The 72,089-nt window shown below is 38.7% G+C and overlaps 1 long non-coding RNA gene across 1 annotated transcript; it reads left to right on the forward strand.

The window, feature by feature from the left end:
* Positions 1-3,983: 3,983 nt before the first annotated feature.
* LOC121408123 lies at positions 3,984-18,272 on the forward strand. Its single transcript, XR_005969003.1, has 2 exons — positions 3,984-4,025; positions 18,174-18,272. It is a non-coding gene; the product is annotated as an uncharacterized LOC121408123 (long non-coding RNA).
* The last annotated feature ends 53,817 nt before the right edge of the window (positions 18,273-72,089 follow it).

A 72,089-nucleotide genomic window follows, 5' to 3' on the forward strand; every position in this document is an offset into this window, starting at 1 on the left:
ATGTGGAGCCGGTGGATGCGGTAAATGATAAAATATTAATTAAACCTAATTAACAACTTACTATAATATGTAATATGACTGATATCCTCATATTTCTGGGCGTTTTAAAGCAGGGAACAACTAAATGTCATAAGAATTTAACAATTTTGAAAATATGCAGCAATGGAATACATGTGTATGTCAGCTCTGATCTCCAACCTTATCAATTAGTAAACCGGAGAGATTTGGTTAATTATCTAATTTGTAATCTTAATTTTTAGTACAAATGTTGTGTATCATTGCAACAAACATTTCTACCCATGATATTGTCATTTTGCCAAGCATACAAATACAGTGACAGGTATTTTGGGGGCAAAAATGTGAAATTAAATACTGTTAATTAATTAGTATAATTAACATGCATAAAATAATAGATAATTATTTTATTTTTGGTACAGATTTAATCATTGATGTTTCAAGATTATAACTGCACAATACTAGGGTGATCCAATGTTGCATTAACTTTTGACACCATTTTATGTGCAGAAGGTCCAATTTGAGAAAAACGCATTTCAAAATTCACATTTACATTGACATCTATGTAATAATTAGCTGTTAATTAGTCATTTTAAGGAAAAATAACGGTATTTGAGACTTAAAACTTTTTCATTATTTAGAGAATGGTAATAGCTATAACATATAAAAAAATAATTTTTTTGACCATTTTTACCCTGTTCGCGAAATTGGACCACCTTATGACATGCGACCACTTTGTTAATATGCTCTGGCTGAGTAATGAGTAATAAATAATAGTCATAGAGTGGCGGACTCTTTTTTACTTATTTATTTTATTACTTTTTTGTATTCCTTACACAATCGTCACATTTTGGCATTACTTTGTTATAATCAATTTCTTACCTGTCCTCTCCTCATTAAGACCGAATTTTTTTCTGGATCCTGCAGCCTTAACAAGCCTTGCTTTTTTATGCAGGTTCCCTCATATTTCACTCCTTTTATTTGTCTTTAATTCCAAATAGCTATTCTCTTTAATTTGAATTAATTGTTATGCCTTGTCTGATTTGTATTCTCATAAGTTTTCTGATATTGTTTTTCAAATTTTGTTTGTACTTGTGAAATATGTAAAATAAAGTAAAATCAAATCAAACATAAATTATTAGAAAAAAAATATAGGAATTCAATTTTTTTGGTAGATGTTAAATTCCGTCCGTGATGAAATTAATGTCCGTCCGTGATCAGTTTTTATGATATGGATAATATGTATGGATTCAGCTTTTTATTTTTTATCAAAATCTCACTAGACACTGTACAACAATTTATTTGAACATAGCTAAAATCCATACATTTTATGCATATAATAAATCAATAAGAAATTATCACGACAGGCATTGATTACATCATGGACGAATGAGTGTGCAATAAAGCAAATACTGTGGAATAATCCATACATGCAAATGAGAAACTTTGCTAAGCAGATTATGAATTTAATTTTAGTATCAATTTACAGTGAAATATGGCACTGAGAATTATTCAGAACTCAAATGGATGGAAACCTAGAACTATTTAAAAAAAAATTGTGGTATCTTTAGATGTTATTGGGGCTAAATTATTGTCAAGAAAATTGTTAAACATAATTGGAATGCAAAAAGAGTTTGAAAGCTACATACATGTATATGCCAAAAAAGCAGGAATTAAAATGTGGCAGGAACAAGTCCAAAGCTGTAGATTTAATCTATTCAAGCTTGCAGAAAGTTATGGAAAAGAAGAAAGTAGAATGCATAATCTGCTATGCAGAAAAATTATCAATTTTTTCCATGTACAAACCTATGGATTCACAATGCATCTAATCGAACATGACATCACGGTCTTGAGGCTTGTGAAAAGTACAAGAATACCTTTTTTTCAAAGTCCATTTTGGAGCTAATTTTAAGCAAATTGCTTATCTGCTAAACTATTTATTTATAAAGCTTGCTCTGCAGTGTTTAGAAGTATAAGCTTTTGATTGGTATGTGATTTATCAATTTCAATTTTAGATTCGGTCAGGGCCTAAATACATGAGGGCTGTTGATGTTATGGGGTGTATCCACATTAATATGGGCCAAATATGAATTTAAAGAGATCCTCTGACAAGTGTTGTGGTCATACTTGATCCAACAAACAAGCATAAGGATCAGCAACCTGTGAATCTTTTGGATTTACATGCAGGTATTAATGGACCTAACAAACATCTTTGCTCTTGGAAAATTAATGCCCAAAAATGAATTAACATGTATCATCATGATATATCATAAACATACTTGTATCAACATGATAATTGATAAACTAGATGTTGATTTGGTACCTACATGTACTAGTATTCTATAATTTGAAAAGAAGACAATGTGCATTAGGACATTCTTTACATTTGATTTGACAATGTAGCGGCACAGCATTGCAAGACGGCCGGTGGCCACCCACCGTCTTGCGCTGCCCACGTACAAAAAAAGACGGGAGTCAAAGAATGACAAGTTCGATGAAGTTAAGTTGTATATCAGGTTTTATTCTAAATCAGAGTCAAATTACATGCTGGATGATAATATATGTCGCATCTCTGGGCTGGACGACCGACAACAGTACGAAAATTAAGCCGACATGACCTACGGCAGCAAAACAAATCGGGAACGAAAAATTGCTCATTGTCGACTAAACACTCTCCCTTTTATCCCCTTTTGGGTCAAACTCCACGTGGTGAGAAAAGCCTTTCCCCAAATCGACCCTATCACTTTTGGTATAATGTGCGAAATTAATCCGCCTATAATGTTAGTGTATAAAATGGAACTAATTATTGTGTGTACTCTGATTCCAAATTCAAGTTCTTCGGCTTTCCATTATTCTTCCAACTTATGTAACTCTTTACCACTCCCCCAACTGCTCTCTCGGTCAACTAATCCTCTTTTGCGACTCTCCCACTTCAGCCACTCCCACTACAGCTCTCTCGTTCTCCTCACAGCTCACTTCCACCAAGGAATTACCAGCATTCCTTGCTTCCACACCTGTTCACATTCTCTCTCTCTCTCTAATCACTGAAGAATGCAAGCGAGCCGAAGAACATGAATAAGAAGCAAAGTAGTAAAATAACTGAAGTTCCATGAGTCCTGAACGCCTAGCAACCCAGTGAGTTTGCCCTCTTTCACTTCCACATTCCAATCGCTAGCCTGGCCCAGAAAAACTAGCAAATGAAATCAACACCTTAAGGTAAACAATGGAAGAAGGCGAACGAACTTCTTTACCCAAACAAACAAATCTCTATTTTCCATCCCGTTATAACAAGAACTGTTTAAAGCAATCGTACGTCTAGATTATACTGTGCGTCTGCATAGAATCAAGTTCCTACAACTTAAATCAAGTTGTAGCAAATTGATTGTGCAACTAATAATCTTTATCATATTAAATAATGTACAAATCATCAATACAATAGCATTTGTTCCCCCAAAAAGTAATAAGAACTTCGAACAAGGTACTTCCAATGTATTTTACAGTCCGACCTCTCTTATCCGGCCTCCCCTTATCTGGATCTCTCTATTATCCGCACGCACACTTGCCGAGATTTTTTTATTTTTTTATTTAATCTAGTACCGGTACGTGAAGAAATGAGAGTTCAATCTAAACTCAATCCTATACTTAAACTCACTTTGATTACATATATTTCCCAACATAGTCACCCTACACCAAACATATTTTTCATGAAAATATCTCACCAAAAGAACTTTAGGAATGATAATTTCCAGTAAATCAGGGTGCAGTGCAAACATTTCATCACCTTTCTCTTTTTGCTTCGCAGGAAAAACAACACATGTCTTGCTAGCTAACTTTAGGCCTCAATACGGACAGCGCCATCTATCATGTTTGAGCCTACAGTCAGTGTAACAATGGCTGACATTGCGAAGCTGCGATACCCGCCGCGATGATCTAATTTCAAAACTTGGTTTCATCGAGTCATTCTCATTCTTTCGAGGTATGCTCGATGTATACGTCAGTCATTTTAGCAGGTAAATTATCCAAGAGTTTTGGGCATCGATCGATTTAATTTCCATAAAAACAATGCCTATAATTTGCACTGACTCTGCAGTGAATATTGTCCTTACCGTACGCCTACTACAATAGTGTAGCTACCGCCGGTGGCCTGGGGAGGCGGCCGGCAGCGCAGCTGCGTGTATCTAATATTGGATCTCCCAGATCCGGATAAATCCCTTATCCGGATTTATGCTGGTCTCAACATGTCCGGATAAGAGAGGTCGGACTGTACTTGTGTCCGTCCGTGATGTCCGTCCGAGATGTCCGTCCGTGATGGAAAATATTTGCAGTTCTGTCAGAAGTTTGATATTGATTAAGAATTCAATATGTTGAACATAGAAGCTTACATACCTGAGTGTAAGTTGCATTAACAATTATTGGTCAATGTTAAGCTGTTTAGATAGAAACATTAAAAATGTAAGAAAATTCTGAAAACCACATATCTATCATGTCCGTCCGTGATATGGCACATTTAGTGGATTCCTATGTTTATAGGTAACCATGGCAACAAACTTTTTATCATTCAGCGTACTTTGTCCTACCCTTCTCTATAAAACACAAAGGAACCTTGTTCATCTTATTCCTAATTTGTTACAAGCTTTCAAAGTTTCCAAAATCTATCAAATGTCTGTCCGTGATGAACCGATCACGCTCTTCTGTAAGTGTATTGTTCTAGTTCATAAAAGGTGGAAATAAGAGTAACCAAGTACCACTGAACATCTTGTGCGAGTTATAGTAGTTTTCAAAGTGAGCACTGCTGCTAGGTTGAATCGCGTGATGCAGGTGTGACGGCCAGAGGCATTTCACTTGTTATGCTAATTTATGCATATTTTCAAAAATTCACATAAAATGCTTCTTTATTTCTTGACCGATTTTGATTTTTTTTTCTTCCATCTGGTAGAGCTTCATGAGGTTCACCAAACTTCTACACAGAATTTCGAAATTTTGAATTACAACAATTTTTATGCTAATTTCTGCGAAATTAATCTATTCATATTTTTAAAAATTCACATAAAATGCTGTTTCTTCTTTAACTGTTGACCGATTTTGATTTTTTTTCTTCCATCTGGTAGAACTTCATGAGATTCACCTTTTACACACAATTTTGAAACTTTCAGTAGAAAATTACTTATGGTAATTTATGCGGAATTTATTCAGAAATCACAGAAAATGCCTCTTTATCTTTATTTGTTGATCGATTTTGATTTTTTCTTCCATCTGGTTGAGCTGCATGAAGTTCACCAAACTTGTACACAAAATTTTGAAATTTTGTCTGGAAAAATTAGTTATGCTGATTTATGCAAAATTTATTCATAAATCACAAAAAATGTTTTTTCTTCTTCATTTGTTGATCAATTTCAATTTTGTTTGCTTTATATGATAGCTGAGGTGGTGATACAAAATTTCAATACAGAATTTTGAAATTCATTAAATATGCTAATTTATTCATAGATTTTCAAAACTCACAAAAATTACTTATTTATTTGTTGATTGATTTTGATTAGTTTTGTTCCATCTGAGAGCTACATGAGCTTCACCAAGGTTCTACACAGAATTAAGAAATTTTGACTAGAAAGTATGCTTAATTTATAATAATTAATACTTAATTCATATGAAATTTATTCATAGTTCACAAAAAATGCTTCTATATGTCATTTCTTCATCAATTTCAATTCTACACTACAGGGAAAAAGAAACTTGGCATGATTTTGCGGGATGCGCATTTTCCCGTTAGGCACTTTTTGATCAAACCACGAAGCAATCACGATGCAATCCCGTCATTTTTTGGCCACTTCAAAATGGATAACGGGATTTTCAACCCGCAAGAATGGGTATTTACACGCATATCAACCCGATAGAAAATCCTTAATTCCCGATAGACAGCGGGCCACTGCTTCGAGCGCGCGCATCAAACGCGTCCCCAATGTAAATCCATGTGCGCAGCTCTTGACCGAGTGACCCAGTTATAGTTACGTCTTTGGCTTAAAAGGACGAGTAGAGTCTCTTTCCATTGTTTATTTACGGAGCTAGCTCCATGATTTATTTTCCAGTGTTTGTTATCAATGACGTCTTCCATGGAGCTAGCTCCATGATTTATTTTCCAGTGTTTGTTATCAATGACGTCTTCCATTTAAAGGACGATTAGAATCCTTTTTTATCTCTCATTTTTATCTTTTCTGTAATTTTATAAAACTTTAATCAGGTACCTATTTCATTCAAAGAACGAGTATTTTCATCATTTTCTGTTTATCAATTACGTGTTTTTTTTTATTTCATCAGTTACGGTATGTCTTTTATAAAAGATTCGCTTTCCATCATTTTCTGTTCATTGTTGTTTTTTTAATCAGTAATACGACGTTCATTCAAGGACGAGTATAATTCAGTTTGAGTTTTATTATGGAGTTATGAAATAGAGATTGTAACAGAATTAATCGTAGTTATAGAAAATTAAATTAAAACACAACCTTTGAGATACGAAATCCATCTTAAGAATGGAACAGAGATGACTATATTTGCTAACCATCATTTTTTTGTTCATCAATTCTGTGTTGTTATTTTCATCACTTTTTTCATGACTTTTGATCAAAGAAGATTCACTTTCCATAATTCCATTATTTTCTGTTCATTAATTCTGTATTTTTTATTTTTATCAGTTACGTCTGTAATACGTCTTTCATCCAAAGGACAAGTGAGATTCGTCTCCCATCATTTTCTGTTCGTCAATTATGTGTTTTTTAATTTTCATTAAGTCTTTTATTTGAGGAAGATTTGCTTTACATCATTGTCTGTTCATTGTTGTTTTTTTAAATCCGTAATACGTCGTTCATTTAAAGGACGAGAAGATTTGCTAATACCATGGTCGCATTGTTCTACGGCGGCCGCACGGCGAGTCGAAAACAGCCGTTTTATCAATTTTGATTCAAACCACCTATATGTAGTTGGACAAAAAATGTTAACGGCTGTTTTCAACTCGCCGTACGGCCGCCGTAGAGCAAATGTGACCATGACATAACCATCATTTTCTGTTCATCAATTCTGTTTTTTTTTTATTTCATCACTTACGTCTTTTATTAAAAGATTCGCTTTCCGCCATTATCTGTTCCTAAATCCCGTATTTCTTATTTTATCAGTTACGTCGTTCATTTAAAGAGCGAGTAGATTTGCTTGCCATTATTTTTCTGTTCATTCTTTTTTTTCATTTAATCGGTTACGACGTTCATTCAAAGGACGAGTATCATTCAGTTTTGAGTTTTTATTTATGGAGTTATGAAATAGAGATTTAGAATCAAGTTATTGTAATGGAATTAATCATATAGTTATAGAATAACTTAAATAAAAAAACACAACCTTTGAGATACGAAATCTATTAAGAATTGAACAGAGATTACTATATTTGCTAACAATCATTTTTTTGTTTATCAATTCTGTGTTTATTTTCATCACTAACGACTTTTAATCAAAGAAGATTCACTCTCAATCATTTTTCTGTTCAATTCTGTATTTTTATTTTATCAGTTACATCGTTCATTGCATGAACAAATTTATTCCCTTTCCATCATTTTTTAGTCCCCAAAATTCTGTGTTTTGTTTTAATTGTTTCATCAGTTACGTCTTTTATTCAAAGAAACGCTCTCCATCATTTTTCTGTTCAACAATTCTGTATTTTTATTTTATCAGTTACAACGCTCTTTCCAAGTACCAATAGATCCCCTTTCCATCATTTTTCTCTTCATCAATTATGGTTTTTTCATCAGTTACGTCAAAGACTGAATAGATTCGCTTTCCATCATTTTTTGTCTCACCTGCATAGCAGAGTGAGACTATAGGCGCCGCTTTTCTGACGGCGGCGGCGTCAACATCAAATCTTAACCTGAGGTTAAGTTTTTGAAATGACATCATAACTTAGAAAGTATATGGACCTAGTTCATGAAACTTGGCCATAAGGTTAATCAAGTATTACTGAACATCCTATTAGAGTTTCATGTCACATGACCAAGGTCAAAGGTCATTTAGGGTCAATGAACTTAAACCATGTTGGAGGAATCAACATCAAAATCTTAACCTGAGGTTAAGTTTTTGAAATGTCATCATAACTTAGAAAATATATGGACCTAGTTCATGAAACTTGGACATAAGGTTAATCAAGTATCACCAAACATCCTGCATGAGTTTCACATCACGTGACCAAGGTCAAGGGTCATTTAGGGTCAATTAACTTTGGCCGAATTGGGGGTATCTGTTGAATTCCCATCATAACTTTGAAAGTTTATGGATCTGATTCATGAAACTTGGACATAATAGTAATCAAGCATCACTGAACATTTTGTGCAAGTTTCAGGTCTCATGATTAAGGTCAAAGGTCATTTAGGGTCAATGAACTTTGGCCGAATCGGGGGTATCTGTTGAATTACCATCATAACTTTGAAAGTTTATTGGTCTAGTTTGTTAAACTTGGACATTAGAGTAATCAAGTATCACTGAACATCCTGTGCGCATTTCAGGTCACATGACCAATGTCAAAGGTCAATGAACTTTGGCGAATTGGATGTATCTCTTGAATTACCATCATAACTTCTTAAGTTTATGGATCTGATTCATGAAACTTGTACATAAGAGTAATCAAGTATCACTGAACATCCTGTGCGAGTTTCAGGTCACATGATCAAGGTCGAAGGTCAATTAACTTTGGCCATGTTGGGTTTTTTTGTTGAATAACCATATCTCTGTAAGTTTATTGGTCTAGTTCATAAAAAGTGGACATAAGAGTAACCATGTATCACTGAACATCTTGTGCGAGTTAGAGTAGTTTTCAAAGTCAGCACTGCTATATTGAACCGCGTGATGCAGGTGAGACGGCCAGAGGCATTCCACTTGTCTGTTCATCAAATCTGTTTTTTTTTTTCATATTTAATCAGTTACTTTGTTTATCCAAAGGACGGGTGGATTCGCATTTTCTGTTCATCAATTCTGTGTTTGTTTGTTTTTTTCAGCTACGCCTTTCATTCAAAGAATATGTCTACCATCATTTTTTTGTTCATCAATTCTGTTTTTTTCAATCACTTGTATCCGTGGTTCATTCAAAGAACGAGTAGTTTTACTTTCCATAATTTTTCTATTCATCAAGGTTAGACATTGAACCTTGCAGCACTTCTTAAGAGGATTTGAATAGTAAATGGAAATTATCAAAACAAATGTTCAAAGCCTTCATTTTCTGAAAATAATAAATTGTTTAAAAATAACGTGATAAGTAATTTTCCAATTCACAACATAATAAAGCACACTACCAGTAGATATCATTTTCAAGAGACCAAACATTTTTATGGAAAGAGAGGTGCGATATTCCAAAGCTGGTATTATATCGTAAAAAAAATTGTGATAGGCCTATCTGTATTTTGGTGTAAGTATTTTTTGGGGGGTGGAAGTGTGATTAATTTTAAAAATATTGTGTTTGATATGACGAGTGTTAAGTCATATCTATTGGCATACATAAATAAACTGATCAATTTTATCCTGCTTAATGTTGCAGCAAAGACCCCAACCGCCCTTCAAAGCATTATCATATTTTGTGAGAATAAATTTTTCATCCACTAAACTAATGTATAGTGAGTGGAATATAATGTGTACAACTTGTTATAAAGTTTTGTATATTTTTCTAACAACTGCGGATCGAATGCTGAGAGAGAAGAATATTTGGGATAATGGGAAATAAAATGCAGAATCGTGTGCAGGACACGGAGATGACAAAAAGGACAACTCCATATATACGTCCGACCAGGACATTCATGAAATTTTCTGTCCCTGATTTCTTTTACTTTTGACAGTCTGTGCACTGCAAAAACTGCGGTGTTAATTCAACACCATTCCGGAATCTATATATGACCACACTAGAGAAGTGTTTAAAAAAACATCGGTTTGGTTTTGGACTTATTCCAAATATGCGTTTATACAACACCAATTATTATTAATAAATCATCGATTTAAATTAAAGCCGGTGTTGTTTCAATACTTCTTTCGTGTGGTCATATATTCCAGACTGTTGTTCAATAAACACCGCAGTTTTTGCAGTGTGTTCAGTTTATGAAAATGAAGTAAAACTTGAGAAAAAGGGGAATCGGACGTACAAAAAGGTTGATAATTTTTTTGGAATTGTCCAAAAGGAAGGGAAATCAGAAAGGACCAGGTTTAGGGCATGGCTAAGAAGTCGAAGAAAATTATGAGGAAAATAAAAAAGGAATAAACTACAAAAGAGGAGGAAGAGAAGAGGAAGAAAATATTTCGCACTGTGCAATGGTCTCAATCAAAATGAACGTCTCTTTTATTGCAGTAAACATGGTAAATGCGTTTGTTTCCGAACAATTTTGTTCTGGTGCCTTCTTCAAGATCTCAATTCTCAAGTCGTAACGAAACTTATTTGAAAAAAATATTTTAGAAAAGGCAAGTATAACTCGTATCTTTCAAATGTTGGATGATTTCACGTTGTATATCATATTTATGTGATTATATTTTTACCTCACAACTCTTTACGAATACGAACCTTCAACAATTCTTAGATTATCATTTCTTATACCTCTTTACCTTGCCGTGTGCTCCAAGATCCAAGCGAATCTCGTATTATTTCGAAAGTGAAGTATCCGATTTTATGTTATAAATGATATCGATATGATTTATACTTCAATACATTTTACGAATCCATATGTTGAAAACCTTCAACAATATTTTTAGATTATTCATACCTTTTATCAAGCCAGGGCGCTCCAATATCCAAGCGAAACTCGTATCTTTCGAAAGCTAATAATGATTTTTTAACTTCAAATTCTTTACGAATATGTTAAGAACCTTCAACAATTTTACATTATCATTTTCATATATTTTGATCGGGCTAAGGTGCTCCAATATCCAAGCGAAACTCGTGGCTTTCGAAAGCTAAGAAACATGATTTTACGTCTTAGATCACTTGGATATGATTACTTTCTTCCTCAAAACTTTTTACGAATAATTATGTCAAGAACCTTCAACAAAATTAATAGATTATCAATCATTTTGATACGCTTTAATCCGACCAAGGAGCTCCAATATCCAAGCGCAACTCGTATCTTTCGAATGCCGAGTATGATAATTTCACGTCATAAATCATAGCTGACATGATTACGTCATAACTCTTCCGAAGAACCATCAACAATTTCTAGATTATTTTTGTAACTTTTTATCAGGGTCTGTGCTCCAAGATCGAAGCGAAACTCATATATTTCGGAAGTAAATTTGAGAGATTTTACGTCATAAATCCTATCGAAATGATTATATTTTAACCTCAAAACTCTTAACGAATTTGTCAAGAACCTACAACAATTATTTTTAGATCATCATTAGTTTCAAGTCGTAAATGGGTGATTTCAAGTTCGGTGTTGACCTTTTGGTGTTGGTGTAAGGTCAATTTTTACACGATTATAACACCAAACATAAAATGAAGATGGTCCCGAAAAGTCAATTACTAGTTGTTGAGATGACAATAATGTGATCTGAATCAGTTATGCAAACTTAAATATTTTTTGGAGTTAGGGGAAGCAATCAAAATTTCAACACCAACACCATCAGGGCCGACACCAGACTTGAAATAACTCAACCAGATGATTTCCATTTCATAACTCTTTACAAATATGTTAAGGAACTTAACCATTTTATAGATTATCATTTTATACCCGATGTCTCTATTGTTCCAAAAATGCGTCTTTAATATTTCTTATCAAGAACATTATTACCTCTGCCATTTTTACTTCTGCCATTATTACCTCTGCCATTTTTACCTCTGCCAATATTACTTCTGCCATTTTTACCTCTGCCATTTTTACCTCTGCCATTTTTACCTGGCACCGTCCTCATAGTAACTTTCAAGCTTTATTCTTATGAGTCAACATGAATATAATATCATGATCCTTATTGATGCTCGAGCTAAATTTTTTGAAAATTTTATGTATTTTTACTAAGATTCGAACATTCTGGGCAATGTCTGTTATCCTGAAATAGAAGTATAGGCCTATGCAGTGAAACTAAATGATTATTATGAATGCGAAGTGCAAGAATGAACTGATGAAAAGGTACCTGTTAAAAACTGCTTGCAGTTAGCCATGAAAACGTTACTTATTTCAACAATCAAACAATGCGAGCGCATGCGCGAGCTGAATTTTTATTTACTGTCAATAACTGGGATATATTCATTTGATTTGCTATTTCATTATGATTAACTTGCATGCCAAATAAAAGTACACAATTTTCTCCCTATGAACGTACTATCCCAAGATCATTGCGCAAATTGGCGTCCATTTCCTCTTTTACTTTTGCCTGCCGCCATGATCACACGTAGCTAAGTACACTCCCAAAATTGTATTTTTAAACCGTTCGTTAGACTGTTTTATCTTTGCATTTATCCCTTATTTCAATGTCTTCGGTTATAGATTGATTTAAGTCATATCCAACTGCTCTGAGCCCCGCGTGATATTTATTTCACGTTTTTATTCCATATTTCTTTTGAGCCTTAAGATACGTTTCCTCGCAGACTGGTTGCCTTTGCTTCCCTCCCCTGCAGCTCCGCTCTCTCCTACATGCCGTGGGCGTTGGTCCGACGCTCCCTATAATACGTGTATCTTATGCTGCAATTGGAGATCACATGGTATGGTGAAAAGTAATTTTCAGGTCAACAAAGTTTACATGCAAGACTCTCTTATGACACCTAACTCCGCAACCATAAGTCACTTTTCAACCAAATTTGGATGGTTATTGGACTTGGGGGACCTGCATGTTATGCTGCAGTTGGAGGTCATATCGTAAGGTCAAAGGTCATTTTCAGGTCAAAGTTTAAGTTTACATGCAAGACTCTCTTACTACACCTAACACTGCAACCATTTGTCACTTTTCATCCAAACTTGGATGGTAGATGGACTTGGGGGGCCTGCATGTAATGCTGCAATCGGAGATCACATGGTATGGTCAAAAGGGTTCTAGGACAATTACCCCCCTGACAATTACCCCCCGGACAACTACCCCCCGGACAATTACCCCGCGGACAATTACCCCCGGACAATTACACCCGGACAAATACCCCCGGACAATTACCCCCCCCCCCGGACAAATACCCCCAGGCAATTACCCCCCGGACAATTACACCCGGACATACCCCTGGACAATTACCCCCCAGACAACTACCCCCTGGACAACTACCCCTGGACAATTACCCCCCCCCCCGAGGACAATTACCCCCGGACAATTACCCTCGAGGACAATTATCCCCCGAACAATTACCCCCAGAAAATCCTCCCTTCTCTCCAGCATCAATGTTGGAATAAAGCGGGACCCATTTTAAGTTTTGGTCGGTGGCACAGGTTTTTTGAAATATTTTCTACTTTATCTTACGTTGATATTTTTTTCTTTCTCTTTTATATTGCTCTTTTTCCTGTTCTCTCACTTCTTTTTTCATTTTATTTTTGTTTAGCGGCGCCTTCTGCATCATGAAAAATGTGGGGGGGGGGGGTCTTGCACCCGTAACCTCCCGTTTGGCTATGCATATATTCATCAGAAAATGTGTAAACTGGCCCTCATACTAAGTTTTCATAGATCAATTGAACACGATTAGTCATAATAATCACAAATGCTGAATATCTCTGATTCCAACTGATCTGATTTTTTAAATATTTATTTTGGGTTCAATTTCAGGAAAGAAATCAGGCAAATAGATAAAATGTAAAAAGACACCTTTATAGGTAGAAATATATTGAAAGTCGATAAAGCAACTATCAACACTAACACTGTCAAGTAGGACCTATAATCCTTTATTTTAAAACAATTTAACTAACAAGAAGCTAAAAATTATGAAACAATTGGTGCACTTTCCAGTAAGCTAAAAAACTTTATGCAAAGATTATACACACAAGCAGGAACACCTTGTAATTTTACCATTTAGGCCCTAAATGGTAAATTGCAAGGTGTTTTTTTTGTGTATTATTCTTGGGTGAAAGCAACATTAAAGAAGGAAATTAAGTACCAAAAGTACTAAATTGTAAACAATATGACATAATAAAAAACAGTTTTTTCTAAACAAATTGGCAATCATGATAGTAAACATTCGTTTAAGGTGTATTTTAAGGACGGTTTGTAAGAATTTATAAAGTAGGCCTATGCAAATCAAATAATGCGACCGAGCAGCGTGAGCTGAAAATATTAATATTAAGACCTAAAACAGACATTTTACAGAGCACTTGTAAAATCAATTTGTAAATTGAAAAATAATGAAAGCTCTATCCAAGATGAAATATGTTTTACGTGTATCTTATGCTGCAATTGGAGATCACATGGTATGGTCAAAAGTAATTTTCAGGTCAACAAAGTTTACATGCAAGACTCTCTTATGACACCTAACTCCGCAACCGTAAGTCACTTTTTAACAAAACTTGGATGGTAGATATACTTAAGCGACCTGCATGTTTTGCTGCAGTGGGAGGTCACATGGTAAGGTCAAAGGGCATTTTCAGGTCAACATTAAAGTTTATGTGCAAGGCTCTTATGACAAGTGTTATTCCATCCCAGTCATTTCACAATGAAGTTTCGATGCAATTCTGTTGCGTGACCTCGCAAATCACAATATTTCTGGTTATTTTCGTAAGTGGGAGAGACACAAAACCGCTTTTACCTTGTTACAGAGTTTTACAGAAAACTCAATCTTGAAATCACACAAAGTAATGAAAGTTCGATTAGAGCAGAAAAATGTATTGCATATTGACTTCCAAACTTGATATTTAAGCGTCATATTGGACAAGCTATGTAAATCACTTAATAGGGAATGGGAACTTCGAAGCGCGAGCGAAAATTGTGTATAGTGACATGAAAGATTCTTTTTATTTTACAAGTCTTCCCCTCTTCTTATTTTATTCACTCGCCTGTACCTCGATGTTTGTTAATCCGAACATTTGTGGCGTTATTCCGAAAACAAAATAAGGTGCGTTGTTCCAAAGGTTCGATAATCCGAAAACGAAATAAGGTTCGTTGTTCCGAAGGTTCGTTAATCCGAAAACGAAATAATGTTCGTTAATCCGAAAATTAAATAAGGTTTGCATTTCCGAAAATGAAATTAATTTATTTTGGTAACAAGAACGGTGCTGTTCTTGCAAGATAACAGGATATTATGCAATGATAAACTAACGAACAATGATATATGTGTGCGTTGTGGCTAAAGCATGTATTGATTTAAGAATAGGTGCCCGGATCAAACATCCCCTCCAATTTCCAACGAAAACTATAGCTCGCGCTTCGCGCTCGCATTAATTAACAAGGGTTTAAGATATTATTACATATTTACTTTATTTTATAATAATTATTGGCTATTAGGAATACCCTTTCAAAGAAACAAACAAAAATCAACTTTAAAGTTGCCGATCCGGGAAATTATGGGTGAAAAAAATTTGCCCCCCCATTGGCGAAAGTTGGATCCGCCTGGAAGGGGGGGGGAGGGTAGCAGGGAGCACTTGTCCCCCCAAAAGAAATAACAGGGAAATGCTATTTTTTGTGTCACCTGCGAAGCAAAGTGAGACTATAGGCGCCGCTTTTCCGACGGCGGCGGCGGCGTCAACATCAAATCTTAACCTGAGGTTAAGTTTTTGAAATGACATCATAACTTAGAAAGTATATGGACCTAGTTCATGAAACTTGGCCATAAGGTTAATCAAGTATTACTGAACATCCTATTAGAGTTTCATGTCACATGACCAAGGTCAAAGGTCATTTAGGGTCAATGAACTTAGACCATGTTGGAGGAATCAACATCGAAATCTTAACCTGTGGTTAAGTTTTTGAAATGTCATCATAACTTAGAAAATATATGGACCTAGTTCATGAAACTTGGACATAAGGTTAATCAAGTATCACTGAACATCCTGCATGAGTTTCACGTCACATGACCAAGGTCAAAGGTCATTTAGGGTCAATGAACTTTGGCCGAATTGGGGATATCTGTTGAATTCCCATCATAACTTTGAAAGTTTATGGATCTGATTCATGAAACTTGGACATAATAGTAATCAAGCATCACTGAAAATTTTGTGCAAGTTTCAGGTCTCATGATTAAGGTCAAAGGTCATTAGGGTCAATGAACTTTGGCCGAATCGGGGGTATCTGTTGAATTACCATCATAACTTTGGAAGTTTATTGGGCTAGTTCATTAAACTTGGACATTAGAGTAATCAAGTATCACTGAACATCCTGTGCACGTTTCAGGTCACATGACCAAGGTCAAAGGTCAATGAACTTTGGCCAAATTGGGTGTATCTGTTGAATTACCATCATAACTTTGAAAGTTTATGGATCTGATTCATGAAACTTGTACATAAGAGTAATCAAGTATCACTGAATATCCTGTTTGAGTTTCAGGTCACATGATCATGGTCAAAGGTCATGTAAGGTCAATGAACTTTGGCCATGTTGGGGTTTTTTTGTGAATAACCATCATATCTCTGTAAGTTTATTGGTCTAGTTCATAAAAAGTGGACATAAGAGTAACCATGTATCACTGAACATCTTGTGCGAGTTAGAGTAGTTTTCAAAGTCAGCACTGCTGCTATATTGAACCGCGTGATGCAGGTGAGACGGCCAGAGGCATTCCACTTGTTCCAAAATGGGAAATTCCTTTTTTTTTTCAAAATAAATACTCTATTTAAAGTATACATTTTAGATTAATTTTCATTAGAAGCTGTTAAAAATGACATCCCCTCCAATACAAATCCTATTATCTGGAGGTTACTCGCAAACGACCAACACACTTAATCCCCTAGCTGCATCTTTAAACCATTTTTTTGGGCAGCATTTGCTCAGATAAAATCGTAATTAAGCGTATGTTTGATCCGGGCGCCTATTCTTAAATCAATACATGCTTTGACCACAACACACGCATATATCATCGTTCGTTAGTTTATCATTGCATAATATCCTGTTATCTTGCAAGAACAGCACTGTTCTTGTTACCACAATGAATTAATTTAATTTTCGGAAATACGAACCTTATTTAATTTTCGGATTAACGAACCTTATTTCGTTTTTGGATTTACGAACCTCAATTCGTTTTTGGACTAACGAACCTTCGGAATCACGAACCTCATTTCGCTTTCGGACTAACGAACCTTATTTCGTTTTCGGATTAACGAACCTTCGGAATTACGAACCTTCGGAATAACCAAACCTTCGGAATAACGAAGCTTCGGAATTACAAATGTATGCTGTCTGGGGAGTGGATGTCCAGGGGGAAGATGTCCCAGAATCATTATAAAGGAATTTTCCACTGGCTATGAAAGGTATATGTTATTTTACGAACTCTGTAAAATGGTCAGGAAAAAGTGATAATGGGTCAATTCTTAAATATTCAGTTTGAAACTAGTCAGTAGCACTGGTTATTTTTGTCTCGCCAAACCAGAGGTGAAGGCGAGAATAATGGATGCAAATGTTGTCCGTCACAAACATGACACTTAACTCTGCAACCATGTTTCATTTTTGACCTAAACTTCAGTTATAAATGTACTTAGGAGACCTGCATGTTATGGTGCAGTCGGAGGTCACATGGTAAGGTCAAAGGTCATTTTGAGGTCAATGGTAAAGTTTACATGCAACACTCTTATGACACATAACCCTGCAACCGTAAGTCACCTTAAGACCTGCATGTTATTTTGCGGTCGGAGGTCAAAAGTCATTTTTAGGTCAACATTAAAGTTTACATGTTATGACATAACTCCGCAACCGTTTGACACTTTTGAACTTGGGTTTTAGCTCTACTTGGGAGACCTTCATGTTATTGTGTTCAGAGGTCACATGGTAACGTCAAAGGTCATTTTGAGGTCAACATTGAAGTTTATGTGCACAAATCTCTTAAAATTATGACATTGTATTCCATCCCAGTTATTTACAATGAACTTTGATACAATTCTGTTGCGTGTCCTCACAAATAATCATATTTCTGGTTACTTTTACAAGTGAGTGAGACACAATATCGCTTATGCTTTGTTTTTAACCTCATCATGTTGTGTAATGCCATTTACATGTATGAAAAAACGCCTCTCTTAACAACATTTTCTGTTTTTCTCTTCTTCTTCTAGGGACCCCTCATAAAAACAGTTTGTCATTTCTGGCAGATGGTATGGGAACAGAATGCAAGAGCAATTATCATGCTAACTAATTTTGTTGAAAATCACCAGGTATGCCACGTTATCTTGGATTATATTTTATCACATTTGAACAATTATCATTTGTTAGTGTAATGCCAGAATATTTCTGTAATGGATGACCTTTAAGTCTCTGATAAACAATTTCTTCACAAAACATGAATTTTTTGTGACATTAAGCAGCTGTCTCGTCCCTATAAATTATGAATTCAGTAAATTTACCAGCCATACAGCATTCAAACTCGTGTCAAAGATGAGTTCTTGGAATTCTGAAATGACGTATGAAGTTCACAAATTGCTCTCATTTGCATTGGGAAATCAAGTCTAGAATTACATTCTCTTTAATTATTGTTTTTGTTGGCTTTTTGACAAATATTTCTGCCTTCCTAAGAATAGTTATCATTTAATCAGTTGAAACATTGATAAGTTTGTAAATTGGTAGCAAATTATACAGCTGTATTAACCCTTTGTGTGCGACTGGCTTCCACAGAAGCCCAGCGAGTCATTCACTTAGCTACGACGGGCTTCTACAGAAGCCGAGATTTTTTGGGTTTAATTTGATTAAGTTTTTCAGATTTTTCGTAATTGTTATGTACTAAAACCATTGTTAATATTTCCTTTATAAACTTATTTCGATAACAGAATGAAAAAATATACAGCTACGTGGGGAAAAATCCTGAAAATAGGAAATCATTTCAACTTTACCCGATTTTTTCGTTGGAGTCAGACGGGAAAGAATAAATTTGGTGACGAGCACGTACGCACGTGCGCAAGAGACCTGATCACGTGATTTGTTCTGATCATGTGATTTGATCAACATCTTTTTCTGCAAGATCGTCACGTAATAAGTTAAGCGTTTATTCACCATTTTTGTCTTATTTGCTTCATCAAGGAGATTTCACTCTAGAATGGTATCTCCTTGGTTTCATCGATCGATTGTATATTCAGAAAAACAAAAAAGCTTGTATGAGAGGAAATGTCTTTCTTTGAGCTTATCTCGGTGCACTTTTAACTTTTTCCCTCCCCATATCATCCCTCTTCTTCTCATTATTTTTGTCTACTATTCTGTTTAAAAAAAAGAGACAAAAGAAAGCAGTTTAGCACAACATTCATCTTATGCTCTTTTCAAAAGGGAAACGTCCATGTATTTCATGATATACGCACTACCCGAACAAAAGAATGTCAGGGCGGCCATTCAAACAAATTCCTTCCGAAAAGAGCAGGATACAGATGGTCAACGACCCGAACAAAAGGAAGATTAGTGTTTATCGAGAGGATGACTTATTGAATGCTTTTCGTACTTAGCGATAAAAAAAAAAAGCTTTTATGAATAATTTTTCTTTTTATTTCGACCAACATACCGGAACTAAAAACAACAAACTTTGTCTCATTTACCAACAACAAGTATGTGTTTTTTCAAAAATTATGATATAAGTCCGAAGTCTTTTTTCCAGACCCGCTTGTTTGAAAAATTATAAAATAAATCCAAAGTCTTTATTCCAGACCCGATTGTTTAAAATTAACAATATGAGCCCAAATTATTTATTCCAGACCCGGTTGTTTCAAAAATTATAATATAAGTCCAAAGTCTTTTCCCAGACCTGGTTGTTTCAAAAATTATAATATACGTCCGAAGTCTTTTCTCCAGACCTGGTTGTTTAAAAAATTATAACATAAATACAAAGTCTTTATTCCAGACCAGATTGTTTAAAAAATAATAATATAAGTCCAAAGTCTTTTTCCAGACCCGGTTGTTTGAAAAATTATAATATAAATCCAAAGTTTTTATTCCAGACCCGGTTTTTTCAAAAATAATGATATAAGTCCCAAGTCTTTTTTCCAGACCTGATTGTTTAAAAAATAATAATATAAGTCCAAACTAAGATACCATAATGATATTCCAGTGGAAAAAAAGAAAATCGAGCTTAGCCTTTTCTCCAAACCCTGTTATTCAAAAATTGTAAATAACAATACAACAACAACAAAAACCGTATAAGGACCCCATAATCTTATTAATGCTGGATAACATTGACATATAGCGTAGTCTTTCAGCCAGACCCAGTCATTTGTTTTTCAAAATAACGCTAATAGTGAAAATAGAAATAACTCCAAATCTAAGACCAAGCAATCCTTGAACCTAAGAACCTGTTTTTAACTCTTACTGAGCCAATACGAATACCCCTTGACTGCCAGGGGTATTCGAGGGAATCCTAAATTGACCAAAATGTAAGCAGAGACTGATTTTAAGACGGTCATAACTCTTTACCCGTACATTGTATAATGAAACCTTCTACACATTAAATGATGCATGGTTCATGGAATCTATGATCGTGTTATTATCTTTCTTATTCGTGTTTTAAAAAAATGAGAAAAATGTAATATTTTACTTTTTTTCAGTAAGTAAAACCTAGAAATTATAATTTCATGAACAATTCAACGAGCAAATAACCTGATGAATTGTAGAGATACCAAGAAATTAAGAGGATAAAATGAAAGGTCAATGTTTACCCTTTTAATTGACGTAGATATTAATGAAATTGAACGAACAGAAATAACCAAAAATAATGCTCTTTTGAGTGAAAAACTATTTTGCTATTTAAGTTGCTTCCTCTGAAGAATACACGTACAATTGAAAGCGTTCTTTTAAAAAAAAGGGCATTGTCTTTGATCAAGTGACCAATCACAGAACACTTGCGATCCCCACGTGAACACACACAATAATATATCAGAACCTTGTATCTTCTAAGTATGGCCAACCGTAACCTTTTATTTGTGTAGTCTTCAAAATAAGACCCTGTGTTTTTTTTATATGTAGTGTAACAAACAAAGTTATTACCAGTCAGGAGACAAAATATAAAATTAAAGATGATATATCAAAATTAATTATCTGATTTTTTGCTTCTTCCTATTTTATTCGAGGAGAATATTGAACGATTCATATCTTTGTGAGAAGTTTGAATATGATACTGATAAGCATAACAATGTCAATCAATTCTTTATGGTTTGGGTTATAAAAAGACAAACATATATGACCCCTTATTTACCTGATCTTTATGAAGAGAGAGTTTGGCTGCAGAAGAAATGCAATTGATATGATCACAACAATTGTTTTTGAATAATAATCATAATGATGATGACTCTGATGGCAATAACATTAAAGGGATTAAAGGAAAATATTCATATCTTTATACATAGAGTAGAATTCACTGAGCCAAATGCCGAAAATTTCATCAAAATCGGTTAACAAATTATAAAGTTATTGAAATACAAAATTTAGTGATATTTTGTGAAAAAGAGTCGTCATGAATATTCATTAGGTGGGCTGATATGTCACATCCCCACTTTCTGTTTTCATATGTTATTACATAAAATCATAATTATTTCATTATTTCATACTTGTGTGAATAATATGTCTCCCTTATATTGAAATAAGTTGCAGCAATAAATATCTAATGCATTAAAACAGTTGTCAATTCAATTTTTCTAGTGCTTGGAGGAAAAAAGATTGAATAAACCTAATTTCATTTAATAAAATACAAAAGACAAGTGGAGATGTGACATCATCAGCCCACCTAATGAATATTCATGACGACTGTTTTCACAAAATATTGCTTAACTTTAAAATTCAATAACTTTGTTATTTTGTTATCCGATTTTGATGAAATTTTTCAGTATTTTGCTCAGTGAATTATGCTCTATTTATAAAACTATAAATACTTTCAGCCTAGAAAATCCCTTTAATAATAATAAGAAGGTGAAGGAGAAAAATAATGATAATAATAATTACAACTAGATTTTAATTTGTCATGCGGACGAATTAGGTGGTCTGTCTTTATTCTCCCCATCATGATCACTATTACCATGTTCATGCAGATCAAAATGATCTTCATGATGACAACGGAATGTTCATTATGGATGGGATACTTGTGAAAGACGGGAGATGATAAAGCACTGTGAAAAGGGTCTCTTTGATGTATGACAATATATACATGTGATATGAAAAAAGTAATTATAATCTGTTTTATCTTGCTAAATTTTAACTTTTATACCTTATAATTATCATAAAGGATCATGTAAGAGGTGGTAAAAAGAAAAAAAATGGAAATTTTTTTTGTTTACCCCAGGACTTGAACCTGCGCCCCCGAGAAAGCAAGTCAAATGCGTTATCCATTGAGCCACGATACTCCCCATAGAGATTACACGTAAGCAATTTTGAGAATTACAATTCCAATTTTGCAAGCGAAATACAGGCATGATCTCGGTATCTGATCAATAAATGGAGGGCACAATTACGAAAGCTTAGAATCTCAGCTACAACATACTAAAAGCTCAGGAAAAACTGACAAGAAACAATGGAGATATGGCTCACGAAATAGAGGAATGTCGAATCTAGTTTTGAGAAAAAGTCATGTCCCATAGAGATTACACGCAAAATACATGTGATATGAAAAAAGCAATTATAATCTGTTTTATCTTGCTAAATTTAAACTTTTATACCTTTTAATTATCACAAATGTCATGTAAGAGGTGGCAAAAAGAAAAAAAAAATGGAAAAAAAATCATCTTGTTCACCCCAGGATTCGAACCTGCGCTTCCGAGAACACAAGTCAAGTGCGTTATCCATTGAGCCACGATATTCCCCATAGAGAATACACGTAAGCAATTTTGAGAATTACAATTCCAATTTTGCAAGTGAAAAACAGGCATGATCCAGGCATCTGATCAAAAAATGGAGGCCACTCTTCCGAAAGCTTTGAATCTCAGCTACAACCTATTAAAAGCTCAGGGAGAACTGACAAGAAACAATGGAGATATGGCTCACGAAATAGAGGAATGTCGAATCTAGTTTTGACAAAAAGTCATTTCCCACAGACATTACACACAAAATAAGGAAAAATGACATGCCTCTTTTCATCGTTGTTTTACGCAATGATGCATTTCTCAAAACGAAAATTCATGTTAACTGAGGAGAAAGAGTACATTCTTAACTACTACATATCAAAATCTGGGTGAAAAACGATCTATATTCGAGAAGTTACAACCAAATTTGCATTTTGAAAAAATGAAATTTTTAGTTTAGGCACCATTTTGATGATGTCATGATATAATTTAGGGACATTGATGACATGAAATCAAATCTACAACTCATACTCTATCGATATATGAAAAAAAAAATTGGGGGTCAATGGACTATTTAAAGAGCTACAGTGAATTTTCAATAGGCATGTTTTTGCCCATATATGGCCTATAGTGAGAGCTCGCGCGCACATGTGCTGCAAAATTTAACGGGTGTTAATTTTGTTATTATTGGTCATAGAGAGCTAAATTGGGTATCAAATTGCTCAGAATTAAATCATCAATGCAATGATGTAAACAAAACGGTGTTTCTGCGTTGTGTTAAGGCGTTACGCGCGTAACGCATACGTGCGCACGCACAAATTTTTGAAATGCTTAGAATGAACTGAAACGTACTCTGGTCAAAAAGTGATTTTGAGCATTTTGAAATTTTGACGCTCGTATATGACCTGATGACCCTTGATCTGAAGTTGATGTGATGTTAATTTGATTGATTTTTGATAATTGAGTATGGAGATATGATTGATAATGTGATTTTACAAAATGGCGCCTAGATGACGTCATCATGACGTGATGACCTTGAAAAGCGTATTCTGACGTGTCCATGACAGATCCTATAAATGACATGAAATTCAATGAAATTGACCATGTCCATTTTAAGATATCTTGGTGACAAAAAATTCGTTAAAAATAAATAAATAAGAAAAATCTGACAAAATTAAGAGGTGATCTGTCAAAGACAGACCACCTAATAACAATAACAATAATGATTATGATGATAGTAATACTAACAATGATAATAATAGCAATAATAAATGAATAAATAAATAATGAGTGTGATTATTGCAGGGCGCAGACGAGAGTTGGGAATGACAGCCTTCTTTACTCATATATTTATAACGAGAACAATTTTGTAAGAATGCTAAAAACAAAGTATAAGACCTTTTCCCCCCCCCCCCCCACCGTGCACATTTGCAGGCAGAAAAAACCTTGAGACAAGAATACTACTATACCGGCCTGCAAAAGACCTGATCGATAGCTCATGAATATCCATGTAACAATAGCGAATGGGCGAGTAGTGTGGGTGAGGAACATCGTACCGCTCTGTCATTGGTCAATTCCGATCTTAATGCCTTCACACATTCGCCTTTGATCTGCCCATAGAAGTACTTGTATTGCTACACACAACCGTTATATCACACGTGTCTATAGGGGAAATTCAGATCGTGGCAACATCCGAAATCAACTCTTCAAAATAATGATGCAAATATACAATTGTAAACCACTATTTTTTATATGATGAATTGAATTGTGAATTAATTTCCAGTATAACAATATAAAAAACACAGAATATGGTGTTGATTTTCTCGCTGTAAAATTGGTTAAACAAAAAAAAGTTAAAGCACGAGAAGGCTAAGGGTACGCATAGCTGCCAATGGCATTTAAAGAGTTAAAAAGAGGTTTAGAACTTTGTCTTTATTCCAGACCTAATTACAAAAAAAAAATTCTAACATAAGACCCTATCATATTCTTTTGGAATTAACAAGAGTTTTAAAACTGTGATAATGCATACCACAAATTAATAAAAGGCGTAAATATTCAGATCTGAATGGTACGCACCTTAAAAACTTCTCAGTTTTTTATTTTGTATGTATTTAATGCTTTTTTTTTTTTTTTTCTTTTAAGATTACAAGCAAGAATTTTCACAATGTCAGTGGGTATCAATTTCACAGAATGCTTGAAAATTCATGATGATTTTTAAAAACTAAAATATCTTAAATATTTTTACTCAAAACTTCTGCTAAAGGTGGTGTCACACCTTGGCGTTTTAGACAGCGTATGCCCGACGTATCAAAATTTCTCTAAAACGTCGGCATACGCTGAACTTTGATTTTTTTTTTCAACTCTGGGCGTATACTTAGCGTATTCATAACGAGTTGGACGTATACATAACGTATTAGTAACTTATATCGAACGCTTCGTTAACTTATAAGTAACGTATTCCAACGAATGCTTAGCGTATTGCTGGCGTACACAACTTATTTCCTACGATAGCCTAACTTTCGCATAGCGCGCGGCAGCGTATTGCTGACGAACCGTGTCGTAGCCTATTAAAAGGCTGCCGCCCGACTATTCAAATCATAACCGCATGATACATCACCTATCAACACCACCGCCATGCCGAAGAAAACACCTGTGAACCCAACCTTTATATACCAATTCCTATAAACATGATAAACGTCAATACGCCATTATACGGTTGCTGTAAGTTATAAACACGTTCAGTAAGTTTTGTGGTCGTCCGGAGCACGTCTTCATACGTCAACATACGTTGGAGTTTAGTTACACATACGTTCAAAGCACGTTACAAGCAAGTTTTAGGGTACGCTGGACATTATCTCGACGTACATCGACTTATGAGTAACTTACGAGTAACGTGTGTCAACGTGTATCAACGATCGCCTAACTTGCCTACAACTTATGGCCGCGTATGCGGGACGTATGAGCCATACACTGGCATACGTCAAAAAATTTTGTGCTTGCCCAAAATTTTTCGACGACCTCGCCATATGACGACGTATACCAGCGTGTTTTAGCGTACTCTTAACGTATGCAAAACTTACCCGTAACGTATTTGACGTACGCCAACGTATTCGCCAAATTCCTCATACGTCGGGCATACGCTGTCTAAAACGCCAAGGTGTGACAGTGCCTTAAATTTGAATTATTTTTAATGAGAAATTTCACAGCATTCACTTCAAAACTCATCAGTGATGTATTAGATGAAAGAATTAATTTTTTTTTTTTGGGGGGGGGGAATGTTTGCAAAATTTCTGCAAATTTCTTAACATTTCACATTATATTTTCCGTCAAGAAATTATTAATTGTGTATGACTTTAACTTTTACTTGAAAATTCTTTCTTTATGATTTTACTAAAAAAAGTCAGGTGAAAAATTCAAACACAGGCAATTTTTCCGCAAAATTTCGGGAAAATATGTATTTTTAAAAGTAAATTGCGTAATTTTTAATTTCGCAGAAGGTATCTGAAAATTTTGATATATGTTATATTTTGTGAAAATAACCAAATGAAAATAAAATCCGGAAATTTCCACAAAATTTCAGAAATGAAATTTTTCAACACAATAGTGTTTCAATATCGTAGCGTTTACTAAGAAAATACTTAAATGATGTTTTACAATGTTAAAATTACCTCTTAAAAAGTTCCGGAAAAACTACGAAAAATGTCATACTTGAAAAACCGCAAAACCAGTGGGCTTGAAATTTACAAGAAGACTGTAGAATTGATAAATAAAACATTTTCTTTAAAAAATTCTCAAAAATTAGGACCAGAACAAAATTGCAAAAACTTAAACAGGTCAATACACATTGATGCTGCAGTCAAAAATGAAAATTATTGGCATGTTATTTGTAGATAATTTTTTCAACTACATCATATCAAAATTTGAGAGAAAACTGACCACTAAAAACAAAGATACGGTAAAATATGCATAAATACGTTGACGTATGTTGCGAAAATGTGTAATTTTTATTTCTAACGAAATTTTGTGGTATTTACGCAATCTCCAGATGAGATATTGACTACATCCAAGAGTGAGGAAAAATTGGGGGTCAACGGACTCCCTGAAGAGCTACAGTGAATTTTATATAGGCATATTTTTGCCCACTTATGACTTATTTTGCGAGTTTGCACGCACCTGTAATGCAAATTTGAATGGAAGCGCATTCCCGTATTATTGGTCGTAAGAGGCTGAATGAGGTATCAAATTAATCAGAAGATAATGGACAATGGATAGACACAAAATAAATGACAACTCGAAGATGCATACCGATGGTAGGAGCAAGAACGCGCACGCATACCTGTGTGCGCGCAAATTTTTGACATGCTCAAAATGGCCTGAACCGTACCCAAATTTGATCACGATTGATTTGGGGAATTTTAAAATTTTGACGCGCTCGTACGTGCGCGTCGTGACCTTTGCATGACCTCTGTTGACATGTCCTGATGACCTGTCATCTGAACTTAATATGATGCAAATATGAATGATTTATGATGATTAGTTGCGATGATATGATCAATAATCTAATTTTACAAAATGGCGCCTAGATGACGTCATCATGATTTGATGACCTTGAAAAGTTTTGTTTCGCGATTCCAGAATAATATCCATACATGACATGAAAATCAAGAAATTTGACAGGCCCGATTTTGAGATAATGTGGGAACAAAATTTGGCAATGAAAATAAATAAAGTAAAATCTGATGAATATAATATGTGATCTGTCATATTCATGACAGACCACCTATTAAAGCTATTACCCTATTTCTCATACAGTGGGTGGCAAAAATAGTCAATCATGACTTATTGCCAAATAAAAACATGGAATGGAATGGTTATCCCCTCTTGTTAGAATGTTTTTCTTTTATATACTATATCGTAGATCGTCGATCAACAACCTTATCGTTTTCGGGAAGTAATCCCCCTATTGTTTACTGATATCTCATTTCTTAGTTTTTTCATATGTATTTAAATGTTTTGTTATTTGTGTTTTTTTATAGACAAAGGGAAGGCATATACAAGAAATTATTTTTTTTTTAAATTGTTGCAGGGTCTTTGTTTTGTTGTTGTTATTGTTGTGTTTTTAATGATTTTTATAACTGGGTCTGACAGAAAGACTACACTATATTTCCATGTTATTCAACATAAATAGGATCGTGGGTCTTTGTTTTTTATAATTATTATGATTTTTGAAATAACCGGGTCTGGAAAAAAGACTTTGCATGTATATTATGATTTTTTAAACAACTGGGTCTGGAAAAAGGACTTTGGACTTAAATTATGATTTTTGAATTAACCGGGTCTGGAAAAAGATTTCGCATTTTTGTGCTATATAAACACATTACTATAGGGTTTCAGCCTTTAGTTACCGGGTCTGGAGCTAAGACTATTATTTGTTACGATACTGCAACAAATAACAAGTGTTTAATTTCTTCTTTGTGTTTAATTTCCTCTTTTTTTTATTACAGGAAATAATTATACATAAATAAAACAAATAATGATCTTACATAAATCTCTTGAAGTGTCCGATGTAAAATCCCGAAGTGACGATGCTATATCCAAGTAATAGTCCAAATGATAAAATCCCAGTTGACTGGCGAAAATTCACAATGATGGCGATGATGAAACTGATGTTGAAGTCCGATGAATAATAAGAGTCACTGCAACGAGTTGAAATGTCCGTGAAGACGATGTCGATGATGATTAACAGTCAATTTCAGCAATCCATGGGTTGAAGCGTGTTCATTGAACAGGTTGATGATGTTGATGATCTCGATGAGAACTGATAATTTCTCAAAATAACTGCAAACAGTTCATTGATGCATAAACTGCTCTGATCTGATCTGGTGAAGTGATCTCATATGATGTGATGGTGTGATCTAATATGATGTGATGATGATCTTGAAGAATCCGTCAGCTTTATATAGTTTGCAGCTATTCTTCTAGAATTCACTATTAAGGAAGGTTCTAACATTTTCTTTAAAAAAAACTTTCTCCTCTCAGGAGCAGTCAAAATCCAGAACACTCTTGAATGACCTCATTGAAATCAAGAGTGTCAATAGCATAGCTAAGCCTTTTGTTCCTAATCTCTATTCAGAAATAACAATACAACTCCTTGGCCTTTTAAATAGGCAAGGCCTGCATAATAAAAAGACATTCTTGAATGTTCTTTACAATTCTTGGCTATCCTTAAAGGGAAATAACTAATAGATTAATGTAACTGCTTTCACGATTCTTCTACAATTATTCTTATATATAACAGCTTGATTCTCAATTTACTACTAACGTCTGGAGAAAAGACAAGCTCGATTCCATTTTTATTCCACTGGAATTTCATTATTGTATCTTAGTTTGGACTAAAATTATGATTTTTTAAATAACCGGGTCTCGAAAAATGATTTAAGAATTATATCATAGTTCTTTAACCACTTGACTGCGTAGCACGTAATATTACGTGCTGGGCGAGTGTACAATATGTGCGAGGCACGTAATATTACGTGCTTGACCTATCTTCTGTTTGAGGCATCAGCACCGCGGTGTTAATACCCCTATGATCAAAACAGCGCGTGTATATCAAATTTTAGACTATGGACACCAGATGGCGCTATTCCACAAAAGTTATCGAAACTTTTGCAGTAATTTATAAATGTTTGTATTCACTTTGCCATAGTGAAAGTGCACGACGCTCAGTTCAAAATGGCGACTCGCAGTGGAGAAGTGAAACAAAAGGATTTTGACGAAACTTTAGGAGTGATAAATTTAGTGAAAGATCTGGGTCAGAAGGGGAGGATGATTTTTTTAATGAATATTGGAAATAGTGATGAGGAAAGTGATGTGATTATTTAGAATTTGTTCCCCCAAGTTGCTGTCGGTTGTAGTCCCAAATTGTAGTTCCATTCAGTAGCACCAGGGGGTCAGTGCGCATTACAGCCTATAGCAGTCAAGTGGTTAAACAACCAGGTCTGGAAAAAGACTTTGGATTTATATAATGATTTTTTAAACAACTGGGTCTGGAAAAAAGACTTTTGACTTATATTATGATTCTTTAACCACTTGACTGCTATAGGCTGTAATGCGCATTGACCCCCCCTGGTGCTACTGAATGGGACTACAACCGACAGCAACTTGGGGGAACAAATTCTAAATAATTACATCACTTTCCTCTTCACTATTTCCAATATCCATTAAAAAATCATCCTCCCCTTCTGACCCAGATCTTTCACTATATCACTGCTAGCATCAAAAGTTTCGTCAAAATCCTGATTCACTTCTCCACTGCGAGTCGCCATTTTGAACTGAGCGTCGTACACTTTCACTACGGCAAAGTGAATACAAACATTTATAAATCACTGTAAAAGTATCGATAACTTTTGTGGAATAGCGCCATCTGGTGTCCATAGTCTAAAATTTGATATACACGCGCTGTTTTCATCGTAGGGGTATTAACAGCGCGATTCTGACGCCTCAAACAGAAGATAGGTCAAGCACGTAATATTACGTGCCTCGCACAGATCGTAAGCTCGCCCAGCACGTAATATTACGTGCTTCGCAGTCAAGTGGTTAAACAACCGGGTCTGGAATAAAGAGTTTGGACTTATATTACAATTTTTGAAACAACCGGGTCTGGAAAAAAGACTTTGGACTTATATCATAATTTTTGAAACAACCGGGTCTGGAATAAAGACTTTGGATTTGTTTTATAATTTTTGAAACAACCGGGTCTGGAAAAAGACTTTGGACTTATATTATAATTTTTGAAACAACCGGGATTGGAATAAAGACTTTGGATTTATATTATAATTTTTGAAACAACCAGGTCTGGAAAAAAGACTGTGGACTTATATTACAATTTTTGAAACAACCAGGTCTGGAAAAAAGACTTTGGACTTATATTTTTTTAAACAACCGGGTCTGGAAAAAAGACTTTGGACTTATATTATAATTTTTTTAAACAACCGGGTCTGCAAAAAAAGACTTTGGACTTATATTATTATTTTTAAAACAACCTGGTCTGGAATGAAGACCTTGGATTTATATTATAATTTTTGAAACAAACTGGTAATGGAGAATTTGGACTTATATTATGATTTGCTAATGAACCGGGTCAGGAAAAGAGACTGCACTTTTTTGCTATATGAACGCAATACTATAGGATTTTAGTTTAGAACAGATTTGCCAAAGATCCCTTCAAATTTATAACATTTGTGGGTAAAGTCATTATAACATTTGTGGGCGATCAAAAATTATTACATTTGTCGGTAAAGTGCATTATTACATTTGTGGGTGAAATTATTAAATTTGTGGGTAAAGTGTTATTACATTTGTGGGCATTATTACATTTGTGGGTAAAGTGTTATTACATTTGTGGGCGTTATTACATTTGTGGGCGATTATTACATTTGTGGGTGTAACACCCCCCTCTCTAGAAATGTCCTGACCTGCACTCTAATATTGCTTGTTTGTCTTCTCTCTCAGATTTCTGGGGTGTTTTTTGCCTATTTCTTTTTTTTTAACCGGCGAATTGCGTGGTAGAAAAGATTCATTTAGAAAAAAAATCTGACCAGCACCCGTTTTTGTTCCCCGTTACTGGAAACAAACATTTGGGTCGCTTACCCTGGTTAGCATCAAAACCAAAATATATGATTTCTTGCGTAAAAAACGGGTCGCTGAGCGTTTTTTATAATGGAGGGGTTGAACTGATAGTGGGAGGGAGTGGACTGGCCAAAAGAAAAAAATTACAAATTCATATAGACTTCTGATTTTTTGTACATGTTTTTTTCTCAAGGGGGTGAGGACTGAAACTTCCTACCAACTCTGCCGCCTCTGTACTATTAGATAAAGATTGAATGATTAAAACGATAGAGACAAAAATGAATTCTTACTATTATGATTTGTTTTAATAATTTATTTATTAAAATGATTACTTCATGTGTTTTCGGTTGTGAAATCAAGGAGACAAATAAAAAATATAACAAAAAAAAAAGAACAAATAAAAAACACTCTTGATAGCGGATGTTATATTTTATTCAAGAAAAAATAATTTCTCTTACTTTCAGTAGTTGCTAGCATGGCTCTTTTTGAGGGAAAAGTAAGATAAAGAAATAAACATAGAAAGTGACAAGGAGAGAATCGGGAGGTATGATTTCAGACTTACAATTTTAGTCACTTTTACTGGTATAACTCTTTGAAATAATTTCAGGATATTACAAATCGAATACTGATGCTCAAACTTCAGGAAGAAAATTATTTTACTATTACAATAGCTGCGTGGAAAATCGAATTAAATGAGACATGTAATTTACAAAAAAAATCTAAAAAATGAGTTTTAGTAAAAGATGGAGGCCTCTGTCTTGCCTTAACCCTAAGCCCCAAGTTCACAAAAAATAGTTTAGTTGTGCATTTTTATACGATGATCATTATCATCATATTTTCTTTTTGCGATAGATATCTACCCACGTTATTGATATAGAAAATGGAAGATGATATAGATTGTATTGTGAAATGACAGTTGCAATAGTAGTTTTAAAAGGTTTTTCGGGACTTTATTTGAGAATCAGAGAGAACCCCCCCTGAATTTCGACATGATGGCCACGATGCAATAGGACGAGAGGCTCATAAATGCAACAATCCGCGATCAATACAAGTTGGCAAAATCGAGGCATAGGCTTATTCTCGGAACAATTTATGAATAGAGAGAGAGAGGGGGGGAGTTAGATGTAATGTAAAATGACAGGTACCGAGAAGAAAAAATCAGAGAGAATGGATAGAGGGGGATGAGGCGGGTATAATACCTCGTAATCCAAATCGGGGAGAAGGAAGACGATACAGATATAATTTAAATGAGAAGAACTAAGAGAAAAAAAAGGTGTATACATGAGGGGATATAGAAATACGATAGATATAGTAAAGGGAATGAAAGCGGTAGATAATACACTCCGTTAAAGGTCAGAAACCAGGGAAAAGGACGAAAAAAAAATCCCTTGGTGCTGTTTTTAAATACATGTACACTTTATATAGACAAATGCGCAATACTAAAAAAATCTGCCAGTCAGATAGAATGATTTCAGTAGCTTTCCAGTGTTATTGAAAATTTGTAAACAAATTTTCTATAAAACGGGCCCCTGGTGCTCTTTGAACCCCCCCCCCCCCCCCCCCCCCGCTTTCTCTCGTTCTCTCATCTTATTGCTATTATTTTTGTCTTCTTTATATTTCAAATAAAATTGAGGAAATAGAATGAGAATTTTTTTTTTTTGCCCTTTTTTCTGGCAGTTAGCGTAGTAGAAAAGGATCCATATAAAGGAAAAAAGACAGGTTCACCTTATGTTTTTCTTTACGGCAAACATACCTTTGGGGCGCTTACTGTGGTGAGCATCAACACCAAAATATTTGAAAAAGATGTATTAATAACAGTGGCCGCTTAGCGTTTTTGATAATGGAGGGGTTGAGCTGAATGTGGGAGGGAGTGATCTGCCCCCCCCAAAAAAAAAAAATTATGGACTGATGCCTCCTTCCGACTCAAACATCTCTGTACTATGTAATTAAATGATTAAAAAGAGACAAAACGTATACAAATCTTTCATGATTTATTTGTTAGGTGGTCTGTCTATGACAGATCACCTCTTCATTTCGTCAGAATTTTCTTTATTATTTCTTTATTATTTATTTTTTGCACCTATGTTTGTCGCCAACTTTTCTCTGAATCGGCTGAATCAATTTTGCCGATTTTTTCGTCATATATAGAGTCTATCATAGAGACGGCATACTAAGCTTTTCAAGGTCATATGGTCATGATGACGTCATCTACGCGCCATTTTGTAAAATTCTTAAGTTGATCATATCTTCATTATCAATTATCAATTAACAATATTTACATGACTTTAACTTCAGGTCAAGGGTCAATTTCATCAAAGGTCACGTAAAGGTCATGACGCACGCGTATGCGCGAGTCAAAGCTAAAAAAAACTTCCGAATGGCCTATAAAAAATTTTGGGTTCGTTTCAGGTCATTTTAAGCATTTCAAAAATTTGCTCGTGCGCACGTATGCGTTACCCGCGTAACGCCTTAACACAACGCAGAAACACCGTTTTGTTTATATCATTGCATTGATAATATAATTCTGAGCAATTTGATACTGTGATCAACCTTCTACAATCATTAATAACGAAATTAACACCCGTTAAAGTTTGCAGCACATGTGCGCGCGAGCTCTTACTATAGGCCATATATGGGCAAAAACATGCCTATTGAAAATTCACTGTAGCTCTTTAAATAGTCCATTGATCCCCCAATTTTTTTTTCATATATCTATAGAGTATGAGTTTTAAATTTGATTTCATATTACCATTGTCCCTAAAGTATATCATGACGTCATCAAAATGGCGCCTAAACTAAAAATTTCATTTTTTCAAAAATGATGTCATCAAATTTATGCAAATTTGGTTGTAACTTCTCGAATATAGTTGGTTTTTCGCCCAGACTAGTTTATTTTATAGTTTAGAATGTACTCTTTCTCCTCAGTTAACATGAATTTTCGTTTTGAGAAATGCATCATTGCGTAAAACAGCAATGAAAAGAGACATGTCATTTTTCCTTATTTTGTGTGTAATGTCTATGGGAAATGACTTTTTGTCAAAACTGAATTCTGCATTCCTCTATTTCTTGAGCAAAATCTCCACAATTTATTGTCGGTTTTCGCTGGGCTTAGAGTATGATGTAGCTGAGATTCTGGGCTATGGCAATTGTTGCCTTCATTTTTCAATCAGATGCCGGGATCATGCCTGTTTTTCACTTGCAAAATTGGAATTCTCAAATTTGCTTACATGTAATCTCTATGGGGAATATCGTGGCTTAACTCTTTAAGCGCCATTGGCAGCTATTTGTGACCATAGGCCACTCTTGCCGGTGGCAGCTATTTGTGCCCAAGTAACTTTTTTTTGTTTAACCAATTTTACAGCCAGGAAATCAGCACCATATTCTGTGTATTTTATGTTGTTATACTGGCAAGGAATTCACAATTCATTTTATCACATAAAAAATAGTGGTTTACATAGACATTTTTTGAGTAAAATTGTATTTTTGCATCATTATTTTGAAGAGTTGATTTTGGATATTGCCGCGATCTGAATCAGGATTTCCCCTATAGAAACGTGTGATATAACGGTTGTGTGTAGCAATACATGTACTTCTATGGGCAGAGCAAAGGCGAGTGTGCGAAGGCATTCAGCTCGGAATTGACCAATGACAGAGCGGTACGATGTTCCTCACCCAGCACTACTCGCCCATTCGCTATTGTTACATGAATATTCATGAGCTATCGATTTGGTCTTTTGCAGGCCGGTATGGTAGTATTCTTGTGTCAAGGCTTTTTTGTGCCTGCAAATGTGCACTGTTTGGGGGAGATTTTTTTTTTTTTTTTGGGGGGGGGAGGTTTTATACTTTGTTTTTTGCATTCTCACAAAATTGTTGTCGTTATGAATATATGAGTAAAGAAGGCTGTCATTTCCCACTCTCGTCGCACTGCAATCACCACACTCATTGTTTATTTATTCATTTATTATTGTTATTATTATTATCATTATTAGTATGTGAGTATTATCATAATTTTTGTTATCATTATTGTTATTTTGATTATTATTATCATTTCGATATTTTTCTATATGGCAAATCTGGTAGCATAAACTGGATTACTACGAAATGAAAAAAAAATATATCAAGCAAATTTGATAATTGAAAATGTTAAATGTGCTAACATATCGAGTATGTTGATTGTGCATAAGTCCTACCGCATGAATAAAATATTGACAATGCACGTTATAAAGAAGTTTAGTGGTGTCACTTATATATAATTTGAACAGCAAATGATGTCCATTTCATTTTTTTTCAGGAAAGGGGAAGTAAAATTAATTTTTACTACATTGATAGTTTCAATGACGGGGTAATTATCGATATCACAAATAAGAGGTGTAGTAAATATAATCTCTGATATTGTCGAAAGCAATATCTTACTTTTCCGAGAGATGATCCATTACAAACATATTATTTGAATAAACAAAGGTTCAACAAATGATAAAGATCTAATTTTCTACAAATTGTTAGTAATTTCTACCTTCACACCCCATCGCTTCGTTATTTCTTTTTCCTCTTTTATCTTTCAATTTTCTGTATGTTTGATTTGTCAAGGATTATAGCCTATACATTTCTTCAATCTTAAATTTCATCTTTATCCTTTATTTCTAAATATGCAAAATAGGCTTCAGCTACAAGTTGATTTAATTATTTTAAACTATTTTTCTTTGTGCTTTTGATAAGTGGAAGTAACGATGCCAGTGTTTGTGGTGGTCGTGGTGGTGGAGGTGTGCCGTTTCCCCATTGATTTCTTGTTATCATTCTCGACATTATCCATGACATCTTTACCATCATCCCTATCATCATCATCATCATTTAGATTACAGGAAATTTGAAGCATATCGTTGATGCTAAATGTCTTAAAGTCGAACCAAATATTTGAATAAAAATTATGTATTTTAATGGCAATAAGTCAATGGAAGGTGTTGGGGAAAGCGACAGAGGAATTTTAATCTTGATCTCAACGGAGAGAAAAGCTATTGTTCGTATCGGAACCTTTGAAAGTATTCAATTGTCAAATCAAAAGACGCGCGCGTGGCCCGATTTCTATGAACATCCTGTGCTAAATTACTTTCCTCGATAATAGGTCAGGAGGGAGCGCGGATTAGACATTCCTCATAAAAGGGAGTCTGGGCATCTATTGTTCATGACTTGGTGGCATGAACAATAACGTGTAGTCGCTATCAGACAGGTGGCTACTTTGGTCGAACATTATTCTTTTTAATGCCGAAACAGATATAATGAATATTTCACCCCCATCATGAAATGTCCACAGAGTGAATTTTACATGTTATGTTTATCGTTCTTTCACTGTTCAGCTATGATTTTATATGAAATAGTGATCCCATAGGGCTTCCTGGCATGTCGACGAAGACCGTTGCCTTGTTTTCAAACCGCTTGCTATGTATGCTCGCTCGCTGAATGAAATGAAGCCTCGCGGAATGAAATGAAGTTTGAAAATAATCAATTATTCAAAGGCAAAATATGCAATGAGGCCCTTTTCTTGTCTAAGATTGTCATTATATTTTCATTTTATATTGCATTATATTTTCCGCAAGAAAAATAATATCCGGCATCTATTGTCAATTCCTTGGCATGTACGAGATGCATAGTTGGCTCAGATTAATATCCTTTCATAGATGAGGCTACAAAGATCAGATATGATCATATTTAAAATATTTTTTCCAGAGATCTTTATATCCTCTCTATACAAATCATCTTTATTTCATAACAAATATACAAATTACCCAGGTATGGATAGATAGATAGATGGATAGATAGAGATGTGAGATCGGTTACGTAATAATTCAATTCAATTCAAAGTCTTCTTTATTCGCATAAAAATGCACATATACATAAAAACGTGTTTTCCAATTTACAAAACAAACATATTCAGTATATTAAAAAATGCACTTTAAAACATCCATTCAACAACAAACAAAACAAAACCGAGGTGGGACCATGAATCAATATGCCTGTAGGCACAGAAAGGCAATAAGTTCCTTCAATTCACTTTCAGTTAAATAGGATACATCCTTTTCATCCCTCATTGTAATGAGTTCCCTAATTTGCTCAACCATGCGATCCACATAAGCTAAGTTGCACTGGACCTTATTCCACTGCCTATTCACCTGTCTAGGGTCCATCATATATTTACTATTCAAGTATTTGATATTCCCCCCAAGCACAGAGAATGAACCAAACTGACTCATTTTTGTTATATATGATACGGTAAAGTTATTAGCCTTAAGAGATGACAAGACAAAATTTAAACATCTTCTATGAAACCACAATTTTATGCACATCGTTTTGGCCAATGATAACGTATGAAGATGATGCGAGAATTATGTTTTGTAATAAATGCATTTAATTTTGTATTCAACCTGGGTCATCACAAAAAGGGCTAAAAATCACTGACCTCACATTTTTTTTAAGCGGGGGGGGGGGGGCAGACCAGAAATACAGAACAAATAGGCTTATACCCCTTTCATAAACCCAATTATGCGGCTAATAGCAGCATAATTTGGTCGTAGATTCGGAAGAGGACCAGAGTTATCTGCATTATTTTGATGCTGCAATTATCGGCATAATGGCAGCATCGGGACCAGATTTTGACTTTATAAACGCATTTCGAAAGTAATGCGGGTAATTGCCATGGAGCGGTCACAAGGTCACCCTTTTCAAACGCAACCGCATCGGAGGGGGTGTGTGCGGTTTCCATGACGATTATCCTCCTTTTTCAGGACGGGCGCTCGTAAAAATAATGCGGATTATTTCCGGAGTTTATGAACGCAATTTTTATTGAATTATCCGCATAGGTTTATGAAAGGGGTATTAGTATTGAATCTGTCCGATCCCTCTTTATCTATATTTCAATATATCATCTTTAGTTTTCTATATTTTGTCTCCTTGTGACTGGCAATGACTTTGTTACAGTATGAAAGCCCGTATGTACGACGAATAGACCCTGACAAAGTATGACCAAACTTTACACTGATTCATGCTATAGAACGATCGTTCAGTGGGTCGCAAATGTTTGTTGCCGACACTGGATAGAAATCGCCTACATTATCCAAAACAGTATATAGTTGAGTGCATCGAACACCACAAATCGTATCCAGGTTACGATTTTTCTAAAGCATATTTTGCATTACGACAATATTGGCAAGAATAGAAATGACATAAAATTTACTCTGCACCAATAATTTTGTTGCGGAATACCGCGCATTCTAAATAAACAAGGGTCTTGTTTTGAAGACTACACGAATGTAGGGTACGGTTGGCTGCACTGTGAAGATACATGGCTCTAATATATTATTGTGTGTGTTTGCGTGGGGATCGCAGCTGTGCTGTGATTGGTCACTTGATCGACGACAATGCCCTTTTTTGGAAAAGGATGGTTTCAATTGTGTGTGTATAAACCCTCTCGTATTTCAGAGGAAATAACTTGAATAGGGAAATAGTATTTCATTCAAAAGAGCATTATTTTTCACATTTTTGTTTGTTCAGTTACATCAATAGATACGTCATTTGAAAGGGTAAACATTGAACTTTCATTTCATTTTCTTAATTTCTTGGTATCTCTACAATTCCTTGGGTTATTTACTCTTTGAAATGTTCATGAAATCATAATTTTCTAGGTTTTACTTATTGAAAAAAACGATGTAAAATATTTCATCTTTTCTCAATTTTTCCAAACGCAAATTTGAAAGGTCATAACATGACCATAAAGTCCATGAACCATGCATCATTTCATGTGTAGAAGGTTTCGTTATACAACGTACGGGTAAAGAGTTATGACCGTTTTAAAATCAGTCTTTGCTTACGTTTCGGTCAATTTAGGATTCCTCGAATATCCCTGGCACTAGAGGGGTATTGGACCTGGCACAGTAAGAGTTAATGGATAACGCTCTTGACTTGGGTTCTCGGGGGCGCAGGTTCGAGTCCTGGGGTAAACAAGATGATTTTTTTCCATTTTTTTTTTGTTTTACCACCTCTTACATGATCCTTTATGACAATCAAAAGGTATAAAAGTTAAAATTTAGCAGGATAAAACAGATTATAATTACTTTTTTTCATATCACATGTATTTTTCGTGTAATCTCTTTGGGACATGACTTTTTCTCAAAACTAGATTCGACATTCCTCTTTTTCATGAGCCATATCTCCATTTTTTCTTGTCAGTTTTCCCTGAGCTTTTAGTATGTTGTAGCTTTCGCAAGTGTTCCCTCCATTTTTGTCTCACCTGCGAAGCAAAGTGAGACTATAGGCGCCGCTTTTCCGACGGCGGCGACGGCGGCGTCAACATCAAATCTTAACCTGAGGTTAAGTTTTTGAAATGATGTCATAACTTAGAAAGTATATGGACCTAGTTAATAAAACTTGGCCATAAGGTTAATCAAGTATTACTGAACATCCTATTAGAGTTTCATGTCACATGACCAAGGTCAAAGGTCATTTAGGGTCAATGAACTTAGACCATGTTGGAGGATTCAACATCGAAATCTTAACCTGAGGTTAAGTTTTTGAAATGTCATCATAACTTAGAAAATATGTGGACCTAGTTCATGAAACTTGGACATAAGGTTAATCAAGTATCACTGAACATCCTGCATGAGTTTCACGTCACATGACCAAGGTCAAAGGTCATTTAGGGTCAATGAACTTTGGGCGAATTGGGGATATCTGTTGAATTCCCATCATAACTTTGAAAGTTTATGGATCTGATTCATGAAACTTAGACATAATAGTAATCAAGCATCACTGAAAATTTTGTGCAAGTTTCAGGTCTCATGATTAAGGTCAAAGGTCATTTAGGGTCAATGAACTTTGGCCGAATCGGGGGTATCTGTTGAATTACCATCATAACTTTGAAAGTTTATTGGTCTAGTTCGTTAAACTTGGACATTAGATTAATCAAGTATCACTGAACATTCTGTGCGCGTTTCAGGTCACATGACCAAGGTCAAAGGTCAATGAACTTTGGCCGAATTGGGTGTATCTGTTGAATTACCATCATAACTTTTAAAGTTTATGGATCTGATTCATGAAACTTGTACATAAGAGTAATCAGGTATCACTGAACATCCTGTGCGAGTTTCAGGTCACATGATCAAGGTCAAAGGTCATGTAAGGTCAATGAACTTTGGCCATGTTGGGTTTTTTTGTTGAATAACCATCATATCTCTGTAAGTTTATTGGTCTAGTTCATAAAAAGTGGACACAAGAGTAACCATGTATCACTGAACATCTTGTGTGAGTTAGAGTAGTATTCAAAGTCAGCACTGCTGCTATATTGAACTGCGTGATGCAGGTGAGACGATCAGAGGCATTCCACTTGTTCAATTCTTACTGGTCTGAACCTAGAACTTACTGCCCCCCAAAATATCGAAAAATATATGAAACATTGATTTTGCCGTCTTTTATTTCTTTTATTAACCCCCCCCTCTAAAAACCCCATACAAACAAATAGTACACACACAACACAGTTCATGGGAGCCTTTTATATACTATCAATAAATGGGATACATCCCTTTAACTCTTTGTCTGCCTTGCACGGAATCCCCTATTGCCAGATTAATTCTGTGGACACCAGAAATGGGTGCTCTGGATTTGCATGCGTAATTTACTTCAATAACTCCATACATCTACTTGATTTGCTAGTTCAGCCCTCTGGACTGCCATACCCGAAAAGAATTCCCAAGAATTAAAAAAGCGCGAGCGCGCCCTCTCCCGTTCAGGCTTACTACCCATGATCACCGCGCAATTAGCGTCCATCTTCCTCTTTTGCTTTCGGCAAGCCATCTGTCAAGACGTGCTCAGATCTCAGAGCTCAAGTCTCCTAAAGCTCAAATCTTTTTTGAGCTTTGGTATATTATTTTTGCTTATCTGTTGTGCATTCTCCCTTTTAAATTCAATCTTTCCGTTTGTGTGTAAGATTGTGTTCAGAATTTACACCCGGCGCGACTTTTTAGCGTGTTTTTGGTGACACTTAAATTGTTTTCCTAAAGTTTGGCTTCTCGTCGCGCCGCATCGCTAGCGCGTTCGCGAGGCACCGGGTTTGGCCTGCCTACGTGGCAGCAAGCCTTCACCTCCTGCCATGGCTATTGTTCTTCACGTTCAAAGTGTGGTGGTTTTTGGTGCCGTTTTTGAATTAAATTCTAGACAGCCTTTACACTTTGTTGTCGAGGGTGTTATTGTTATTTCTTTTTGCAGGTTGGGATCTTCAACTCTGTTCCTTCCTTGCTTTCCGGAATTGATTTATTAAGATTTTCGATTGATTATTGATAGATTAATTCTTCAATTCTTTTTCCTTTCTGTTCTGAATAAATTTCTTGATTGATATTTTATTCACAGGTGGATCTTAAAGCTCAATTCCTTTTCCTTCTGTTCTGAATAAATTTCTTGATTGATATTTTATTCACAGGCGGATCTTAAAGCTCAATTCCTTTTCCCTTCTGTTCTGAATAAAATTCTTGATTAATATTTTATTCACAGACGGAACTTAAAGCCCTTTTTCTCTTCTGGGATTGTTTAATTCGACTTACGCAATTATAACTTGATTGATTGGTTATTCAATCCCCCCCCAAAAAAAAAAAAAAATTTTTTTTTACAGGTGGGGTCTTCTTCCTGTTAGGAATTTTTTGACCTTTCCCGGAATTGTTTTCTTCGTTCAATTCCCTCTCCCCTCCTAGTCTTATATTTTTTACTTCGACAGGTGGGCTCTACGATTCTTTTTTGAGGATTTTCTGTGTCGTTCTTCCTCTTGAAATCGTTACTAGAGACGTTCCTCCTTCCTCCTGTTCTGAATTTCTTTACCTTTCCACAGGAGGTTACGTTTTTCCTCTTGGAAATTATCGTATAATTTCTCTTATCTGGAATTGTTTGTCTCTCAATCCCTTTTCTTCCTGCTCTGAAATTCTTGTTTTTGTGTTTCTTCGCAGGTGGAAACTTCGTTCCCTTCTGAGCTTGCATTCATTTTTGAATTCTTGCTTCGATTTTTTCCTTCGGGCAAAAAAAAAAAAAGAGAATATAGTAGGGGAACCTTGTAGGAGTTTCTTTTTTCAAAGTCTCCGACCTCCTATTTTCTTACAGGTAGATACCTAAACTATTCTTAGGTTCTTCTTCCTCCCTACCCTTCCCCTTTTGAATTGTTCTGTTTGCTCAAACAAATTTCTTATAGGAGGAGGGAAAGACCACTCCGGTCTCCTCTTTTAATCTAAGCGAGATCTTTGTAATAATAACAAAAAAAAAAAAAAAAAATTCTTGTTTTTCTTTTTTCAAGGGTAGAGAGAGGTACCGATGAGTGGGACTAACACAGCCCCAGAGGACCTGGTGCCCTCCACGGGGACCGTCCCGATTGCAAGTTTACAGAAGTCGGCCGCTTCCACCGGCGGCGGTGAGTATGAGGTTGCGTCAATCAGCATTCCGAATTTGCGGTCGGATGCTAAGAGTAGGAAGGCCGAGACTGTGGTGCCAAAAGAAAAAAGTGGTAGCCAAGGCTTCCAAGCCTAAACCAGGTTCTGCTGCCGCAGCACCCAAAGGGCTATGCGACTCACCGGCTACCGGGTCACCGGAAGTCCGGGGAGAGAGTGCGGTTCTCTCCCCCGGCACAGGTCAGGATCTCTGTCGTCTAAGTCGTCCTCCGGATAGCATCGGCAGAGATCGCCCAGCCCCTGACCGCGAGAGGCGTCACACATCTGACTGTGACCACAATCTGACCCCGTCAGATTCGGGTGAAGTTTCGTTGTTGGCGGCCGCCCTGCCAGGGGCGGCAAATCGTAAGAGATCACCCGTGCCTCTTGTGCCTTCTTCTGCTCCGGCCACGCCGGCGGAGCCCGCAAAAAAGAAGAAGAAGAAGAGGTCGAAGGAGAGGTCGGCCAGCCCTGCTGCCATGGGCGTTCCTCCTTCAGACCCTTGTGTCGGTGCTCAGATGTCACAGCTATTCATGCTGCTACATTCTGCTACCGCGAGAGGCGTCACACATCAGACTGTGACCACAATCTGACCCCGTCAGATTCGGGTGAAGTTTCGTTGTTGGCGGCCGCCCTGCCAGGGGCGGCAAATCGTAAGAAATCACCCGTGCCTCTTATGCCTTCTTCTGCCCCGGCCACGCCGGCGGAGCCCGCAAAAAAGAAGAAGAAGAAGAGGTCGAAGGAGAGGTCGGCCAGCCCTGCTGCCATGGGCGTTCCTCCTTCAGACCCTTGTGTCGGTGGTCAGATGTCACAGCTATTCATGCTGCTACATTCTGCTACCGCGAGAGGCGTCACACATCAGACTGTGACCACAATCTGACCCCGTCAGATTCGGGTGAAGTTTCGTTGTTGGCGGCCGCCCTGCCAGGGGCGGCAAATCGTAAGAAATCACCCGTGCCTCTTGTGCCTTCTTCTGCCCCGGCCACGCCGGCGGAACCCGCAAAAAAGAAGAAGAAGAAGAGGTCGAAGGAGAGGTCGGCCAGCCCTGTTGCCATGGGCGTTCCTCCTTCAGACCCTTGTGTCGGTGGTCAGATGTCACAGCTATTCATGCTGCTACATTCTGCTTTCGAGCAGTGCGGGTTCACCCCACCCTCGACGTCTACTCACCCCGCTGATGCCCCCGAGCATCAAGCGAGACAAGTGGGCAATAACCACCAGACACCCGGGAAATCCTCGAGCGATTCTGTTAAATCGCCAGCCAGTGCACCGGCTAACCGGGCACCTCAAGATCGCGTGTGCTTTCCAGCATTTTCGTCGATCTCAGAGCACGTGTCCCAGCCGACACGCGTGGCCACCCCGGCGCTTACTGGACTCCCTTGCCTTCATGAGAGCCGGCCGAGAGGCCGTACGGCTCCCGCGGCTCTCGGAGCTCCTCCAGGGGAGGAAACTTGTCATGGGGACAACCTCCCGGTTCAGTCCATGGAGCGAGACTCCCTTTACGAGGAGTCTCTCGAAGGCGGCCAGTGCGAGGATAACCCCTATCCCGCGGTCGACTCTTCAGTAAGCGCTCAGGCGCTGCTTGACAAGTATCTACCTCACATCTACCCTCCGAGCGGGGGTATTGATGAAGCAGGGGAGCCCTTATTTTTCGCCCCGCCTCTTCAGGCGCTCCGAGCTCAATCGGCCGAATTGGGGGTCTCGGAGAGTGACGGGGTCGCCCTAGACGAGGCGGCTCCTACGACGAGGAAGCCTCCAGCTCCGAGGGTGCAAACCCACCCCCGCTCTGCTGCTGCCCGGAAGCGCCAGGCTCCGGCACCGCCGTCTCGAAACTTTCAAGTCTCTCGAGGCCAGCGAGAAGGCAGAGGCAGGGGAAGAGGGGGGCGACCCGCTTCGAGGGCGCCGCCCAAACCGAAGCAGTCGGTTTGACATGCTGTCCCGAGCGCTAGGCAAGGTAGGCGGGCGTCTCCGGCATTTTCTCCCGGCTTGGGAGGAAATCACGGAAGACGCATACATCTTATCCGTCGTGCGAGACGGCTTCTCTATAGAAATAGAAGCCTTCCCGCACGGTGCGATTCGCATCGCCTCACCGCCTTCCTCCACCCTCCACCATCAGTACATCGCGGCCGAAATCGCCGCACTGGTGGAGAAGGACGCGATAGAGAGGGCGACAGACAACCCCAATCTTTGTCTATCCGCGATTTTCGTCATTCCCAAGCGCTCGGGCAAATTGAGAATGATTCTCAACATGAAGAGAATCAATACGTTCATTCCGGCCGAACACTTCCGGATGGAAACGTTAGCCACGATCCTCCCCTCTCTGGAGGCGTCGGACCTGGCCGTGTCTCTGGATTTACGCGACGCGTACTTCCACATTCCCAACCATCCAGCTTCGCGCCGGGCCCTCCCGTTCGGGCTGCGACCGGCGCCCCGAGTGTTTACTCGCATAGTCACCACTGTGGCAGCCTATTTGAGAAACCAAGGCCTGCGACTCTTCATCTATCTAGACGACTGGCTTATTGTCGCAGACTCGGAGGCAAAGTTGCAAGCTCACCTCTCCTTGCTACTACGGGTGACTCAGAGCCTCGGGTTCATGATCAACTGGGAGAAATCGGAGCTCACTCCCTCCCGCGTTCCCATGTATTTGGGCGCGAGGATAGATATACCGAACCAACTCGCGCGGCCCAGTTCGGTTTCTGGCCTGAACCTCACTTTCTATTCGAAAGTAAGGGTGCCCTGTCTTACTTAGCTCCTACCCTTGCAAGGCCAGAGTCAGGGCTAATACAGACGCCCGTCCTCCAGCGATCGCCGCTGAAGAGAGGGCGACTCCGATATGAGCACCATCACCGCTCAGCGGTATGTCTCACTACCTCATAGCTCTCCGAACTTATGAGTATGTATATCGGATCTGAATGTCACGGCGATTAAAAGTTCCATATACTAGATATCCCTCCTGTTGACATTCACAGCTGTTCCCCGAGTCCTTCCCGGTCGGGTAAGCATCATCTCGGAGGAAAGAAACCGCCGTACATCTCTGTTGGCTATACGTGCGTTCAAGCTTGTTTAAAGCCCCAGACTTCTCTGTCGGCATTCTATGCCTACTTTCTGGGCACACCCACCGTACCGGGTCGGCGAGTTTACACCAAACTGTACGCCGCCAGACCATCGGTCGAGCTCTAACAGTCTATCTTATAGACTGCCCTCTATGTGGGTCAAGCTTGCGGGCGTCTCCGCCGTTTCCTCCTTGTGTGGAGTGGTCTACGGTGGATGTCTTACCGTGCCCGTTTGTCGAACCGTCTTCTTATTTAGAAGCTTTTTCACACGGCACACTCGAGTCGCCTCGCATGCTGCTTTCATCCTCCCTCCATGCAAGGCATGTGGCCATGGTCACCGCACGACCGAGGATGATGTAACCGTGGATGTATGTATGCTTATGCCTACCTAACCACGATCACTACGACCCGCTTTTTCTCGGGCCGACTGTGGATGAGTCTCTCCATGTAAGTGATTTACTTCACTGGAGTTCTTCTTTTAGAAACTTAGATGCTCATCCCCTGCTGCTTAGGGCGTCATTTTTGCCGCCCCCCGCAGCTTTTTGGAACTCCTTATTCTCCGATATCGGACTGTTCCACGCTGCCGCAACCGGCGCCGGCGGTGCTTGCTCTTACGATCACCTGAGAGACCAGGCCTTGTGGCTGTTTTCATAAACAACTGGTTCTCACCGCAGACTGATGGAAATTTTTGTGATTACTTTCCTCAAGTCTCCTTCCTCCTTCGCTTGTTTCTTTAAGCGAGGACATCGACACTCTTAGCCAGTTCCCGTCCCTAACTTGATAGGACAGGGCCATTGCTACCTCATTCGATTCCGTTGGGAACGTAACAGTTGAGGTATCATATCTGGCGATGTCTGTTCGTTAGAACATCTCTTGATTGTCGCTTTCACGTAAGATCATGACAGAGACTTTTCGCCAGCTCCCTCTGGCGTACACATGCTGCTGCTAGGGATTCCCCCGCCCAGCGGACAGCCATCGCAGCCTAGCCTCACGGGCTCTCTCGGCGATGGTGGCTTGAGCCAAGCCACCTCTTCCACCGCGGGCACTGCACCCTCAGATGGGTGCTTCAATCAGTATGGGAGAAAGGGGATCCTGAGTTCTCTCTCGATCACTCGGTCTATCACACTTTTGTCGTGATGTGTACCGCGCTGTTTCTCTGACACGCCCGGTTGAGCTGTTTTGACCAGACTGCTTTATTCTACATAGGCAGCAGGTCCGCGGCATTCCTTATTAACAGGATGGCACTCAGTCGCTTTCTCGACCCTTGACTGCCTTACGAGTGGTTTTCTTCTTAAATCCCTACTCTCCGTCGTTCCTGGTCCCCTTCGGACCGCTAGTAACTTTTTGCCACAGCTCTCTATCAGAATTCTGCAGATTTTCTGCCCTCACGCATTTGAGACAGATATCGAATTCTGGGCGCTTTCTCCCACGCGGAGGCTTCTGAGATATCTTGCCTTCTCAGATTGTTCGATTGATCACTTACTGAGCCTTAAAAGCTTCAGTTTTCCGATCACGATTCTTGTTGAAATTTTCAACAAATTCTGAATTTTACGCTCTAGTCAGCTGGTGATGTTGTTCTCCTGACACTAGGCCGAGGGCCCATGATACTGAGTATTCCTGAGTATACAGGGCATTCCTCTCGAGGACATTTTGAGGGCCGCCTTTTGGCGCTCAACTAACTCCTTCACTTCATTCTACTTGAAGGACATTCCGTCCAGCGAGGCGAGATTTGCTGCTTCGGCGCTTAAAGCAGCTGCGGCTTTTTCCCCCTCTCCCTAATTTTCGTTGTTTTTGTTTTTTAAATTTTCTTAGGCTTACAATTGAAAACATACCTCCCTACGGTTTGAGTCCGTGTTGGTCTAGCAAATCAAGTAGATGTATGGAGTTATTGAAGTAAATTATGAAAATACTTACCTGATTTTCTTGTTTACGAGATAACTCATACATCTACTTGATACCCTCCCACCGACCCTCCGCCTTGCGTAGCAACATGTTTCAACGTATGGGCTTGCAAAAGTTGAGGAAGATGGACGCTAATTGCGCGGTGATCATGGGTAGTAAGCCTGAACGGGAGAGGGCGCGCTCGCGCTTTTTAAATTCTTGGGAGTTCTTTTCGGGTATGGCAGTCCAGAGGGCTGAACTAGCAAATCAAGTAGATGTATGAGTTATCTCGTAAATAAGAAAATCAGGTAAGTATTTTCATAGTTTACATGGCTGTAACTTTTTTATGCTTTTTCTTACAGAAAAATGTTTTGCAGTAAAGTTGTAGAGTATGAAATCAGCTTTATATTGATGTATATTCCATAAATATTTACTCATATTTAGAAGATGTATCTGATCAATAAATACCTTCATGTTTCGATTGGCAAACTATAAGTGTACAGGCTATTCATTCCCAAATTTTTACAAAATATGAGAACAAGTTACTTATAACCCCTTTGTCAAAGAATAACAGTACAGGCCCAATACTCTTGGCCTAGGCTATTTTTTTTCAATGGCAAGGCAGGAAGTGCAGCTTAGGGAGCTTAGCTTTTGTGATTGATAGCATCGTATAAATCAATGTAATCGGATTTGTGCTTGGCAGCACATGTGCCAATCTTGGCGAATAAAGAGTTAATGTATGCTATTCTTCCACATGAATGGCTACACAGAAGACAATAAAACACAACATTTTTCCACAGCTTTCATCCCCCCCCGAGCGGCACATCCAGTCACTCATGCAAGGAGACTCCTCCTCTTTTCACTTAGCGCTCACTGGGTTTGAACGTCTCAGATAAGTGCTCTTACCAACCTTAAAATTTACTATCTATAACTGGGATATACTCATTTGATTTGCTAGTTCATTACAATTAACTTGCACTCCGAATAAAAGTACACAATTTTTCATGCGCGCGCGCGCAGCATCTCCCTACGCACGCACTATCCCAAGATCATCATGCAAATAGGCGTCCATTTCCTCTTTTACTTTCGCCTGCCGCCGTGATCAGATGTAGCTAAGTACACTCCCACTTTGCCCTTTTTAAAGTGTCCGTTGTTGACATATTTATCTATATTTTTACTACCTATTTCAATCCTTTGCCCTTCGGCTTCTGATTGATTTCATTTTTATCTACTCTGCGTGGAGCTTTCGTGTTATTTATTCACGTTTTCTTGTTTAAATTGTGTGAGGTCCGAACCGTCAGTTTCGTTTTCACACAGATGGGTTGCTCCGCTTCCCTTTCCCATAGCTCCGCGCTCCTGCGTGCCGCGGGCATTAATGCAAAGCTTCACTTTCTTTATAATTCATTATAATTCTTTTAATTCTTGACTTGCTCCTTTGCCTCGTCTTGAATTGAATTGATTTTATTTCCCTCTCCACAGCTTAGGCTATGCTGGACAGGTAGGAGCGTCGCCCTTTTTTCGTTCTCAAACTTGTTTTCAACTTGTTGTTGTTCTTGTTTTGAGTCGGTTGATTGTTCTCTGTTGTTTCAATCAATCTTTTATTCTTAATTGATTAATTGATCAATTGTTAATTAACCTTTTGGTTAATTGTTTAATTATTAATTAATTTTAATAATTATTTTGTATTGAAAATTTTTTTTTGGACTTTTTGTCTTAAAAAAAAAATTTCTCTTAAAATTTTGGGAAGCCCTCCTGATCTTTTTAGCGTCTTTGTTTTCGCTAATTAGTTTTCGGCTTCCAGTTTAAAGGAAGTGAGCCCTTACTACTTCCTTTCAGATCAGCTTAGGGCGTCATTTTTGCCGCCTATTACTTGTTTCTTTTTTCGACCTTTGTCAAAAAGAACCAAAAAAAAAAAATATAGGGTGGAACCGTGGTTTGCATCCACGTGCCTTGCATCCACGTGCCTTGGAAAAAGAAGGGTGGAACCGTGGAGTCGTGTCCACGTGCCCAAGAGGGTGGAACCATGGTGCGGCGGCCACATGCCTGAAAGGCTCCCTCGACGGGACCTGAACCTATTTGGGGAGTGTTGCACTAGTATAGAAAACCTCACTCCTCCAGGGCTGCTTGACTCACCGGCTATCGGGTCCGACAAGCCCGGGTTAAGAGCGTGGGACTCTTTTCCTGGCACAGACTAGGCTCGATGCTTTGTCAGCCTCCGTGAGGGAGCATTAACAAAGGGCAACCAGCCCCTAGTCGCTAGAGACACGTGAGCTCGACCCTGTCAATCTCACGATTAACTGATCAGGGTGGAACCGTGGAATTGCGTCCACGTGCCCTTTAAAGGTGGAACCATGAAATTGCGTTCATGTGCCTGAACGGCTTGATCAGATTGGGTGACTTTTCTCATGAGAGATATCACGTCCCCCTCCCTGTCTCTTGTGCCCTCTTCTGCCCCCCGGCGGGGGCCGCACAGACGAGGAAGACGAAGAAATTCTAGGTCGCTAACCCCGCTTTGCGGGCAGACATTTCTTTCTGATTCTTGTGTCAATGGCCAGGCGTCGTAACTTCATGTTACAACAGAACGCCCTTGATTATCACGGATCTTTATCCTCATGCTCCCTGTCAGCTAAAACCGCCGTGTCGAGCACCGGACAGGTCAAGCAGACATTCGCCATCTCACACCTCGGAGAGTCACTGGCAATATCATGACATGATTTGCCGGCTCACGCACCTGCAAGGGAAATCCCCGCTAATACACAGGTGTTACCGACATAAGGGCGTCGCCCTCCATTATGTTACCAGACTCCCGATAATTGTGCCCTCTTCTGCCCCCCAGCGGGGGCCGCACAGAAGAGGAAGAAGAAGAAATTCTAGGTCGCTAATCCCGCTTTGCGGGCAGACCTTTCTGATTCTTGTGCCGATGGCCAGGCGTAGTAACTTCATGTTACAACAGAACGCCCTCGAGTATCACGGATCCTTATCCTCATGCTCCCTGTCAGCTAAAACCGCCGTGTCCAGCACCGGGCAGGTCAAGCAGACATTCGCCATCTCACACCTCGGAGAGTCACCGGCAATATCATGACATGATTCGCCGGCTCACGCACCTGCAAGGGAAATCCCCGCTAATACACAGGTGTTACCGACATACGGGCGTCGCCCTCCATTATGTCACCCGACTCCCGATAATTGTGCCCTCTTCTGCCCATTGATGGGGGCCGCACAGAAGAGGAAGAAGAAGAAATTCTAGGTCGCTAATCCCGCTTTGCGGGCAGACCTTTCTTTCTGATTCTTGTGCCGATGGCCAGGCGTCGTAACTTCATGTTACAACAATTGCCCTAGAGTATCATGGATACGGGCGTCACCCTCCATTATGTCACCAGACTCCCGATAATTGTGGGTCAGGCGTCGCAACTCTCATGTTGCATCACACACCCACGAGTAGTGCGGGTAATTTCCCCACGCTTAATATCAGCTTCAGCCGCCGTGCTAAGCTCTGTGCGGTTCAAGCAGTCACCTGCCCTCTCACGCAGGGCATTTATTGAAACGCTGTACACCTACACGGTGACCGCCGTTTCTATGCAGGTGCTTCCGACATACGGCTTTCAAGCATCAACATGTCGGCAAGCTCTCGGTGACCGACGGCTGGACGTTGCATCCGTACAGGTTGCATCTATATGTCCCCGAGCATTACGGGTTCTTACCCTCGGGTTCTCCGTCATTATAAGACCGCCACTACAGCCGGTGTCGGGTATTGAGCGGATTGAGATTTCTCCCGCCAACCCGCACTCCGGGGAGCCATCGGCGAGTTTACCTGCATGGGTATCCTCCATTATTATGAAGGTACTCCCGAATTCGCCCTCTACGTCAAGTCAAGTTTCACGTACGGCGACGGCTCTTTCAGCGGTAACTCTCTCCATTCTACCCCCTAAGCAGACCTGTAGATTGGAGGTAAGAATTTCTTACATACCGCATGCATACTTGCCAACTGTCCCATTTTTATCGGAATTGTCCCGTTTTAAAAATGTTTTAGAGCAGAAAAATCGGAATGTTCCGATTTTTGAGCCTAGACAAAAAAAAATCAATAAAGAAAACAAGAGAAAAAAGTGTTTGCGCGTGTTCAATATTACGAAATGTACAGTATTGTCTATGACTTCCGGGTTTGAGCTATCGATACACGTAATGTTCAGACCCACCAACGACACTGACCGATGGTACATGTACGGTCATGTGTACGGTATGTCAAGTTTCGATCGCTCTCCCAAGTCGATTTTCCGCTGTGTGACCGGTGTACACATGCGACTGACTAGACTGCGAAAACGTGGTTTGTTTGCATGCGGTGCTGAGTGCCCATGTACTTGTGCACAACGCATGTATGCACAGCACCGATCTCTATATGTGGGACATGTATTAACGCTTGCTGAGCTGTTCACGGGGTATGCGACGATCGTGGATTTAACGGGATTATTTCACAAAACTAGAGAGGATTTGATCAAAATGAGTGGAAAACGGTTGCAGAAATTTAAAGGGGAGTACAAACAACGATTTCATGTCATAAAGCCAAGCACGAAAGGCGTTGAATTTGCTTTTTGCATGTGTTGCCGGCAGGACAAAAAATTAAAATCTCGACTCAAGTGGAGGAGCTAATGATATAAGAAGGCACGCCGAGAAGAAAAAACACATCGACAATGAAAAGGCGGATCTCGATGCGACTCGCATGTCCAAAATATCTTCCTTTATGCCCAAAGAGGATACCTCTGTCATTGGAGCCGAGGTAAGATTTACTGATTTTTTGGTGGAAGTTCGTGGAACATAACATTGCAATTGATGTTTCTGACCATGCTGGTGATTTGTTCAGAATCAGACAAGTTTTTCCCGACTCAAAAATTGCGAAGGGTTACAGTGCTGCTCGGACAAAAACAAGTAACATCCTTTGTACCCTAGCAGACAGCTATGCGAAAGCTTTGGTCAGTAAAGTCAAGCATCAGCCTTACAGACTACAGATGGCAGTACCGATCAAGGAGCCGTGAAACTGTACCCAATACTGAAAACTTATGATGATAATATTGGTCAGGTAGCATGTGAACTTTTGGCACTGCAACAGTGCTCTGACAGATCAACAAGGGAGAATATTTTCAAGATCATGGATACTGAACTACAGAACTGGGGCATGTGTGTAGAGTGTCTATTAATATATATATTATGTGATTCTGGTATCATTTTAAGCATCTAATGGCCCTCCATAGTGCTATTTTTCTTTCAGCCTCAAGGGGGCTAAGGGGGCAACGCCCCCTTGAGGCCCCAATTGGGGTGCTGCCCCTGAACCAAGTCGGGAGCCTAAGCTAAGCGGCCCCCTGAACCCCCGGCTGGCCGGGGGTCCAGGGGGCCGCCCGGCCAAATTTGTCCCTCTTTTTAGATTTCAAATGTTGGCAAGTATGCGCATGCCGTCCTTCTCTCGTGAGAATGTTTGGCTGCTTTTGAGAGGGCAAGCTATCACGCCCGCGGACCGTCCGCCCAGGCGACGGGACCGTCAGCTTTTGGCCTGAACCTCACTTTCTATTCGAAAGTAAGGTTAGAGTCAGGGCTAGTACAGGCACCCGTCCTCCAGCGATCGCCGCTGTAGAGAGGGCGACTCCGATATGAGCACCATCACCGCTCAGCGGTATGTCTCACTATCTCGTAGCTCTCCGAGCTTATGAGCATGAATATCGGATCTGAATGTCACAGCGATTAATAGTTCCCCTGTGCTTAGAAATTGCTATGCCTTCACCACCCGGTGCATTATGGTTATTTTAACCTATTTTGTCTCGTATTCGGGCGGCTCGTAAGAGCCCTGCCCGAGCTACCATCATCGGTCGTCCCCCCGGACACCGCCGGCAGCACCCACACTGAACACCTGGAGGGAATCGGCTATTTATATGCTAGATACCCCTCCTGTTGACATTCACAGCTTGTTCCCCGAGTCTTTCCTGGTCGGGTAAGCATCATCTTGGAGGAAAGAAACAGCCGTATATCTCATTAGATTGTTAGCTGTGTACGTGGGTTCAGGCTCGTTTAAAGCCCCAGGCTTTTCTGTCGGCATTTCTATGCCTACTTCCTGGGCGCACCCACCGTGCCGGGTCGGGGAGTTTACACCAAACTGTACGCCGCCAGGCCATCGGTTGAGCTCTAACAGTCTATCTTATAGACTGCCCTCTATGTGGGTCAAGTTTGCGGGCGTCTCTGCCGTTTCCTCCTTGTGTGGAGTGGGCTATGGTCGATGTTTTTACCGTGCCGGTTTGTCAAGTCCTCTTCTTATTTAGAAGCTTATTCACTCTGCACGCTCGAGTCGCCTTGCATGCTGCTTTCATCCGGCGCCGGCGGTGCTTGCCCTTGCGATCACCAGAGAAACCAGGCCTTGTGGCTGTTTTCGTACACATCTGGTTCTCATCGCAGACTGATGGAAGTATTGGTGATTATTTTCCTCAAGTCGCCTTACTCCTCTGCTTGTTTCTTTAAGCAAGGACTTAGACACTCTTAGCCAGTTTCTGTCCCTAACCTTGATAGGAAAGGGCCGTTGTTACCTCACTCGATTCCGTCGGGAACGTATCTGTTGAGGTATCATGTCTGGCGATGTCTGTTGGTTCAGAGCATTTTCTTGACCAACATCTCTTGATTGTCGTTTACACGTAAGATCATGATAGAGACATTGTTCGCTGGCTCACCTCTGGTAGGGATTGCTCCGCTCAGCGGACATCCATCGCAGCCTAGCCTTGCGGGCCCTCTCTGCGATGGTGGCTTTAGCCAAGCCACCTCCCAACTCTCCCGCTGCGGTTGCCTTATTTAGTACGGGAGAAAGGGGATCTTGGTCTATCACACTTGTTATGTCATGATGCGTGCCACGTTTTTTCTCCGACACACCCGGTTGAGCTGTTTTGACCAGACTGTTCTATTCTACATACACAGCAGGACCGTGGCATTTTCTTATTAACAGGATGGCACTCAGTTGCTTTTCTCGACACATTGACTGCCTTACGAGTGGTTTTCTTCAACCTTACTCTCTGTCGTTCCAGGTCCTTGTCGGACCGCTGAAAACGTCCTGCCACAGCTCTCTATCAGAATTCTGCAGATGTTCTGCCCTCGCACATTTGAGACAGACATCGAATTCTGGGCGCTTTCTCCCACGCAGGGGCTTCTGAGAAATCTCGCATTTCTTACGTTTGCATGGTTGCGGCTTGGCTTAAATTATTAAGCCTGTGACTCGACCGTGGCTTTTATTAGCCCCGCTGTTGCATTCTCAGATTGATTGATTGGTCACTTACTGAACCGTACAAGTTTCAGTCTTCCAGTCACGATTCTTGTTGAAATTTTCAACAAAATCCGTATCTTACAAACTCTTGAGTTCTTCTCAAACGTTGAGCTTGTATGGCTTAGTCTATCATGGCACCTGTCGGTCGTTCTTGACGCTTGACTAACTCCCTCTTGGGTCGGTATTCAGGGTATCTTTTGTCTGTCTATCAGTCGAGATCCCTCCTGTATCTGTTTATATGTAACCATTTACAGTACAAAGCTTTGCATTCTTATGCATCGCTCCCGGACCGTTGCCGGGATCGGCTTAGATTAGGTGTGACTTCTAACCCTTGTCTTGTTTTGCCATTCTTCACACAATTCCCAACTCTGTGCAGTTGGTTGTTTTGTCGCGCGAGCCGTTTGCGGCAGCTTCTCGAGACATCTTTTCACTCTGGATTGTTGAAACGATCAAGTCAGTTGGTATTGATGTTCTCCTTCTGACACTAGGCCGAGGGCCCATGATACTTTAGTATCATTATTCCTGGGCTCTTTCTTTGGAATTGTCGTATTCGACATCTTGAGGACCGCCTTTTTGACGATCTTCTATTCCTTCACTTCCTTGTTCTTAAGGACCTTACTTTGCATGAGGCCTTATTTGCCTCCTCTGTCCTTAAGGCAGCGGCCTTCGTGTCTTCATCTCCCTATTTTTACGCACTTCTTAGCCTAGACATGCCTCCCTTCACGTTGAATCCGTGTTGGTCTAGCAAATCAAATGAGTATATCCCAGTTATTGATAGTAAATTATGAAAATACTTACCATGATTTTCTTATTTATGAGATAACTGGATATACTAATTTGAACCCTCCCACCGACCCCTCGCCTTGCGTAACAACATGTCTTGCGTTCAGGCTCTTAAGAGGAAATGGACGCCTATTTGCGTGATGATCTTGGGATAGTGCGTGCGTAGGGAGATGCTGCTCACGCGCAGGAAAAATTGTGTACTTTTATTCGGCGTGCAAGTTAATTGTAATGAACTAGCAAATCAAATGAGTATATCCAGTTATCTCGTAAATAAGAAAATCATGGTAAGCATTTTCATAATTTTAATGTTTGCTCTTATAGTAGACATTTTTGTCTCACCTGCGAAGCAAAGTGAGACTATAGGCGCCGCTTTTCCGACTGCGGCGGCAGCGGCGGCGTCAACATCAAATCTTAACCTGAGGTTAAGTTTTTGAAATGACGTCATAACTTAGAAAGTATATGGACCTAGTTCATGAAACTTGGACATAAGGTTAATCGAGTATCACTGAACATCCTGCATGAGTTTCACGTCACATGACCAAGGTCAAAGGTCATTTAGGGTCAATGAACTTTGGCCGAATTGGGGATATCTGTTGAATTCCCATTATAACTTTGAAAGTTTATGGATCTGATTCATGAAACTTGGACATAATAGTAATCAAGCATCACTGAAAATGTTGAGCAAGTTTCAGGTCTCATGATTAAGGTCAAAGGTCATTTAGGGTCAATGAACTTTGGCCGAATCGGGGGTATCTGTTGAATTACCATCATAACTTTGAAAGTTTATTGGTCTAGTTCATTAAAATTGGACATTAGAGTAATCAAGTATCACTGAACATTCTGTGCGCGTTTCAGGTCACATGAACAAGGTCAAAGGTCAATGAACTTTGGCTGAATTGGGTGTATCTGTTGAATTACCATCATAACTTTGAAAGTTTATGGATCTGATTCATGAAACTTGTACACAAGAGTAATCAAGTATCACTGAACATCCTGTTCGAGTTTCAGGTCACATGATCAAGGTCAAAGGTCATGTAAGGTCAATGAACTTTGGCCATGTTGGGGTTTTTTGTTGAATAACTATCATATCTCTGTAAGTTTATTGGTCTAGTTCATAAAAAGTGGACATAAGAGTAACCATGTATCACTGAACATCTTGTGTGAGTTAGAGTAGTATTCAAAGTCAGCACTGCTGCTATATTGAACTGCGTGATGCAGGTGAGACAGCCAGAGGCATTCCACTTGTTTATTCCTATGTGACAGTTTTTGGTTTTATTGTATCCCCGAACAGAATTCGGAGGATACTATGGATTTGGCCTCGTCGTGCCGCCGCGTCCGCTGCAGAGATTTCCTTTTGAGAGCTCTATCAGCTGCATTTCTTCTCCGATCATCTTCAAATTTGGCATGAAGGTTGAGTATGGAATAGCGAAGAAGCCTATTGATTTTGGTGTAGGCAGAGGTCACATGGTAATGTCAAAGGTCATTTTCAGGTCAACAATAAAGTTTACATGCAAGACTCTCTCATGACACCTAACTCCGCAACCGTAAGTCACTTTTCAACCAAGCTTGGATGGTAGATAGATTAGGGGTACCTACATTGTATGCTGCAGTCGGAGGTCACATGGTAAGGTCAACGGTCATTTTCAGGTCAAAGTCAAAGTTTACATGCAAGACTCTCTTATGACACCTAACTCTGCAACCTTAAGTCACTTTTCAACCAAACTTCGATGATATATGGACTTGAGGGACCTGCATGTAATGCTAGAGTTGGAGGTCACATGGTATGGTCAAAGGTAATTTTTAGGTCAAGGTTAAAGTTTACATGCAAGCCTATCTTATGACAACTAACCCCGCAACCTTCAGTTGCTTATTAACCAAACTTGGATGGTGGATGGACATTGGGGACCTGCATGTTATGTTGCAGTTGGAGGTCACATGATAAGGTCAAAGGTCATTTTTAGGTCAACGATACCTCTCCGTGTGGCGGAGTCGTTTTGGTACATTGCTGGTATTATGATTTGTGTCGGTGTTTTCCCAATAAATTGCTAACTGCGCCAAACTGATGTATTTTCAGGATTTTTAGTAAATGTAAAGATGAAAGGTCAGACATTTTTCTTTCTAGAAATAAAGGTTTCGTATCTCAAATCAACAGAATAGTTAAGAAATTTATGAGGAAAAAGTTGTGTTATTTTGTAAAATCTTCGCTTTTCCCCAAGTCAATAGGCACTGTGTACAAAATGCGTAAGGGCAATCAGCACGCGCGGACAGGTCGGGCTCGATTGATACTGCTTTGCTGTCTGATCTAGTGCTTTTTTCATTGCCTATTGTCCTGCTACTCATGAATGGTCTCTTTACCTCCATGTAGAGAGATCATTTGCAAAGTGTATAATTACAATGATAATCCGTTTTGGGTGAAATCACAGCATACCAAATAGCTTTATTTTCCAGAATGAATAAAAGAGCATGAATTTTCCCTTGCAAGTGCGATGATGATGATTTAACACCACGCAATGAAAGTCTGAAACTATTTTGTGATTTTGGGGGGCTCCAAGATGGTGGCCTTAACGTTTTACTAAAAATCGTCTTTGGTATCGTCTTTTCATAATTCATAGTTTGTAATAAAAACGAATTTGCTCCTGCAGAGTAGGAATTGATTTTTTTGGGGGGCTCCTTTTTTTTTTACATTGGGGCTATTTTGTAATTCATGGGGCTACTTTTTTTATCGCATATCAGCAATTACCTTTTGACATTACGAGACTCACTGTGACGCCTCACAGCTCAGAACATTTTTGTAGCTACAGGCCTTACAATAATCAACAGTGATCCCACCAGAGTCGCCTTCAGCTTCACACACTTCAGATTTGAGCCAGTCGAGGCCCCAAGACTTTATTGGCTTATTCAAACATTTAAGAAATCAGATTTAAATGTTTAAGTGTGTTTTGACACCCTCCACATCCCCTTTACAACCAAACACACATGGGCTTATTTATTTTTCATCTTTAATGAACCATGAACAATGAACCCCCCCCCAAAAAAAAAAAGTCAAAATAAAATTAATGAATAAAACAAATATATAAAGGAGAGAGGGAGAGATGGAGAAAGAGAGAATTCAGATCAAATAATAAATTTATAAAAAAAAATAAGTTTTTTTTTTCATGGTTAGAATCATGGGTGTGGGTGTTTGTGTGTGATTGTGACTATGGGGTGTACTTGGATTGCATGTGAATTATGTTAAAGAAATGAAATCAATATCTTACCCAGTCTATTCAAATTCCAACACATAGCCACAGGCTATGTAAATGTTTTGTAGGTTCATCCCTTCATGTACCTTAAGTTTTTCACAAGTTATTTTGAAAACGCAGATCTCCACAGAAAATGCCTTTCATTCTGGGAGAGTCTAAATTCGGTGAAAATGTATTCATTAATAACTTATATATTAATCACAATGAAGAAATCATAAAGTTTTTGACAGTTTTCAAAAATTAACATGAAATCTAAACTCTATCTGAAACAGAAAATCACAATCACTTAGGCCATTACTGATAGAATTCTCACCCAGAGCTCTGGCAGAGAACATGAGCTCAAACTGGCTAGCTAACAGCATGCAAGTATCACACTCAACACGTACGTGAATCCCTCCAACTCAGTGTAAAAAATGGGCGGAGCTAAATCGGATTTTCGTGCCTAGCAACCCCGTTAGCAACGCCTGTAAGCATCGTTCTGCTCACTCTCCATAATGTCTGCGATATTAAAATCCTAAAAACCAATAGAAGCGTTAAAATTTAGTAAGGCTATGAATGTTTATCATTTACATTGACTATCGGTGTACAAACTCATACCGAATTTACCAGCAAGTGACGGTTATATTATGAATTATCAGCCATTTTAATGAGTGATACAAAGTGCCAAAATTTATGAGAATATAGTGTAAATTTTGTATAGCATTTCAAAATCCTTAATTTAAATATTTTCATAATTTTTCATTGTTTTAAAAAACATCATTACATTTAGTATAATTTTCCCGAACTGATAACGTTGATAGATTACTGTTTCTCGGCTTCATGAGGAAATGGCAGGCCTTCAAAATCAGGTTAATTTTTGTTATATTTCTAAAAGAAAATTGTTAGATTCGAACTACTATACCAACTGTTTGCCCGAAGGAGGGTTAACATCTCATAATGTGTTTACATTACAATATATTTTAGGAGTGTAGTAATCCATGTTAGATAATATTTTTCAAGATGAGTTTCGTAATGAAGAGAAAAATCAAGTTCATTCTTAGCACGCGAGCCGCAGAATGATAATTTTTAGCGCGCGCAGACGGCTGATCCCCTGGTGTGTCGCGCGGGATTATCTAGTCCCATACTGGTGGTATATTCCCTTGCAGTGACCACTGTTGAGTTATATAGTGCTTCATTTTGATACTCAATCTGTGAAATACCGATATCGAAAAATGCTCGGAATATACCTGACACATATTAATGATTACATTTTCGAGAATTATTATTTCTTTCCTGCATGAATTACAAAACATCAATCTTATAGGTCAAGAATCATGATAGAAATTGTCAAGATTTGGAAAATATCATGTTAAGTTTGCCCAATGTCATCAGTATCTCACTGTATGTTAAACAGAAAATATAGAACAACTGTATTTTTTGTAAATTCCACGGCCGCCTCACGCACTTTAAGAGATGGTATATACAGAAGAGGAAGGGCCGGGAGCCTGGTTCAGGTGTCTCAAGCGGGATCGGGAGAAAAGGGGGGTGGGTCCTATTCCCACTCTCTTTCAAAGAACCTTATTTTCTAATATTAATTCCTGTTGTTTATCGTGGAATTTTACCTTTTATCATTATTATAATTCTATACAATATGAGGATCCTACTATAAGTTTTCAAGCTGTCCTGTTCAAGATTACTGATTTTTTCTGCGGGTCCCATTAGCCCCCTTTTCATCAATCATCTTCTCGGTGTCTCTGCTACCAAGATTGACTAGGGAGTGGAGGGAGGGGGGGGGCGGGCATCAACTATAAGCGAAGTGATTTTGGATGAAGGCTTCGTTTTGACAAGCAAACACAGCGACTGTGAGGATAAAAGACTCGCACATCGTATGTGCTGTGAACAGGAATTTATTTCCTGAGTAATTCGAATCACTATATCACAGAGTTGTGATATCCCAAATTTGAAATGTGTCCATTAGATATTGCACATGGTGAAGTATGGAAAAACCATGGTATTAAAAAAAGAGACGCACTTGGCAATTTGAAACTGTGCTTATCGTAAATTGAAAGTTACTTGATTTTAGCTTTCCAGATATTTAAATTTATTCATGTATGATATGGCTTTGCTGCTTATCCATCTCGTACTCCGACTCGACGATGTCGATAAGCAGAGCTGTCACAATCACCAGCTGATTGCTTACAATTCTGTGCATGGTTAGTACACATACCGTAAGATGCATGTGGTCTCGTTACCAGCTGTGCAGTCTAATCGTGCACGCGTACATATACATCAGCCATGCGGCAAGTGCGTCAACAATTCTTAAAAAGCCTGTGCTAAAGACTATGCGTACTCCGCATCCCATATTGCATTGCACGTTTATTTACAGTCGCGAAGCTTCCGGTGTTACGGAAGGCTCGGATATTGCATCGACCGTTCAACTTAAAGCAGGCAAGGGCGATATAAAAGATGAGCTTGCTCCACCGCCGGAGAATGTAACTGTGTGAAGTATTCTTCTTCTTCTGGAAACAGTACAGTCCACCGTCTGGTGTATTGTACTGGTGAAGTGCTGCATGCAAGTGTATGTACATTATCCGTTGGTATTTTATTGGGGCGACTCTAAAATAAATAGTTGCCCCAAAGCATTGGGTTTTGAGAATTTTTAGGGTTGATTTGGGCTGTCATGGGGGCAAAATCGCCCGTCGCCCCCGTGTCATTCCGACGCTGTGCTACTGAAGATTGCATACCAGTATTTGATATGTTTTCCGTTGCAATTTCAAAGAGTGAAGGGTGTAAATGTGACTCAAATTATATAGTGGATCTGAAATCATACCTCCAAACACTCTCCTCGTCTCGTTCTACGTTTCATTTTTCTATATCTCCCTTTTCCCCTCCAGAATAACCATGCTACCGACTAGGCCTACTGTTCGTCACAATGAGAGAAAGTAAATTATTTTCATCTAATGAAATTGTAACATCTAAATTAAAAGTGTTTTATTATGTTCTTCCATTTTATTCATTTTTTAACCGTTCTGGGTTTTTTCACAACCTGAAACAAAATTAATAAATCATGAAAGATTTGTATCCCGTTTTGTCTCTATCTTTTTAATCGTTCAATTAAATAGTACAGAGGTTTTGAAGTCGGTAGGAGGCGTCAGTCCACCCCCCTTCAGGAAACGTATACAAAAACGCGAAGTCCATAAATTTGTGATTTTTTTTTTGGGGGGGGCGGATCACTCCCTCCCACATTCAGCTCAACCCCTCCATTATCAAAAACGCTCAGCGGCCACTGTTATACATCTTTTTCCAGTATTTTGGTGTTGATGTTCACCAGAGTAAGCGCCCCAAAGGTATGTTTGCCGTAAAGAAAAATATAAGGTGAACCTGTCTTTTTTTCTTTATTTGGATCCTTTTCTACTACACTATTCGCCAGAAAAAAAGAAAAGGCAAAAAAGAAGAAAGAAACTGACGAAAAAGTAGGAAAATTGATAACATTTTTTAGAGAATGAGAGAATGGGATGAAGAGCTTCAAAAACCTTTACATGACAAATTCATTCTATAAAATGACGTGAATTACAAATTGAGGTGGGGGACTAGTAATCTATAATTCTTTATAATTAAATATTCATGCAATAGCAAAGGCGCACATAATTGTTTACATAATACATTTTTAGTCTATTTCCTCTTTTCCCCTCTCATCCTTTCTGACGTTTTTTACATGTATCTTGATTTGCATTTTCTATTCCTTTTCTAAATCCAACTTGCATCTTCCATCCCTATGCGTATCATCACCAAGGGGGAATTTTATTTTTTGATAAAGTACTGTCATGCTCAAGAAGAAAATGTTCTTGCCATTTCATAAGCGCCTGCATGTTTTTTTAAATAAAAAATGAGTACATTTACATTGTTTAAATGTTACTGTCATAGTATGAAAGGCAGTATTCCTAAGAGCTTTTTGTACTGCTAAATACGAAAAGGAGTAGGTCATCCTGACGAAATCACAAATCTTCATTTTATTCAGGGCGTTGGCTATTTGTGCCCTGCTCTTTTTATAAGGGATTTGTTTGAGCGTCCGCCATGACTTTCTTTTGTTTGGGGAGTGCCGAGATCAAGAACTACAAGGACATTTTCATTTTCGAAAGAGCAGAGGATAAACGGTGTTCTTAATTGCTTTATTTTCTGTTTATTTCCTTTGAACTATAAAGAAGACAAAAATAATAGCAATAAGATGAGAGAACGAAAGAAAGTGGGGGTGGAGAGATTTCAAAGTGTACCAGGGGCCCGTTTTATAGAAAATTTCTTTACAAATTTTCAATAACACAGGAAAGCTCCTGAAATCATTATATGTGACTGGCGGATGGTAATTTTTTTATTTTATTATTGCGCATTTTGTCAATGTAAAGTGTACATGTATTTAAAAACGGTATCAAGGATTTCTTTTTCCCTTTCCCTGGTTTCTAACCTGTAACTGAATGTATTATCTACCGCTTTCTTTCCCTTTCCTATATCTATCGTATTTCTATATCCCCTCCCGTCTACACCTTTTTGTTTTCTCTTAGTTCTTCTCATTTAAATTATATCTGTATCATCTTCCTTCTCCCCGATTTGGATTACGAGGTATATACCCGCCCCATACCCCTCTATCCATTCTCTCTGATTTTTTCTTCTCAGTACCTGTCATTTTACATTACATCTAACTCCCCCCTCTCTCTCTCTTCATCGGAAATCGTTCAGAGAGTATGCCTCGATTTTGGTTACTATATTGATCAGAGATTGTTGCATTTGTGAGCCTCTCATCCCATTGCATCGTGGCCATCATGACGAAAATTTAGGGGGGGTTTCTCCCAGATTCTCAAATAAAGTCCCCCAAAACCTTTTAAAACTATTATTGTAACTGTCATTTCACAATGAATTCTATATCATCTTCCATTTTCTATATCAATAACGTGGGTAGATATCTATCGCGAAAAAAATGATAATGATCATCGTATAAAAATGCACGACTAAACTATTTTTTGTGAACTTGGGGCTTAGGGTTATGGCAAGACAGAGGCCTCCATCTTTCACTAAAAGTCATTTTTTTAAAGATTTTTTTCGTAAATTATATGTCTCATTTAATTGATTTTCCACGCAGCTATTGTGATAGTTAAATAATTTTCTTCCTTGAACCTTGAAGAAGTACTCTCCCAAAAAGCGTACACGCTGTCCTGGAGAGGGTTGTGCTGTGTGAGGTGCTGCCAGTGCTTCAGGTGATGTGGTGATCCTGTGGTGGTATTCTTGGTGCACTATATACAGTGTGCTAGGTGCAGTGTGTGGGTGGTTCGTGTGTATCCCTCTTACAGCATCCTAAGGGGAGGCAACATTTGCTGAATGATAGGCAATGTTGCTCCCCGGAAGCCAGCTATAGAGATCGAAGTTACAGCAGCGTTTGGGAGAGTATTCCAAAATACGGATGGTTCTTGGGATCATACTGTACATGTAGCAGTTCACTCTACAAAAAGGTAGGATGTACCTGAGCTGATGCTGATGAAGTGCTGTTTAACCTAATCTGATGTGGCATGTTGATGTAAACAAAATTATGATGAATTTTGTAGAACATCTCACATTGGCTAAGGCACAAGAGATTTAATATCACCTAAGTTCGCGTGTGTTCGGAATGCTCTATTGTCTTGCTAATCCCCATAACGAACGCATTCGTAGTGCCCCCTGCATACACCTGAACGCAAGGATTACTGTAAACAAAGAAGTCAATAGAAAGCGCTGAAGTACTCCGTTCACGATACCCACGAACGCAAGGATTACTAATAACAAAGGAGTCAATAGAAAGCGCTTAAGTACTCCGTTCAGAACGGAGAATGGTTCTGCTCAGCTAGAAACAGATACAGCCGGGTCCAGGGAGATTTTCCCAAGTGATTAATGTGACGAAAAAAAAGCAGTTTGCCGTTGTATGGATTTGAGATTCATTGCAGATCGTTGGTGATCATTTTAAGAAATATCCTGAGTCAAAACTTCCCGCATTTTAATTCCGACGGATGTATTTCTTCATTTTTATTAAAAGGTGATCAATTACAGATGTTTTGAGTTCATGATAAGAAATTTCCCGTGTGTGAAGGGATGTCCAAACGTTGCGCTTTTTAATTTTGACGGACGATATATATATTTTTTTTTTCATTTATATTGAAAGTCAATAAATTAGACATTCGTTACAAATCGTCTAACAATAACTTTTAAACATTTCTCGAGTCAGAAGGGATAATTAAACATTGCGCTTTTTAATTTTGACGAACGTATTTCATTTAATTAAAAGTTAATCGTCAGAGAACTTAACGATGTCTGCGCTATCTCTTCGACATCGAATCAAGCGCAGAAGTTGTCCGCTGGTAATATCCTTTACATTTTTCTTCCCTAGGTCATCCTTTATTTCATACCATGACATCATTTACATGATTGTTAAATATGTTCTGACGTCAGAAAACTAACGATGTCGGCTAAATCTCTACGAAATCAGACAAGGCGCGGAAGTCGACCGCTAGTTTATCTTTGATATTTTTCTTTCCGTGGGTATCATTTATTTCACACCATGACATCGTTTCCGTGATCATGAAATAGGCTCTGACGTCAAAGAACTTAACGATGTCAGCGCTATCTCTCTGACATTAGATTAGGCACGGAGGTCGACCACTAGTTCATCCTTGATATTTTTCTTCCCGTGGGTATCATTTATTTCCTACCCGGACATCGTTTACGTGATCATGAAATAGGTTCTGACATCAGACAACTTAACGATGTTGGCGCTATCTCTCCGACATTAGATCAGGCGCCGAGGTCGTCTGCTAGTTTATCCTTGATATATTTCTTCCCGTGGGTATCATTTATTTCATACTCTGACATCGTTTACGTGATCATAAAATAGGTTCTGACGTCATACAAAACGATGTCGGCGCTATCTCTCCGACATTAGATAAGGCACGGAGGTCGTTTGCTAGTTTATCCTTGATATTTTTCTTCCCGTGGGTATCATTTATTTCATACTCTGACATGTTTACGTGATCATAAAATAGGTTCTGACGTCAAACAACTTAACGATGTAGGCGCTATCTCTATGACATCGGATCAGGCACGGAGGTCGTCCGCTAGTTTATCCTTGACATTTTTCTTCCCGTGGGTATCCTTTTTTTCATACCCTGACATCGTTTACGTGATCATAAAATAGGTTCTGACGTCAGACAAAACGATGTCGGTGCTATCTCTCCGACATTAGATAAGGCACGGAGGTCGTCCGCTAGTTCATCCTTGATATTTTTCTTCCCGTGGTAATCATTTATTTCACACCCTGACATCGTTTACGTGATCATAAAATATGTTCTGACGAAAAATATCAAGAATAAACTAGCGGACGACCTCCGAGCCTGATCTAATGTCGGAGAGATAGCGTTGACATCATTAAGTTGTCTGACGTCAGAACCTATTTTATGATCACGTAAACGATGTCAGAGTATGAAATAAATGATACCCACAGGAATAAAAATATCAAGGAAAAACTAGCGGACGACCTTCGCGCCTGATCTAATGTCGGAGAGATAGCGCCGACATTGTTAAGTTGTCTGACGTCAGAACCTATTTTATGATCACGTAAACGATGTCAGGGTATGAAATAAATGATACCAACGGGAAGAAAAATATCAAGAATAAACTAGCGGACGACCCCTGAGCCTGATCTAATGTCGGAGAGATAGCGTTGACATCGTTAAGTTGTCTGACGTCAGAACCTATTTTATGATCACGTAAACGAGTCAGAGTATGAAATAAATGATACCCACGGGAATAAAACTATCAAGGAAAAACTAGCGGACGACCTCCGCGCCTGATCTAATGTCGGAGAGATAGCGCCGACATCGTTAAGTTGTCTGACATCAGAACCTATTTTATGATCACGTAAATGATGTCAGGGTATGAAATAAATGATACCCACGGGAGGAAAAATATCAAGAATAAACTAGCGGACGACCTCTGAGCCTGATCTAATGTCGGAGAGATAGCGTTGACATCATTAGTTGTCTGACGTCAGAACCTATTTTATGATCACGTAAACGATGTCAGGGAATGAAATAAATGATACCCACGGGAAGTAAAATGTCTAGAATAAACTAGCGGTCAACTTTCTCGCCGGACCTGGTGTCGCAGAGATAGCGCCGACATCGTTAAGTTGTCTGACTATAAACTTTTAATTAAATGAAATACGTTCGTCAAAATTAAAAAGCGCAAAGTTTGGACATCCCTTCTAACTCGAGAAATGTCTTAAAATTATTGTTAGACGATTTGTAAGGAATGTATGATTTATTGACTTTAGATATAAATAAAAAAATATAGTCCTTTAAAACAAAAAAGCGCAAAGTTTGGACATTCCTTTATATACGTTTCAATACTCTTCTCGGCTCACTCCTTCGGTAGAATTCTTAACGTGAATGAACTTAAACGAACGGGGTCTATTGTCTACTTTTTTAATCCCCGTTCAGAGCGCATTCAGAGCCCGTTCGCACGCAAGGGGGATTTAATCTCTTGTGCCTAAGAAGGCGTCTGTGTTGGAGAGTATCCCAGTGAAGAGTTGACAACATCGATGTTACACTGGATTCTCTGCTATAGTCGTGAAAGACAAACCTAGCACCCTGACGCTGAATGTTCTCAATAATGTTTACATCTTTCTGTATGTAAGGATTCCATGCACATGAAGCATACTCAAGTTGAGGTCTGACAAGTTGCTTGTACGCAATGTCTCTCACTTTCAGGTCACTTTTACCCAATGCTCGACGTATGATTCCAAGAGTACGAGCAGCTTTGGAGGATATCTTCTGTGCATGGGAGTTCCAACTCAGGTTGTCTGTGATGGTCACACCGAGGTATTTACAGGAGGTTGCTGTTGGAATAGGTTGGTCACTGATGGTAAAGTTGCAAGCCAAGGGTTGTCGTTTCAATGAGATACACATGTGGGCACACTTCTTGACATTGAAGGACATATCCCACAGTTTTGCCCAATCCAATAATGTTGAAAGATCTCGGAGAATTGCATGGTCAGCTTTTGTCTCGACCTTGCGATACAGCACACAGTCATCAGCAAAAAGTCTGATAGGTGATGAGATGCATTCACAGATGTCATTGATGTACAACAGGAATAACACAGGCCCGAGTACTGAGCCTTGCGGCACGCCTGAGAGGACACTGGCTCGTGGTGAGGATGTTCCATCAACATGAACTGACTGAGATCTGCCTGATAAAAAAGCTTCGATCCATCCATGCATTTGACCAGTAATGCCATAATACTCCAATTTGTAGAGCAGCTTCCTGTGTGATACCTTATCGAAGGCCTTACTAAAGTCGAGAAAGAAGGCGTCTGTCTGACATTGCTGGTCGATGTTGTATGCCCAGTCATTGATGGCGTCAACAAGTTGCGTTTCACATGACAGTCCCTTCCTAAATCCATGTTGGTTTGGGTTGATGATGTTTATTCTTTTCCAAGTATTTTGACATGTGGCTCAATACAATGTGCTCTAGGATCTTGCAGCAGATGCATGTGAGTGACACCGGTCTATAATTGGCTGTGTTACTCTTGTCGCCAGACTTGTAGATGCTGGCCACTTGAGCTCTTAGCCAATCACTTGGAAGAATTCCCTCATCATAGGATTGTTGGAAGAGATGAGTAAGGACTGGGCTAATCTCATCTGCATAGTCTCTTAACATTCTAACAGGTATATCATCTGGACCACTGGCTTTGTTGGTGTTTCACTTTCAGTTGTTTATTCACTCCTAGTAAGCTGATGAAGAGATCTTCAATTGGTGTGTACGGTGAGGGACCCTTGTCTGGTAGTTCCGATGAAGTATTATCATGTGTAAAAACTGAAGAGAACTAAGCATTTAGAACATTAGCTTTCTCTTCATTGGATACATAGGAAACATTTCCTACTCTCAAAGTTGGGATTCCTACCGACTCTCTCCGCTGAGCTTTGACGTACCTCCAGAACTTCTTTTTGTCAGTCATAAGACTTCCTCCGACAACATTTTGAAGGTATTCACTGTGAGCTGATTCTTTTGCTCTTTGAACAGAATTTCTCTTTGTTTTGTATGTTTCCCAATCTGAATGTGACCTTGAACGTCTTGCCTTCTTGTATAACCTGTCCCTCTTATTCATCTCCCGTATGATCTTTGGTGTGATGTACGGGTGGCTTGTCTTGGGCCTCGAGTTCCTGTGGGGTATGTGAGACATGATTGACAAAAGAGAAGTCTTGAAGAACATCCAATTATCTTCTACAGAGATGTCTTCAGGAGATCTTTCAAAGTAGTCATATGACATCTGAGAGCAGCGCTCCTAAATGTCTTGTTTGTCAGCTTTGTCATACTGGTAAATTCTCTGCACTGGTTTTCTTTGGAGTTTGGGTCGCATATTGATGTCAAACAGGGTGATGTCATGGTCACTGATCCCAGGTTTTGTTTGGGTATTATTCACAGCATCAGGTGTAGTTGTGAGTATAAGATCTAGGATATTTCCAGTGGTCACAGGCTACACCAGCATCATCATCTTTAACTTCATGCCCAAATTGGCCACATGGGAATAAAACAGAGTTTGGTCCGGGATTAAGCTCAAGTCTACCACTCAGGAGTGGAGAGAGGATTATCATTTTCCTACTCCTCAAGCATTTGCCATCAGACTCTAAGAGATCACCTACTTCTGGTACATGTAAGCTGTTGAAATTCTTTCTTTGGTAGTTTCTCTTCAATTCAAATGGAGTTGTTGAAAGGATGCTGTTGATATTCTGCTCTGCTGGATTCGAGCACAATGAATCATAGATATGAAGAGTGAAGTCTTAAGAGTAAAAAAAATGATAGCCTCAGTAACCGTGGCTCCATCATGGCGAAAACAAGGTGTAAGGGTAGAACAAACAAATTCCACTATGATTCAGTAATTATTCCAAAGAATTGGAAAAAGAAAATACCAAATGACTCTCAAAGCTCCAATAGCCAATAGATGATTGTTGATCCTTCTCATTGGTGCATACATGTACACATACAATTCTCACAACTAAATGGCAAATTTTTAAGTCCATAAAATAAATGAAGAACAGTATAAAAATTCATAAAAAGCTCACAAATCCTGTTTTTCTCCACTGGCCACAAATAGTAAGCATAGCTTAACTGAAGTAAGGGTGTACTTTTCAGCTCTCAATGATGATAAAAAGCAAGTTCTCACCTATGTCACAAAACACAGTTACTGGGACTACACCAAGATGGCTGACCTCAGTATGTCCAAAAAATTGCTGGATATAACTCCTCATCAACATCAGAATATCCCTAGAAAAGGTACTTCTAGGTCCTTAAATGAGAATGAATACTGACCACAAGTAAAAACTGTGAAGATTAAAACTCCAAAAAGTGAAATTTTAGGAAAGTTTAGGACACACAACCACTGCTAGGCACGGCCGTAGTCACTAGATGGCGCTGTCGCGGAAGTGCTCAAAATTTGTACGTAAGCTTCGTCCGCTTGTCAATGAGTGAAATCGCATAGCGATGCGATATCGTCAAAATTAAGCCCCTGTCAGCGCGGATGAATATGATATTTTCTCTTTGTGATTGTCCTCCCGTGCGATGAAAAATATGTCATCGTAGTGCATAGGACTTTCGCGAGCTACCAAAGTCATTTTCGTGCCCCAAATTCCATGAAATCTTCCAAAAATAACCATGAAAGTGTCGGTAAGTCAAAAGTGTCGTGAGTTGCTCTCAATTCTTACCTTATTTAGTTGTATTTCTTGCAAAATGGGTCTCGAAGGGTTCTGGATTTTCCGTTGATTGTGAAACTTGAATTGATTTCCTTTCTGTGTCTTGCAGTTAAATTGCAGCGCGGGGAATCGCAAGGGCTGTGGAAGCCCTTCTCAGTGAGGTTTACAAGCTGAGCTGCCCTTGAATTTGGTCGAATTTCGAGCCATTTTAATCGCGCGCACGGGATGATTAATTAACATAACAATTAGCAGATTAGAGATCAAGATTACGTCACGTACGTGCGTACGTGTGATACACAGAAATGAAATAGGCGCTAATGCAGTTTCGCACCAGCCGGTTACCAGCATACCTCATCACAAATATTTGTTCCCAAATGGCATGACAAGTCTCTCAGTCACATTTCGATGTCAATATATCCACCACTTTTCAAAATATCGTGATCGGGAATGGCTGTATTTCGGCTTTGATCTCAACGTCGTTGATCGACACGGCGTAGACATCTCTTCGCGGATCGCTTGGATTCACCGTGCACCGTAATGTTGATATGAACTGAAGTTAGCAACCAAATCATGCGAACATAGATTCGCATGCGGCATGCTGGCAGTTTGTTCGCCACATTTTCGCATGATTACTAGGTTGCTGGATATATTGACATCAAAATGTGACTGAGTGAGAGACTTGTCATGACATTTGGGAACAAGTATTGGTGATTAGGTGTGCTAGTAATCGACCGGTGCGAAACTGCATTAGCGCCATGAAATAGAACTTGAATCACACGGAATCACAGTCAAGAAATGCTTTGTTTTCTTTGTTTGCTAAATGATTTCCTGAATTTAAAATCATGAATAAACACCAGAGTTATGACATGAAGGAGAGAATCATGGTCATATGAGGAATAACTAAATATTTTCTGAAAACGAGTGAATAATGTGCATGCACTGGAAAATGAAGTACATTCACCTCACTGTCAGTGCCGTGGTGTCAGTCACTCAGACACAGTGCTTTACTGCCTTTTACTGGCATTTTCTTTGCACTGCCGCCGCCACTGGTTTTTCTTTTGCCAACTAGATTAAAACTCATTTATTAATATGTTTATTGCAATTTTTGAATAAATGGTAATACAAAGTGGAAAAAAAATGAAGATAAAAATAATTTGCATTAAAATATGCCAT

This window comes from Lytechinus variegatus, chromosome 2 (genome assembly GCF_018143015.1).
Source record: "Lytechinus variegatus isolate NC3 chromosome 2, Lvar_3.0, whole genome shotgun sequence".
Taxonomy (NCBI): Eukaryota; Metazoa; Echinodermata; class Echinoidea; order Temnopleuroida; family Toxopneustidae; genus Lytechinus; species Lytechinus variegatus.